Source organism: Varanus komodoensis, unplaced genomic scaffold (assembly GCF_004798865.1).
Source record: "Varanus komodoensis strain SLA01 unplaced genomic scaffold, ASM479886v1 scaffold23, whole genome shotgun sequence".
Classification (NCBI taxonomy): Eukaryota; Metazoa; Chordata; class Lepidosauria; order Squamata; family Varanidae; genus Varanus; species Varanus komodoensis.
In genome coordinates this window covers 9,247,824-9,319,912 of record NW_025335627.1, presented here as the reverse complement: position 1 = coordinate 9,319,912, position 72,089 = coordinate 9,247,824, and the positions used below count along the sequence as shown (strand labels likewise).

General features: G+C 45.0%; 1 protein-coding gene across 1 annotated transcript; it reads right to left on the bottom strand.

Moving 5' to 3' along the window:
• Positions 1-30,270: 30,270 nt before the first annotated feature.
• CAVIN2 (caveolae associated protein 2) lies at positions 30,271-62,019 on the bottom strand. Its single transcript, XM_044431873.1, has 2 exons — positions 61,304-62,019; positions 30,271-34,907 (listed from the first exon to the last, which is right to left on the bottom strand). Exons 1-2 carry the CDS (start codon positions 61,796-61,798, stop codon positions 34,116-34,118), a joined length of 1,287 nt encoding a protein of 428 aa, XP_044287808.1. The 5' UTR covers positions 61,799-62,019; the 3' UTR covers positions 30,271-34,115.
• Between the last annotated feature and the right edge of the window lie 10,070 nt (positions 62,020-72,089).

Here is a 72,089-nt window from a genome sequence, read left to right as displayed (position 1 = left end):
TGACTAGACCATACTTATCATGAGGTGTGAGAGTAGATGACACTCCTGAAGCCTGGATGGATCAGGATCCTGGCATGTAATGTTCAGCCTCTTGTTTATCTGCAGCATGGGAGTTGCTGAGAGGAGTCTTTTCTCATAGCCACTGGTGGCGACGGGGCGTTGCAAGAGGAGCCGCAATCCTGAACACACCCTGCTCTGTGGGAGGAAGAGCCTGCCAAAAAACCAAGCCACGCCTTCTGCTTTCTGATCTTGGACCACCCGGCGAGCAGGGTTGCCTAAACTACAAGGGTTCGCCCAGACAGACAGGTGAGCAAAAAGCCACTTGTAAGTGAGGCAGAAAAGTGGTCCGTGAGCAACATTGCTTCTTGATCCAATTCTACGCTTAAGCAGGTGGTCCAGAGGTGGCATTTATTGTGGGTCATGAAACATTGCACTCCCCTCCCTGCGTAGTCACAAACCTGATGCATGGCCAAAGTTCCCCTCTCAGTCTCTTTTAGCTCCCAGTAAAGCAGAAATATAAGGAGCTAGTCTGAACTGTAATTGTTGGAAGAAGACTGACATCAGGTTTGTTTAAAAATCTATTTGAAAGCTGTGTGTACCCATCCCCTCCACCCCCATATAATTCAACAGCCGAGGCATTCGAAATTAAATCTTTTGCATGCCTAGGCTGTTGAATTATAAGAATTGTCACCTAGTTGTGAACGTTTTGATTCTGCACTAGGGTTTTAATGAGATACTATCTATTTATTTATTGTATGTGTTTTTATGGGTGAGAAATTCCTTCTGTTGAGTTTTTATTCTGAATTTACCAAACTTACACCTCCTATGCCAGTCAGGGAGAGGAGGCATTGAAATTCACACTTTCCCCAGGCTTGGTAATGTGGTGTGTTGAGGGGAAAGTGTTCACAAAATGCTCTCATTAATGGAACGTGCGTCTCAAGCACATACGTTGGAGAAAAGCATGTGCAAGCTTGCACTGTGTCATGGAAAGTATTTGCAGAAATCTGTACATTTGAGAAATGCACACACAAATCCATATGTCTGGGGGAAATGAGCACACACACACACACAGCATGCACATTTCTGTGTGCACTAAAACAAAAAATACACAACTTGCAAACTTGTGCAGAAATGGGATGGAGCAAGGTTAAGCCTGAAAATTGGGCAGTCTTGGTGAGAATGCAGTCAACAGATCTGTTCATTCCTTCCTTCAATGCAGTTCCTGAGAAACTATATGTTTCTGAGAGAGAATAAAACAGTATGCAAATATCTCCCCACCCACCGATTACCCCAGAAAGTCATAAAGCAGCAGATGAAATGAAAATGTATTTGCATGAAGCAGAAAAATGGATAAAGCAGGCACCAGATGAATCAGTCTGGGAAGAGCCTTCCATAGTTGAGGTCCCACAGCTGACAACACCCTCACCCTGGTACCCACCCAGCTCGCTTACCTCCTCTCACATTGTGAATGAAGATCAGTGGATTGCGGGGACCCAGCAACATACCAAAGAGACAGTTATTTCTTCCTGGATTTGAGTTACATCTGTTTAAATGTAACACAAAAGGTTGGATCCAGACTGTGCCATGCCCGAAGCAGCCTCATTCAAATCAAGGAGACTTAATTTCATCACGACTAACTTAGGTCCTGTTGATTTTCATGGGTCTTCACTAAGCATTAGTCAGTCTGGATCAAACACACAAACTTCTTATTTAGTGGCTGCCTGAATTCTAAGAATGTGAATACACAGGCAAGGAAAATTCTAAAATAAACTTGTAAAACATCATTGTTAGTTTCTGGCATTGGGATCTAAGGAATCCCTTTGATGCTTTTGTGCGCAAGAGCAAAGGGGGTTTTGTGTACAGGGGCGTTAAAGAAGGTGGGGCTGAGCTCTAGGCCCCTTGCACAAGAAACACGGTGCAGAGACGAGGTCCTTCTCTGCAGCCCCTCCTCAGTGCAGAGAAAGTGGCCACCTGAGCAGCTTCTGGGTACTGCTGTCCAACTCAGCTGGAGAACATCAGCTTAGGGAAAAGGAATCTATCCATCCACACAACCTGTTCAACTGTGTCCAGCTCCTCATCCAAATTGCTCCAGGCAATGCAAGTGGAGAGCCTTGGGGCTCATCATACCTCTTTAGCTTTGGGGCTGGAACCCCATCAGGCAGCCGGGCAGCCTATAATACCTGGGAACTCATTGTTAGTGGGGTTATGTGAGAATTTTGTGGATGTTTGGAAGATGGACAAAATGCCTCTCTCGCAACTCTGAATGCAACTGCATTTTTTCAGGCAAGGCTCTCACATTCCCAAGCATGTGATCACATTTGTTAAACAGCATTGCTCCTTACCCCCCTCGTGTTTAGCAGCCAGAACATGATGAAATTAATCGGAGAAGGAAAGCTCCAGCATTGTTCATTTCTTCATCATTAATGGGAAGTGTTCTCATTTTGCAAATAGAAGCTTCCTTGCCTCAGTTATTGGTGTCTTTCTTTAAAACAACCTTCCTCAACTTGGTGCTCTCCAGATGTTTTAGACTACAACTCCCAGCATCCTTAGCTTTTGAATATGCCGGTTGGGGCTGCTGGGAATTGCACTTCAGAATAACTAGAGAGTGCCAGGTTGACGACTGCTGATTACTGACTACTCGGGTAAAATCTTTGCCTCAGATTCCATCAGTAAACATTACTGGCCTGGGTAAACCAGTTCTTATTAGGTAAAAAGTAGCTTCTCAGACCTGCGAGATGAAGGGCTGCATCTTCTGGTTTATCCCAGACTGCCAGTGGCTTCATAGATATTAGAATTTTCCTTACCAAGGGACCAATTGTGTAACCATCCCATGAGGCCATGGAAACCAGCTAAAAACAGAGAAGTCACAAAATGTTTCTGAATAAATATGAGAAAGTGCAGCAATTCCAGAGGGAGTAGGGAAGAAATTGCTCTAGCAGGCATGCCCCGTTTTTTCCGTTAAATACATCAGATTTCTCAAGTGAGGTTGCAGCAAAGAGAGATACAGGAGAAACTCAGCTTTCTTTTTTCTTAATAGAGCTTTTATAAACAAAAGAAAGAAAGCTTATCAAAACCACACAGAAGGTGAGGCCACCTACACATCACCCAAGAATAGGACAGAAGAGGACACAGAGCTGCATACAAAGTAGGTATGTTCACTGCATGCAGAGGTGGCATTTAGGAAGCCTACCCAAATGTTCAGGAGAATGGCCAGACCGCAGATGGTGAGCAGGTGGCCCGAGGCTGCTAGGTCTGCTCTTTAGGTGCTCGCCATTTGATGGGCGGTGTCAAGGCCCATTCCAGCTCTCCCTTCTGATGACCTTTTCTCTGTAAGCTGTACTTGGACCGGGGATCTTCAAGCAGAGAGCTGCTCTTGCTCAAGTCGGACACATGGCCACCCTACAAAAGGTGCCAAGTCCCAGCATATGTCAAGTCCACAGCAGATCTTGGGACAATGCTAGGCAAAGTTTCGTCTTCTGGGCTAGCTCTAGCAAAGCAGGGATTGTCTTCCAAGACAAGCCTGATCTACACAGAAGCCTCGCAAAGCCAGCCAGGCCATTCGATAAGGCCTTTCAGAAGCCTCTAGGTCAGTCCCACACTCTGCTTCCCTAATGATTCCCAAACTGGAATTTGCTTTCTTTCGCTGAGCTTGCACATGGGGTTAAACGTTTAAATCAATTCAACGAACAGCACGATCCTACACTGTTGGAAAGCTGGGCATGAATTAATTCCACCTGGGGCTGGCCTATTGCTTAGGCCTTTCCACCAGATCCACAACCTGCTGGACAAGACAGAGCCGGTTGGGTGGGGAAGACTCACATGGTAGACTTAGGCCACGTGGTTTTTAATGCAGACACTGTCCCCATGCAGTGGGGTGGGTGCTTTAATGGGAGGATACCTGTGTCTGTGCTGGGAGTCCGCTTCTCAGCCTGATCCGATTCACAGAACGCTCGTGATTAAAAATGAGAAAAGAAAAGCACACTTTGTGCCCCAGAAAGTGCCACAGTGCACTTCTAGTAGCTCAGTGTCAAATCAGAGATTTACTTCTGGAGTTGCTCTCATGGTTCTTGCACTCATCTGAAGCCTGTTCCTTGAGCTTAGGGGGAGCTCTTCCTCCTGAACCCGCCAGAAAAGATTGGGCTATTGGAGCAGGTGCCAATTTATTCAAGAAGGCTTTCTTCACTCACCTGACCTGTCTGGCGGTTCTGCTGATTTTTTCCCCCACATGTACAAAGGCCTATAGTTTTCATGTACAAACGTGACCTGAGCCCTATTTTTCATAGGAGTTAAGTATCTACAAGTGAGCGATTTTCATAATTTTTGCATTCATTCTATGAATTTCCCATTTGTCATTAAGCTCAGACTTTATCAAGCAGCAACAGGCCCGACTGCATTTTTGCAGGCTGGCACCCCTGCATTTATTTCACAAGTAACGGCACAATCTAGGCCTGTCTGGGTGGTTAAAAAAAGTCTCCTCAGTGCAACTCTCCTCAGTCTTGTGCCGGCATGCGGTCCCTCATAACAAAAATGCTTCTTTGATGGAGGCATTGGGCCCGACCACTTGTCCTGCCCCCCTGCTCCCATCCCCCTTTATTCTTTAAGTTCCGTGTGCAGGCATGTGAGCGGCATGTGAGAGGTCCAGCACAAACACCAGAAATTGCTCCCGTCACCAGGAATGACAACATACCTGGGGATACTTGCTGTGCCTAAAGCCGGCAAGCCTCAAAGAGACAAAGGTTTACTTACCTTTGAATCCTGGCCAAGATCATCAATCTGGCTGAAGACTGAGCTCAGTGAAGAAATATGGTGGTACACTTTGATTCTGATCTCTGCCTGGTACCCTCAACCAATAAACCAGGACGTGGGGTCCATCAATCTCTATCAGCAAAATACCAATTGATCCATAGAGTCACTGTGGAGTAATCATTCTTAAAAGGCGAGAAGCCCCTTTGTCTTTTCCTGCAAGGTTGCCTTCTTACCCATGTTCGCACAAACTCTCTGTAGTCCTCATACTCTTGCTTCCCAGACGTAACATGTTGGGGGAACTGCCCCTCTTGTCTTCCTCCTTTCCAGAAAAAGCTTATCGCATTCACCAAATAATCATTACAGCTGTTAGTTGAACACACCAAAAAATACTCTCAGTGATAATTTGATCATCTTAGGAATATAACAATCGGAGGCAAGCTGAGAGAGTAATGTTGCCACTGTAGCACATTCTGTGGATTAATTCACATTTTTAAAACACTGTAGTCCATTCTACCACCTCCGTGCAGGACCATGTCATTCTGCTGCAGGTGGAAACCAGGTCTCACTAATCCTCACAGCAGGATGCAAAGTGGGGTCGGCATTACAGCACCCCCATATCGCAGATAAGAGGGCCGAGGCTGAGCGAGGCAGTGGCGTACCTAAAGCCTTCAAGGGAATTGGTGGCTGAGATGAAGATCCATGTCTTGGGAAGACCCGTGTAAAACAGGATCACTCCGCATGGAAAACTACCATGCCAAGGGAAGGTCTAAGCTGCCAGAACAATTCTTCCCAGTGCCTAATTCTTCATATGCAAGGGGGAAGTTTAGGTGTGTGTTGGATGTAGGAGCTTTCTCTCTTGAAGTGATACTCAGGTCGACTGCTTCATCTGTTCTACCCTTGGGCCTGTCTGCCACTGAACTGGGATCAAAGTTCAACAATGTTCCCCTTTTACAACCTAAGTGTTGACTGTAGGACCTACACAACAGCCTGAAAATCTGCAGGCACCCCATACATAGGAAGCATTTAGAATCTCAAAGTTGCCGTCAGTCATAATGAAATGATGCAAATGACAGGGCTTTCATACCTCGTCAAATGGCAAAGAAATCTGCACCTGTCCTTATTTCCCCTTCTACATAGCAGTCGGAAAGTACTAGAAGCGTGCAGCTAAAAAGCAGGCAGTTCAGCTGAGATTAAGAAGTGAAATTCTGGGGCTTAGTCCTCACTGTGTCTCCCCGAACCACTTCTGTCTCCAGAGCAAATGCTGGCAACCTGGTGCCCTCCAGAGGAATTGGTCGACTGGGATGCTGGAAGTTTAGCCCAACACATCTGGGAGACACCAGGCTGGAGACATAACCCTTCCTGCACTAGCTACTGCCACAAAAAGAATGAGATAGACCAGCAACTGGGTGCCTGTGCAAGCTTGGAAGCCCAACCACAGAGAGGTGTGGCTAGGTCAATGCGGTATGCCTTGAAAGACCACTCTATCCACTGCTCCCTTTGGTTGGATCCCTTTGCTTGCACACTGCCTGCACAGAGAAAAGTGGGAGAGGGAGGGAAAATAAACCGTAATTGTAAGAATTCAAGGCATTTTAGAGAAGGCCAGTGTGGTGAGGAAAGTGTACGTGTGCTGTGCGAGAAGAGATGGATGGGGTATGTGAGAACATGGGAAAACTGGAGGTCATCATCACCACCCACACCCTTCCTCTCTCAAGATCAGCTCCACACTGCTTCTCATCAGCATCCCACACTGTTTCTCATTCTCGCTCTCTATTTGTAAGAGAGATAAACTGTCTCTCTATGAGGAGAGGCAGTTCTGATCATTCTAAATAGAACGGGGGGGGGGGGGGGTGCCAGCAGAGGCTAGAGTCTGTATGAGGTCTGAATCCCAAAAAAAGAGGATAATTTCCCCTCCCCTAAGAGAACCAGACTGGAAACACAATATATTCCAGCAACTTGACTGAGAGGTTGTTTGTGGCCGGCCTGGCTTCTGAACGTTATTTGGGAATGTTCCTGGCCACAGAGCCCCAGAGGCCTCATGACAGCCACACAGCACAGATGGGCATCTGGTCTGGGCCAGTATTAGCCATAATACAGACTCACTGGCAGCAGAGTCCCTAGCCCTAAGCACTTGCCCCAAGCCTGAGAAACCAGTTCAGCCGGCGAGCCAAATAAGTACCGTTTCTAATGAGGGAATCACTGAACTAATTGAGATCAGTTCTGAAGCAGGCTGTGTACAGGCTGACAGGGGCTGCAGCCTAATAGGGTGTCCTTCAGGGCTGGTGCAAATTAGCCCTTGGTGTAGCCATATTAGGCAAGTCTGGGAGCTGCCTCAGCTTACAGATCCCACACCGGGTGCCTGGCAAGTGGGGTGGGGGCCTAAATTAGGACCCTCCCAGGCACAGCAAGGTGACATTTAAGGGAGGTCTCTCTCCTGCCTCCCAGTACATCAAGGCAGGAGCAAAAGTTGCCGAAGTCAAAGCAATGTAGCAGGGAATATATTTTATATTTTGAGGTCTTTAGGCTGATCATAATTAGGAAAAAAAATTCTAGAGAGAAATTGTGACTCATAGTTTATGTTCCCTAGTGTGTTGCTATGGAGAAGGCAGTCTGTGCCAGCCCTCACGCAGATATTAATCCCTGATCTGAAAGGAAGATAAATAGCCAAACTTTACTTTAGCCAAAAACCAAACTAACTTTGTATCAACAGTGGAATGTGTGTCTTGCTAAACCGGGCAACCCAACCGTGCAGGAAGGACTAAAAGCATTGAATCAACACAGCTCAAAAGCACATAGTGCTTTTAAAGGAGAGTCGATCCCTTGATCTGAAATGGATGTGCACTCAGCACTCACTCAGGGGCGAGGTGGGTGAGTGAGCTGGTTAGGCAGTGGATGCAGCGCCGCGGCTTCGGGGGTGTTTTTGCAGGAGGCCAATTCTCTTTTGACCCTCCCTGGCACCCTGTTCAAGTCAATGTCTGGCTTGCCAGTGTTTGAAGAACCTGGAAGCAGGTGCCAGGTGGAGGCATCACGATTGGTGTGGAGGCGCTGGAGGGCTGCTTGCGCTCCCTCAGCCAGCCGGTTGCCCTCAGTTGCTGCGAAGGAAGATGCTGCTGGCGGGGAAGCACCTATGAATGATCTAAAAAGAGCAAAATGAGACATGCAGGTGCCAATTTGCTTGTTGTTGTTGTTGTTAGTCGCGAAGTCATGTCCGACCCATCGCGACCCCATGGACAACATTCCTCCAGGCCTTCCTGTCCTCCACCATCCCCCGGAGTCCACTTAAGCTCACGCCGACTGCTTCAGTGACCCCATCCAGCCACCTCATCCTCTGCCGTCGCCTTCTTCTTTTGCCATTTATTGTTCCCAGCATTAGGCTCTTCTCCAGGGAGTCCTTCCTTCTCATTAGGTGGCCAAAGTATTTGAGTTTCATCGTCAGTATCTGGCCTTCTAAAGAACAGTCAGGGTTGATCTCCTCTAGGACTGAGCGGTTTGATGGCCTTGCTGTCCAAGGGACTCGCAGGAGTCTCTGCCAGCACCACAATACAGAGGCCTCAATTCTTCGGCGCTCGGCCATCCTTATGGTCCAGCTTTCACAGCCATACATTGCAACTGGGAAAACCATAGCCTTGACTATACACACTTTTGTTGGCAGGATGATGTCTCTGCTTTTTAGTATGCTGTCTAGATTTGCCATTGCTTTCCTCCCCAGGAGCAAGCGTCTTTTAATGTCTTGGCTGCAGTCCCCATCTGCGGTGATCTTGGAGCCCAGGAAAATAAAATCTGTCACTACCTCCATTTCTTCCCCATCTATTTGCTAGGAAGTGAGAGGACCGGATGCCATGATCTTAGTTTTCTTAATGTTGAGTTGCAAGACAACTTTTGCACTCTCCTCCTTCACCAGCATCAAGAGGCTTTTTAGTTCCTCTTCACTTTCTGCCATTAAGAGTGGTATCATCTGCATATCTAAGGTAGTTGATATTTCTCCTGGCAATCTTGATTCCAACTTGTGATTCATCTAGCCCCACCTTTCTCATGATGTGCTCTGCATATAAGTTAAATAGGCAGAGCGACAGTATACAGCCTTGCCGAATTCCTTTCTCAATTTTGAACCAATCAGTGGTTCCATGTCCAGTTCTCACTGTTGCTTCTTGACCCACATATAGGTTTCTCAAGAGAAAATAAGATGGTCTGGTACTCCCATCTCTTTAAGAAGTTGCCACAATTTGCTGTGATCCACACAATCAAAGGCTTTAGCATAGTCAATGAAGCAGAAGTAGATGTTTTTCTGGAACTCCCTAGCTTTCGCCATGATCCAGCGTATGTTGGCAATTTGATCTCTAGTTCCTCTCCCTCTTTGAAATCCTGCCTGTACTTCTGGGAGTTTTCGGTCCACATACTGCTGGAACCTAGCTTGTAGGATTTCGAGCATAGCTTTGCTAGCATGTGAGGTGAGTGCAATGGTGCGGCAGTTTGAACATTCTTTGGCATTGCCCTTCTTTGGGATGGGAATGCAAACTAACCTTTTCCAATTTTGTGGCCACAGTTGAGTTTTCCAAATTTGCTGGCATATTGAGTGTAGCACTTTTACTGCATCGTCTTTTAGGATTTTGAATAGCTCAGCTGTAATACTGTCACCTCCACTAGATTTGTTGTTGCTCAGACTTCCTAAGGCCCATTTGACTTCACCCTCCAGGATGTCTGATTCGAGGTCAGTGACCACCCCATTGTGCTTATCAGGGACATTAAGCAATTTCTTGTATAGTTCTTCTGTGTAATCTTGCCAGCTCTTCTTAATCTCTTCTGCCTCTGTTAGGTCCCTGCCATTTTGGTCCTTTATCATGCCCATCTTTGCATGAAATGTTCCTTTCATAGCTCCAATTTTCTTGAAGAGATCTCTGGTCCTCCCTATTCTATTGTTTTCTTCTATTTCTTTGCACTGTTCATTTAAGAAGGCATTCTTATCTCTTCTAGCTGTTCTCTGGAATTCTGCATTGAATTGTTTGTATCTTTCTCTTTCTCCCTTGCCTTTCGCTTCCCTTCTTTCCTCAGCTATTTCTAAAGCTTCCTCAGACAGCCATTTTGCTTTCTTGCATTTCTTTTTCTTTAGGATGGTTTTAGTTGCTGCCCCTTGTACAATGTTGCGAACCTCCGCCCATAGTTCTTCAGGGACTCTGTCTATCAGATCTAATTCCTTAAATCTATTTGACACCTCTACTGTTTATTCATCAGGAATGTGATTTTGGTCATACCTGAGTGACCTAGTGCTTTTTCCTACTTTCTTCAATTTAAGCCTAAATTTTGCAACCAGAAGCTCATGATCTGAGCCACAGTCAGCTCCTGCCCTTGTTTTTACTGAGTGTATAGAGCTTCTCCATCTTTGGCTGCAGAGCACATAGTCAATCTGATTTCTGCGTTGAGCATCTGGTGATGTCCATGTGTAGCGTTGTCTCTTGGGTTGTGGGAAAAGAGTGTTTGCTATGACCATCGTATTCTCTTGACAAAATTCTACCAGCCTGTGCCCTGCTTCATTTTGTACTCCAAGGTCAAACTTGCCTGTTATTCCGGTTAGCTTTTGGCTTCCTACTTTAGCATTCCAATCCCCCATGATGATAAGGACATCATTTTTTGGTGTTAATTCTAGAAGGTGTTGTAGGCCTTCATAGAACCAGTCAACTTCAGCCTCTTCAGCACCAGTGGTTGGGGCACTGACTTGGACTACTGTGATGTTGAACGGTTTGCCTTGGATTCGAACTGAGATCATGCTGTCATTTTGGAGATTGTACCCCAGTACTGCTTTTCCTACTCTTTTATTGACTATGAAGGATACTCCATTTCTTCTGAGGGATTTGTGCCCGCAGAAGTATACCTGATGGTCATCTGAATTAAATTCACCCATTCCTGTCCATTTTAGTTCACTGATTCCTAAGATGTCAATGTTCAGTCTTGTCATCTCTTGTTTGACCACATCCAGCTTGCCTTGATTCATGAATCTTACATTCCAGGTTCCTATGGAGTATAGATCTTTGCAGCATTGGACTTTCCTTTCACCACCAGATACAGCTGCAACTGAGTGTCCTTTCGGCTTTGACCCAGTCGCTTCATTCTTTCTGGCGCTACTAGTACTAGCCCTCTGCTCTTCCCCAGTAGCATATTGGACACCTTCTGACCTGAGGGGCTCATCTTCCGGCGTCATATCTTTTTGCCTTTTGGTACTGTCCATGGGGTTTTCATGGCAAAGATACTGGAGTGGGTTGCCATTTCCTTCTCCAGTGGATCACGTTTTGTCAGAGCATTCTGCTATGACCTGTCCATCTTGGATGGCAAGCTATGCAAGCCCCTTCGCCACGACAAGGCAGTGATTTTCTTGTATACATACAAATTTAGACATAGTAACTATAATTCAAATACAAATGCAGTAGTGTGGGAGACTGTATCTAGGTGACCAGAGTGCCTTGTTTGGCCTGCTGTCCAAGTGCTGTTGTTGGACAACTTCAAGGCCACCATGCTCCATTTTACTTTATTATTTTTTAATTCTTTTCAATCTATAAACCATGTGAGTACTGGCAGCTCTTCAAAGAGAGGGTGCCTTTGCATAGAGGACTGCCCTCCCTAAAGATGAGACTCGTCCTGTTGCCAGTGCTGAAGTAAGAGTCAGCCACCAGTCTGGTTGTGGAGAAGCCACATCACCTTGGCCTGTGCTTCGCACAGCAACATGGCTTCGGCGGTCCCTCAGGGGAGCCGTGCATTGTCACCTGGAGTCCCTTGGAGGAAAGGGAGCTAAGTAAACAGAGGTATATTGGTATCCTCTGCTCTAATCAACTCCCAGTGCTTTGTGGACGGGAAGCCTTAACAGGCCCCAGGGAGCGGAAGTGTTTGGCAGAATAAAGCAAGCTGCTGGTCTCCAGGGACAGGGCTATTTTTCAACTATAATCGCATGTTCCATCGATCTCAGCTGCCAACCTTTTTGCGAGCACCTTGAGCCCAAGGCTGGTGCTTCACGCAGCTTAGTCCACAGAGGTCCCCCGCAAGCGAGCCGTCGGCACAAGGGCAGGCAGGGCCGCCTTGCATTCCACACAGGATTTCGGCTCTATATGTGGAACTGCTGGGGGGAGGCCACATGATCTTCCGGATGTGACATTCTGGGGGCTGGAAAGATGCAGCATCTGTCCCCCCAGAGTACAAGGTGGGGTGGCTCACACGCAGCACAGCCCCATGCAGAGACCCCACGGAGGGGCAGGTTTTCATACTGCAGGCAAACTGGACCCTTCACAGTGATGCTATGAGGCCATTTCAATGGCGACTATGTCAGTGGCTGTTTTGATTTCCTGAGTCATTATCATCAGTGGGCGGTTTACTCATGAAATCCCTCCATATGAATCTTCTCCAGCCAGATTCTCACCCGCTAGCCCACCAGAAGCCTTCGTCTCTCTTAAGGAGAGAGCCTGGCAACTGGGGACTAGCCCTTGTAGGCAGTATTTCTGGATCCCACTTAGCAGAGGAGCAACTGCACAATGATTACTTGAGAAAGCATATCCGAAGGTGACCAAGGACTCAGTTTCCCAAATGTAAAGGTGACAGGATAACCTGAAATACTTTTTGTTGTGAGGTTGACAAAGGTTTGTACACTGGAAATTATGCACACCAAACAAAAATTAGAATTGTCCTCGTAAAACTGGCAAAATTCTCAGTTTACCTATGCAAAAACTAGACTAAATGAGCTCTCCATTACACCTCCTCACATGAAGTCTGGTCATGAAATAGCTCTTCATATACTACGCTTCATGCAGAGCAACTTTTTGGGGTGATGTTGTTGTTGTTGGCATGTCATGAATGGAGCCGGCTGGAGCTGGGAGTCAGACTAGAGGCCCCTGACTTGCTCTGTTTCGCTGTTTCTCTGTTGTTTCTCCTCCTCTCCTCCACCACCTACTCCCCCTTCTCCTCCTCCTTTTTGCATTGCATTTATATCCTGCCCTATTTCCTCGTGAGGAACTCAAGGCAGCCTACGTAGCTCAATTTCATCCCCACAACAACAACCCTGTGAGGTAGGTTGGGCTAAGAGGGTGTGATGGGCCCAGTGTTACCCAGTGACCTCCATGGCTGGCGGAGACTAGAACCTGCATCTCCTGAGTCTCCAACCCAGCACTCTGGCCATCACACCACACAGGCTTCTCTGGAGTTTGGAAGACTCCCACAGCTGTTGTCCTTGGGTGAGGAAACCCGGTGTCACTGCACACCTCAAGGAGGAGGCCAAGCCAGTCTCCTCAGCACTCTTTTGACCTTCACCTTCACTGCAAAGTAAGGAACACAGTCTAGGGCTTTTGGCTGCAACCCTTTCCATGCCTACCAAGGAGTAGGTCCCATTTTATGCAGTAGGGCTGACTTCAAAATAGACATCTCGGGGATTGCAGCCTCAGACACTTTTCTCTTCTCAGCTACTCCACTTTATCTCAGTTTGTGGACTGGATCCATACTTTGTCATGCATAAAGAAAACCATTTAGTTGACACAACTGATCTAAGTCCCATTTATTTCAATGGGTCTCCTTTGTATATGACTGAGGGCTAATCTATACAGGGAATTTATTGTGATGCTATTGTACCTCACACATTAATGTGACACATGATCTGTGTCAATCATGGTTTTAATATTTTAAAAAATCTTTTTATTGTACTTTGGGATGGGAGTGTGTCCTATATTTCTGATATGAATTTGCCAGTAGAGTGCATGGTTTTGTCTGACAAAATAATTGTGTGTGTAGCCCTACATGACTTTTTACTCCATTACTGTGAAATATTTTCTGAGTGATTGTGTTCCCCCCACCCCTCCTGCCTCTGAACGTCACAATTGCACAAGTATGAAGCAAAGGCCTTTTGATTCTCCCTCCTCAGCCATCCCTTCACAGCTCTGCATAATGGTGTCTGGAGATCCAGAGGCCAAGGCCTATGGTATTTCATGGAAACACTCTGAAATCCTTGTACTTCTCGATATATGGGGAGAACAAAAAGTAGAGGAACAGCTACGAGCAAGTCATGGGACCGGCGATTCCTGCACAGTAATTGATCAGGAATGTCTGACTGCAAACACAAACTAAACCCAGCGGAGTGCCACACAAAGATAAAATGCAGGTTGCTTGAATACTTCCAGGTGGCAAATCATAACTCCAGAAATAATGCTGCTACATGCCCAGACTACAATGAGCTACGCATTATTCTTCATGGTGACGTTACAGTTAAACTGAAGCCTGCTAGCTGCAGCATAATCTTCTGAGTACTATCCAAACTCCTGGTCACAGAAGGTTCTGAGAAACCTTCTCATGGATCACCTAACCATCATCAGTGCAGACTACACGAGCATGGAAGAAATAATTGCAGGGAATGTTTTTCCCTTCCTGAATATTGTCAATTTTTTCATGTTTACATTATAAATTTCTTTCATTTAGACCCCAAGGGTGTAAATGGCAATCCAATGGAAGAACGTGTCTGGACAGGCAACGTCAAGCTTAATAAATCTGTGTTCGAAGCATTTTATGAGCAAACAATCCAGGATACTGCATATTGTTCAGAAAGTGGGAAGGTCTCCTGCTCTCTCTTTCTTCACTGCTGCACACCTCTGCATATATAAAAATCAACCATCACTATAACATTATTTCCTGTCACCAGAAGCGCCCTTCCTAATGAATTTGCTGCAATGATGGACCCAAGTTTTGGATGGTGTTGTGTTCAGGAAAGCAGAACATTTAAAGCCCTTCATTTTACAATTCATGCTTTTTTAATTTAAGGAGAACCTGCCAGTGTTCATATATGTCATCTGCTGAAACATATATGCCCAAAGGGAACCAACATTAATATTCATCTTCTGCGATACTTTCCTTAATCGTGAAATCAGCACAAAAGTGATGCAATTCTCCCTGATTGCTTTCTGAGTCCGGGAAGGGTTAGGGTGTGTAGTTTTATTTCTCATGCCATCATTGGGCTCACAAGGAGCACTTAGATCCATATATGCCCAGCCGCCCCTTGAGATCGGCGGGGGAGGCCCTTCTCCGGGAACCCTCCGTGAAAGAAATTAGGAGGGTGGCTACTCGGAGGAGGGCTTTCTCTGCGGTGGCGCCTAAGTTATGGAATGCGCTCCCCAGAGAGGTCCGCCTGGCGCCGTCGTTATTTGTTTTTCGGTGCCAGGTGAAGACCTTTTTATTTAAGCGGCACTTTGACTGTTAATATTATTGGATTTTATCTGGCCAGGGTGGCTTATTTTATATTGTATTTTTGTATTTTTAATTTAATGCTTATATTTTTTAATTTAAGATTATAATTATTTTAATTCATTGTTGTAAGCCGCCCCGAGGCTTCGGCGAATGGGGTGGCATAAAAATGTTTTAACAAATAAAATAAAATAAATAAATAAGTGCTTCTCCAACAGGGCATTTGGTCCATTGCATACCTCAGTCCGGCTGCATCCGCTCATAGTAACAAACGCGCTGTCCAATCCAGTTACCTTCTAACTCACTTTCTCACATGCTCTCTTGGCATGTGGCTCGTAATTCTTTTGAAGTTTCCATACCTAGGGTCACAGATGTGTTTCCTGGTGTTTTGGTGGAGAAGGAAAGAGTGTCAGGAACTATTTAACAGCATGTTTGGATATATCTTTCTTTTTGTCAGGAGCTACTGACAATATAAACTCGTACAATGTTGTGCGTTCTCATTCCATAACACAACAACCTTATTATCAACACATAGGTGAGATGGTGCCTAGCAACGGGGGCACCTCAATGTATTTACCGTTCTTACACTTTCTTTACTGACAGCTACACTATACGCAGAGCTGGACCAATCATTCACTTTTTTTCAAGTGGCTGTTAAATTACAGCACATGCTAAGTATAAGAAGACAATAGGTGGCACTTTCTGTCAATAAATGCATATGTAGGACTTGAGGATCAGAACAGTCACTCATCTCAGCGTGTTTGCACACCCAGCCTGTTCTGTTTATCGTTAGTACGTTACAGGAGGACGCATGTATGCAGATGAAAGGTAGCACTAAGAGATTAGGAATGCACAGTAATGAAAAGGATCACGAGCAACCTGTGCACGTCCTTTCCCCCTGCCCAACTGCAGCCACTAGCATGCCTGGTCATAACACAATTTGCTCTCCAGCAACCAAAAATAGCCACGTCAAGAGACAGGAAAACTGGAAAGGGGGGCTCTTGATTGCATTTTGGGCCAGGGAATCACTACTTACTGGAAAGAACGGATTGGGATGCAGAATCCTTTAACAGACACATATGCCAATGTTATTGAGGATGGTGTTGAAGTAAGGAAAGATAGAAGTGCTTTGGTAGCCTCTCCTGATCATTGGTGTTCCTTGTTGCCAGGATTCTGGGCAAACTTGGAGAGAGGAGGAGATGACCAACAGTACCAGTGGGAGTGATACGGTGAGCATGAGCAGAGTACTTGCCGATGAGCCTAACTTGCCCAGTAAATCCACTGTACAGAACTTACCCCTTCAAGGAGGGCACCTTCTGGAAGCTTGCTGCTTCTTTCTGCAGCCTCTTACTAAGCATGAAAGAGAACCTCGCCCTCTGCAAATACTGATGCTCCCAGTTCTGACCTGGAGGTTGTCCTCATGTTTTTAGCATATTCCCTGTTCCGTTCCATTTCCAGTACGATCAACTACTGATTATTACATAACATTGCTAAGGGGCTCAACCATAAAAGAAATGAAAACATGCACATATTGTCATTTGAGGAAAAGGTTTAAGCTGAATAGTAGTAACAGTTTAAGGAATGTATTTATGAAGAACATTGGAAATTGGTAACTAAAATGTGACTTATGAAACCATTTCTCTGCTTCAGCGGTGGTCAGCTTTGCTTTTCTCCCTTGTTTTCCTCCATGCGTGCAGAAGACAGGATGCTCCAGGTGGGCCTGGAGCGCCTCCTTCCCGTCCATATCTTCATGTAATAGAAGCAATGGCTGGCGCATACGTACATTGGACGTGTGTGCTGTTCTTGGGGTTCAAGCAACTCTCCTCACAGTACTTAAAGCACACGATGTCCTTATGAAGTCCGGCAGGGACAAGTAGGCTGTAAATAATTTGTCCATCACTTCTGGTGGCTTCTGGTCTTGTTTGGTCCATTGTTTTAGAGCTTGCCTGTCCAACTGTTTCTCTGTAGGGTGAAATGGGGGAATTGGGTGCTTACACTCTTATCATTGCCACTGTGAAGGACCGCAGGCCCATGGTTCAGGGGGCAGAGAAAAAGAGCTCTTGGGTTAGTGTATAGGACAAACTGGTAGTGCCCTTTGGTTCTTCTAATATTTGGCATATTTATTAATAGCAGTGTCATGACAGGATTGCCTCATTGTAGCAAATGGTGCATGGTAACATTGTTTAGCAACCAAGCAGCACACTGGCTGGGTTCAGACAACACAACAAGCCATGGCAATTTTTTTTAGCATTATTGGTTTGTTATCTCCTCTGAACCGAGTCATGGTATTTCACCATGGTCAGTTTGGCCTTTAGAAATTATAATAAGAAATAATGTTTTGTTCTATGGTTTTCCCATGAAGCCATGGCTTGCTGTGTTGGCTGACCCAGGATTGTGGTTTCTATTATCTTGGTATGCAAGTACCATAGAGTTCCCTGGTAAGAGTGACAACTGCAGGAGCCACTCCAGTAACCCAGTCTTCACGAGTGCACCAAAGAGGAAGCAGTAGTTGAAATAGACAGGGAGAGCAACTTGGAACTGAATTTCAGGCTCAGTTGCTAATGGAATACATGCCAACAGTGGGAGGACTAAGTGGAAAGGCTGGAAACCATGCTAGCATGGAAACCACTTGATCATGGTAACAATCTGACAGCCATGGTGACCATGCAGGGTGGCTTGTTGAGTTGCGTAAACACAGCCAGCACGACTTAGTTGTAGTGGGGCTTACTGTGAAGTGTGAACATGCCCTAGGAGTGCCTCTTGCACCATCATCCGCACATCACTCAGTGTTACGTCAATGACAGAGAATGGATTTGCAGCATAGACAGTGCCACTTTCAAAAATCAAGTACACCATTGTCCTTGAACACAAATTCAATAAAATTTAGGAACATGAGATATATACATAGCTAGGCCATCAATGAGCATGTCAGGAACAGCATTGCTCGCAGAACAAGCAGTGTACTTGCATTGCAAATATAAGTAAAAATCAGGTTTGTTATTCTTTCCATGAACTTAGCGCATGCATAATGTATATCTGCCTTGGCATGTAGCCCTATGGATCTCGACAGCACAGAATTAGTACATGGTGGGATATACTGATGGTTATGCACAGAAACTTCTGTGCATGTAAGGGCATCTCATTCCAAACACTGAGGGTGATACATATGTACTCAAACCACAGGTCAACCACATATACTTCTTTTCTTAAATCCAAACTGCACCAGAACCCCTCTTATCACATGTTCTATAAAAACAGAAAGGATTTTTTTTTTTAGCTGTGCGGTGCAACAGGGAACATGCAACCAGTGTGCATGAAACAGACCTAATTAATAATTTTGGTACCGTTTGCTGTTAGCTAGTTAGCTGTCACTGACGTCACTATATCTATCATGTCAATTGTAAGTTCCTGCAATGCAGCCAGGTAGAAGAACAGGTGAGTAGAGGAGGGATTCCTTCCATCTGTGCAGGGGAACGTAATGATGTGCCTGCACAGTGCTACGAAATGCTCACGTGCTGGTCTCTGTCTCCCTGCTTCGCTCACAGCCCTTGTGTTTTGGTGTAGCAGCAATGCCTGTCAGGTCAGGGAAGGCAAGCCCTCTGCGACTCCAAGGTGTGGAAGAAGGCCGCTTTTATGACTTTGAACTTACGGTGTGGTGATCCCAAGATTCCCAGAATGAGAAAAAGGCTTCTAGGGTCCCTCTGGAAGATGTGTGTGGTCAGTAAAAAGGAGTTACTGGCCGCCGTCTCTACCAACCCACATTCCAGGCGTCACAGAAGCATTGCTGCTTCCAGGTCCTGCCAGATCTACCCTCCCTGGTGCTATTAGGTAGAGGGAAATAGAAAGGACTGCTCAGAATGTGAAGTACTTCCCAATTTCTGCCAAAAAAAGGAAGAACAAAATGTCACTAACACTTTGTCATATATGTTAACACAACTTGTGTCTCTGCCACGAGTATAAGCATTCTTGCGTTCATGTGCTTAAGAAATGAAAGGCCATGGAGGTGGTGTGTGGGCTTGCAGAAGTAGATAAATCTTCTTTCTGCCCTTTTCTTTGTGTCTGTGGGTAACCTCATGGTCAGAACCGATCATTTGCAGAAGCAGGTGGCACATGAGCACTGGAGAGTCACAGCAGGGACACATACCCCTTTGCTGTCCTGCATGTATAGTTTGGTCCCCCTGACCCTGCCAAGGAGTGGAGGCCCATGGTCAACAAAAGCAGCTGCCCCACAAAAGCCCCACAGAAAGCAACCAGAACCACTCAGCCAATATATCCCTCCCTTTTGGCAGTGCTGGAAAACACTGTACTGTAGTGCATTGATTTATTAACAATACAAGGTCAAGTAAACATTATACATTTAATATATACATTATGCAATTAAATAACTATATAGTGAAACTACACCATGAATGACAGAAGACATAGGCTAACTCTGCCCACACGGAGACCACAGAAACCTGTGATAGCATCTCACATGGCTTTTCTCTTCTCTGCATTCCTCATATCTTCATTCTCCCATCTTGGCTGGCAAAGGAGCAAGCACTCCATGGTCTATGACAGCAACATCTATGGATAGCATGCCTTCTGGTTTTGCAAATGCCGAGGAGAATACTGACACCACCTTCTCCTCAGCAAGTTCCAGCTTTGCTATTAAGCAGGGCCACAACTTCTCAGTCTTCCAAAGGGATGCTCCACCACATTGCGAGTGGTGCTTGGTGGCTCCTTCAAGGGGCATCACTAATCGCTAATCATTCTTCTCTGATGTCCCTCCCTATCAGCCACAATGATGGGTAGAATTTGCACAGCCCAGAAAGAGTTGTACCAAAGTTTCCAAGAATGAATTCTCCTGCACTCACAGACTCAGAAAAGAGCAGAGCTCTGGAAAACATGTGCACTGTGATTTCTAACCTCTCCAGCCCACCTCAGTGTCAAGAAACTGTTCTGTATACTGCATGCCTTTTTTTTAGGACTAAAATAAAAGTTCTTGCAATTGATTAATTATTTCTAATAAATTGGAGAGATAATGAATTATGCCAGCCATCAAGCCGGCAGGAGCTGGGGGTCAGACTAGATGGCCCATGAGACCCCTTCTGACTTGCTCTGTTTCTATGTTTCTAATTGCTCCTGTGTAGTGGGGAAATCCTCCTTTCCCAAATCCATCCATTATCTCAAACACACACACACACACACACACACACACACACACACACACACACACACACTGATATTAGCTTTCAGTGTAGAGAAGGCACAAGATGCATTCCTATGTTGGGCACAACTGATCCTATGATACTCCTTGCAAGAGTAGGAACGATTGCCATTGTCATGCAGTACATAATCAAATGCTAAAGCGTATCCATCACATTGTCCAGTAATTCAGATGTTGTGCACATGTATAGCTCAAAGGTGCAGTCACACATCACTGTATGTATGCAGTGTACATACCTGTCACACATGACTGAGATTCACTCTGTGATGCAACAAGAGATGTTCCTGCATGAGGCGGACCATATCTAGCATGGTTACCACAGCTGTCATTCGCTGAACTTGAAACTGCATTTGCTAGTTTCCATATAGCTATTGCCACTTGTTTAAGGACAAGAATAAGCTCATGAATGTTTGCTGTCCTCTGATGTGTCAGGAGTATGTCTCTCCCCTTTTCCCTTTCCAGCAGCTCAAGGTGAAATTCTTCTAAAACACAGTCCTTTATTGATCTAGGTTGGCCTTGCAATACAAAGTGAACAAGTAGTTATTATCAAACTAGTGATCCTTCTGATTCATGGCATTAGTTCTTGCCCATCTGAGGAGTTGATTCCAAACTGAATCCCCCTCTTCCCCTTTTCTCCAAAAGGGGTTGGCTCCATCCTCAGGGAGGTTTGTGCTGCTTGTGGGCCAGACAGTAGGAACACCATTCATGACTTAATTGTACCACTTGTTTGGCTTGATGATGAACCACTGGATTGATGAGCACCCCCACTTCCCATCTGACCATCCTTGTTCTACAGTGACTTCCCTTGAACTTGAGGTGGCCTGGCTCTCCTCAGCCACTTGACTAATCTTACTCATTAATCTTGGCATTTCAACAATGCACTCCAACTTCTTTTCTTCCTCTAGTTCAGCTGTTTCATCTGGGTTTTCCAGCTTGAATTGCTGAACCCTAACAAGAATACATCAGGATGCTATCTGTGTCTTCCACAGAGTAGCAGATTTAGAAAGGACCATCAGGCCATCGGGTTCAACCCCTGCTCAGTGCAGGCCTCCAAGTTAAACCATTCCTCTCCAATGGCTGTCCAGTTGCATCTTAAATGCTACCAGTGGGAGAGAACCCACAACCTCCCTAGGTCATTGGCCCCCTTATTGTACTGCTCTAACAGTCAGGAAGTTCTTCCTGATGTTCAGCTAGAACCTGACTTCCTGTAACTTGAGCCCATTATTCCATGTCCTGTCCTCTGGGATAACTGTGAAGAGATGCTGGCTTTCCTCTTTGTGTCCTTCCTCCTAGTATGTCTTCTTCCCTGTCAACATCAATTTTCAGCAGAGTTCTAATGCACCCCAGTACAAGCATGCTATGGTAGGTAACATTAACTCAACAATACTTTCCTTTGCATATACAAACCTATGCAGAAGTTTGCAGGAGAAGGTAAACCTGTGTTCCCCCCTCCTCCTCACATTACTCATTGGAATGTTTATGTGAATCTGTATATTTGCAAAGAACAAAATAAAAAAGGTGAGATTCATCACAGCACGATAACATTTAAATAAGTGTTGCAATGGGGCGGGACACAATATTATGGGATAAATGGCATTGCAAGAGTTGATGATGCTACATTGCTCTTGTGGGATTCCGCCTACATACACCAAAATTACTGCAGCTTAAGATGGAATTTGCCTCAAGAATGTGGGACAGATTCAATATCATATTATGTAGCAGCATGTGATGGAGGAAACAAATGCAAAATTGAGGAAGAGGATGATTGAATTGCATCAGCACTGGCATCAGCTTCAGCAGATTCAGCTTAGTAACTTGTTTTCAGGTAGCATTTTCTGCATGCGTGGGATGACCACCTGGAGGAGATTATACCGTTTCTGGTGGGTAGATTCACACCTGATTCTTGGGGAACCACATCAGCTGAGAAAACACTAATTCACTGAGAATATAATTAACGTTGCTTGTGATGCAATACGTAATGGTGATAGATGCCTGCATTGCCTCAGATTGTATCTCAGAAGACTCCTGACAAAGTCCAGCATCCAGTTTCTCCATGCCATCAGGAAGCCCATGAGCACCACAGGAAGGCACAAGCTTGATCCCAGTGCCCAGCATGCCTTTGGACCGCCTTCCTTCCATTCTCAAGCCATGTGTGTGCACTGAAATGTGTGCAGTCTTTGTACCAGCATTGTAGGCAGTGCAATCTTCCAGGCCCTTAAAGACGCATTGTGATTTGAAAATTGGTTTTAAACTATGACACCTTCTCATTTCATGCACCAGGTCACAGGTCTAAAATTAGGTTTCTGTAGTCGCCAGAAACTGGAATCTGCAGCTGCATGAAAATAAAATTTAAAAAAATTAAAAAACCGCAGTGCCCTTCCTTTTTTGTAATTTAATTACCATTAGGACAAAAACTGGGAAGGAGATTTCAATTTGAAATGTTGCCAGTGATGCAAGTGATGGGAGAGGGGAATAAAGCTCGCATTTCCGCAATAGTGTTAGCTGTACTTTGCTGACAAAACTAAACCTTTTTATTCTGTTGGTAGACTAAGCATAAAGGATTAGGGAGGCATGGTGCAGCACTGATTATTCAGCGTACTTGCCCGGATCTCATTGACACAGGCCCGTGTGGCCTACGCATGACTTTATAAAGTCCCAATCAAAGGAAAATCTATATCATTACTGTGGCTGGCACCCATGAGTGTGCTGGTCACATTGTGAGTGGACATGAAGGTTCAAAAGGCTTTGTTCTTAAGGTGTGTTTTCTTCACATTACACTATTTTTTTCCTGCCATGACCTGCAGCCTGCACTTTACTACACGTTGACATTATTTGTGTTCTGCTTGCAAATACAAACACAAAAAGGTACTTTACGGTACAGGGATCATTTTTGTCTCATTGCCCTTTGAGGCTGACAAACCTTTAGTGACATCTTCCTTCCTGGCTTTTGTCCTGTTCCTCTTCCTCCACTTTCTTTCAAATGGTTAAATTGCTATTTAAAAAGGATCTCATGGTATATAGAAATCGTGACAGATATTTGAGCCTTTCCTTCTGATTTTCTTCCCGTCTGCCATGTACTTTTTACAGTGAATAAAAGTGGCACAGATCCGGCAAGGCAGAATTAGTGCAGCAACAAATCCACACACAGGGGCTAGTCCCTTCCTTCTGCAAAGGATGGTTCTCTACCTGAAGGGCTGACCTGTCCAAGATTAAGAGCCATAAGGAAGGAGAGTCGTTGCCAGTCAACCTGCTGCATGTGGACAGACTGAACTGGCACATAGGTCACCCAGCCACAGCCTCCTCTATTATGGTGAGATGTATTATATTCCAATTTAAGTTATGGTCAATATTTCTAAATTCTATACATTAAAAATGGTGGTGTATTTCCTCTATTTTGTGATTATGTATATGTGTTCATCCTTAAGTGCATTCCTCTCAGCTAACATTCCCCAGAAGTAAAAATGAAGCTGTTGTATTTCAGGCACATCACAAGAAGGCAGGACTCCTTGGAGAAGAAGACAACCATGCTTGGGAAAGTTGAAGGCAGAAGACGAAGTGGGGAGCCAAAGATGAGATGGATCAGCTCCATAAAGGAAGCCTCAGACTTGAGTTGACTAGAGCTGAGAGAGCAGCGAAAGACGGGACATTTGGGAGACCATCCATGCATAGGGCCACCATAAGTTGGAGATGACTTCACAGCACAGAAGAATGGTATATTTCTGGGTTTTAATTGTAATTGCATTATGTTTATTTATTTATATGAGCCATCCCGAGGCTATAAGTGATGGGACAGCGTACAAAAATTCTAAATGAATATTGTTCCATTCCCCAGAACTGCTGGTTATTTCATTGCGCAAGTGCAGAAGGAGAAGCCAGGCCCTGAGACACTCATGGAAAGTAGGAACTCGTTAGGAAATAAAGTGTTAAGGTTCATAGGCCTTACCACACCAGAGCACTTTCAAGGCCTGGCTACCCAATCCACAGAAATCAGAATTGAAACTTTTCCCCATAACCCCCTCACCCCACCCCCAGCATGCCAGGATGGAGGCAAAGGGAGAACTAGGACTGTGTTTAAGTCTAGCTGAAATCAGCAAGCTAATGCACACCTAACTGGTGTAGTTCTCACAAACAGAAGTCAGGGTGGCAAACTTGTGTCTGCTCTTACTACCTCAGTCAGCAGGTGAAAGAAAATAGGATGCACTGACCTCCCAGCATGCTTCTTTGTAGTTCCAGGGAGATTTGGGGTGCAAGTGCTAATGGCCCAAAGGCCTTTCTGTAGCTATTCCATTTCTTTATTTTTCTCAATGGGCTTTCTGTAGTAAGGATGATGACAGAAGCAGTGGAGGGGAAATACGGGAGTGTCAGGAGTGGAAGGCGATGGTGTCTGCACTGACTGTGAAATACTACTGGATACTGGTTTGGTCCTTGGCCATAAAGTCCTGAGCAACTTGGGCTTTATACGTCAAAATGAGTGCCTTGCAGCGGGCAACCAGTGTAATTCATAGAGGACTGGTGTACCGTATTTTTCCGTCTATAAGTGCCCCACACTTTTCTTACCCAACATTCAGAAATCAATATTTTAAACACTAAATAGAAGACATTTTTATTTAGTGATTCGGCAACGTTTACATACCAGTACTATGATATTATGCATCACACTTAGCTCTGAGCAAATCACTTTATTCAGCCTCTATTGCATCACAGATTTCTTCTTCATCACTTTAAGCTTGCTTGATACACATAAGCCCCTCTGGCGCTGCTCCAAAATCCAAGTCTTAAGCCTCTGCTCCAAGTTTGGCGATTTTGCTGATTTTCCTGTCAAGGCCTTCTTCTTTTTTGGCATCTTAAAGAGTTGCTCTTCCTGTTTTCTCCACTTTCTGATCATACACTCAGTGGGAGGAGGTCCAAACTGTCTCCCTGCAGCTCTATTTCCATGCTCTTTGCATAACTGATTACATCCAGTTTAAATTTTGCAAAGTAAGACATTCGCTTACCGGTACCGGTATTTATTTTTTTGTTTGCTGACATTTTTATGGGCTCAGAACGCTCTGACATTACCGCTCCCTGTCTCATCTGGGCACTGGCTACACGCTCTCCGCAGCATCAGCTGATGTCGGTTACATAAGGCTCATGATTGGAGGAAACCTATTAGCTTGTCTCTGCAATCAGAAGTTTCGCTCATGAGACTAGTTTATAGAGATAAGGTATTGGCAGTTTCGCAACTGTGATTCTCCTCTCGGCCCCCCCGTGTATAAGACGCCCCTCCATTTTTGGGTATACATTTTTAAGGAAAAGTATCATCTTATACACAGAAAAGTACGGTAATATGTTTGGTACTACCGTTCCCGTCAACAGCCCAGTTGCTCTATTTTGCATCAACTGTAACTTCTGGATCATTTTCAAAGGCAGCTTAATGTAGAGTGCATTACAGTAGCCAACCCAGAGGTTACCAGGGTAAGGATTACTGTTGCTAGATCCTGCCTGTCCAGATATGATGGAAGTTGATGAATTAATTGAAACTGATGGAAGGCACTGGCCACTGAGCCAGCCTGGTGCTTCAAGGACAGCTCAGGGTCCAGAAGAACCCAAGTTCTGGACCCCATCCTGTAGACAGAGTGCAATCCCATCCAAGACAGGGCAGATATCCTCCATCTGGACATGGGAGCCACCTACCAACAAAACCTCTTTCTTGTCTGGATTAAGTTTCAGTTTACTGGCCCTCATTCAGCCCATCACCCCAGCCAGACACTGATTTAGGACCATCACCGCCTCACCTGGATTCGATGAAAATGAGAGGTAGAGCTGAGTGTCATCAGTGTACTTACGACACTGCAGCCCAAACCCCCTGATGACCTCTCCCAATGGCTTCAGGTAAATGTTGAAAAACATGGGGGATAAGATGGAGCCCTAAAACTGGACTGAAATGGGTCCAGATATTCGGTTTCTTCCAAGAACACCTAGAGCTGTCCAGCCACCACCCCCACTCAAGCACCTCGCCCAGGAATGGGATATTGGCTACTGGTCCAAAATCACCAAGATTTTCTGTATCCAGTTCAGTCCTCTTCAAAAGGGGCCTAATCACTGGCTTTTTTAACAGGGAAGAGACCAGTCCTTCCTTCAGAGAAGAATCCACAATTTCCTGGATCCAGACTCGCATTCTTTCCTTAGACTGAATGACCAGCCAACTTGGGCAAGGGTAAAGTAAACAGGTGGTAGGCAGGACTTGTCCAAGTATCTTGCCCGTGTCATCAGGCCTCAATAACTGAAACTTATCCAAATAGGACCAGACCGTGCACTGGATGCCTCTATCCAATGCGGAGTCCAATTCATGTCGATATGAGTGATTTTGCTCTTGAAATGCTGTGCCAAACTCTTACAATGGGCTGCCGAAGGTTCTATCTGGTCAACTTTAGAGCCAACATGGAGAAGCTGTGAACCACACAGAACAACTCTGCTGGGTGGCTTTTCATGCTGGCAGAGAAAACGGCTCTTTTCACCACCTTCACTGCCACAGAGTAGGCTTGATAATGTGCTCTCCAACGTGTCTGATCAGATTCAGCTCAGGTTTTCCTCCACCTGTGCTCTAGCTGTCTACCCACCAGTTTAATTGTCCGCAGCTCAGTAGTGTACCATGGAGCCAACTGGGCTCTGCCTTGTGGGAGAGATGATCAGCATCTCACTACAAGCACACACGCGTGTGCACACACATACACACACACAGACAGAGGGTGAATGAGCAGGGGATAAATCCATATGTGAAGAACCCGTGGAATATGTGTAACTCACCATTTGACATATTCAAGAAAATTGATAAAGTATTTTCTAACATCCAGAAATCACCGGCTTCTGGTAACAGTGGCAATTTGTCATAGACCACACACACACCATCCAGCTCCCTCTCTATGAAACTCCACGCCTGCCAGTGCGGGCAGGTGCCCACACTATTCCATTTTCAGCACCTGCTGAAGTCATTTTTTTATTTTAAACCAAGTTTCCCTGACTGATCAGCCATGATAATGTGATTATAAATATTTTAATTCTGTGTTTTCATTCTTTTTCTCTCTTTTTTCAAAATTATTCAGTACTCAGGAATCTTGTTTGAGTCATTTAAATCCCATTTGTTTGTTTGTTTATTATATCTATAGCCCACTTTTTATTCCTCAAGGTTCTCAAGATGTCTTACAAAACTTTTGTCATGCTCCTCCTATCCTAAGAATCATGTGAAGCAGATTAGGCTGAGAGTCAGTGACTGGTTCCAAGTCACCCAGTGATCTTCATGGCCAGGTGGGGATTAGAACCCAGATCCCCTGGATCCCAGTCTAACTTTGCATTATCTTTCAGTTTACAGACAGACAGACAGACAGACAGACAGACAGACATGTGTGTGAGAGGCCATGTGCTAGAAAAAGGAGGAATCCTGCCCACTTACTATAATTTTCCTCCATTTTAAAAACTCAGAAAAAAAGATAAAGCTGCTCTTGCATGGGAAGGCAGTTTTGGGCGTCCAAACTTAGAGAGCAGCTTGGCTACCTTACAGTGGCTCTAATTCCACATCGCTGTTTTTAATTTTAACTGCACAAAGCGCTGGCTAGTTCTTATGTTCTGCAAACACAGAGCATGCATCTTATTCAAGCTGATAAGAGAAGCCAGATAAAATGAGGCCCGTGGATGTCCGTTTCTCCAATGCTGGTGTATTTGACTTAAGGCTTTCAGGAACATAAACAATACAAGTGCAGCTGAGAGTGAAATACAAACATGATGTTCAATTCCCTGGTGAGTGTTAAAGGGGCTGCTGGACGTTGACAGCTATCCCATGAAGGTTAAACGAGCAAGCTTGGGCCTGTCAGTAAAATTAAGTCTTCTAAATACTATGTGGCACTCGGTGCAATACAGGCCTTATCAGTGTGAATAAACAGAACATCCACTTCTGTGCAGTTCTGCTTGTACACCTCTCTGCGATACCATATTAAACGCCTAGTGTAACACAGTTAAAAATGCAAATATACCAGACCTGGCAAAGTGCTCTCAAAAGCTAAATTGGAAAGCTTAGTGCTGTGATTTCTTCAATAAACCATTTTTCACGGTCTCTTTCTTACCCACTCTTTAATCAGATGAAATGGAATAGAGAAAAATGGGACGTAGAATCAAGAGTTAAATTCATTCTCAGATAGCGTTTTAACTAACTACAGTGATGGCACATGCCTATCGAGGCCCCAGTATCTTCTTTATGGTCACGGTGCCTCAAAGGTGCCATATGTAGCTTTCCTCCCCCGTTTTATTCATACAACAACCCGTGTGACATAGGTTATTCTGAGAGGTGGTGAGTGGCCCAAGATCTCCCAGAAAGCTTCATGGCTGAGCGGGGATTTGAACCTGGGGCTCAGTGGCTCATGTTTGGCACAGATCACTGTATCACACTGGATCTCATGGGTCTGGGTTTTGTTTACCCTTCAATGAAAGGAGCTGCAGGATGATTTTTGAGCTGAAGAGCAGCTGGGGAGGGGAGAAGAGGATGCTACCTCCTTCCCCACCTACCATTTCTTAGCTCTAAATTGATCCCCAAGTGCCTTTCCCCCACATAGGCAATGCATAGCTAAACATTATTTTTTTACTTCATGGTAGGAAAAGCCACTGGAGGGGCAATTTTGTGCAGTGCTAAAATGCATGAGTAAGAATTAAGGAACTCCCTTCCTGCAACGTCTTCTTTGCTCAAAGCTCCCCTTTGAAGTTTATCTTTTTTTGGTAAGAAAAAAGGTGTTGGAGTCTCGTTACACGCCTTTCTCCATTGCATGCAGTTAAGCCTTTCCATTACGTCCCAAGTATTGCTTGGATATGGGATTTGGACCCTTGTCCCCATGAACGCACACATCCAGCTAGTTCAGGGAGACCAGATGATCGCAGCAACGGGCAGCAGGATGCATGTCTGTAAGCGCACAGGCTGCTCTGTGCATGCTTAGCTCAGAAGCGTGGTACCCCTTGCAGCCCCGAGGGCCGAATTCTGTTTCACAGAAGCTGCTGCGAGCCATGTGGACAGCAAAGAAGGCAAATGTGGCAGGGCCAAAGACAAAGGGTGCAAAATACAAAAAAGGCCAGTCTATTGTAGCTTAAAGCTCTTCCTGTCAGTAAGCCAGCCTTAGAAGATTCAGTTCAGCCATTTGGAAGGAAGACAGGAACTGCTCCGAATCAGGGAAACCACAAGATGTGTGAGGGCAGGACGAGGGAGTCGCGACGACTTAGGAAACTCTGGAAGGCTAGAATGCGATGCGAGGAGCGCTGGCTTTGGCACTTGGGTTCTGAATCCTTGCTTTAGTTGGACGAACAGTGACACTTGGTGTGATGCTAAGTGTGACTTTGCATTTAATGTGCCCTTGCATTTAATGTGCCCATTTGAAAAAATGCAAATAGCATCTGCTGGGGTGGTTATGCTGGGAATGATCAAGGTCACAGCAGGCATGGAGGGGAAATTTATTCCTTTCCTGACCCGCTACAGTCCTGGAGGGAATCCCTCCTCCTCTAATGCTGCTTTCTGCACTGGGAATACTTTCAGGACCACCGCGGGGAGGAGATGGCTACACCCACACTCCATGCCTATTGATTCTCTGCTCCTTCCACTCAGCAGATAGCAGGAATGCTTGAGCAAATGAGCTTGGATTTCTTTGGATTCAGCCAGCAGATTCATCACTAGACCAGCTTTTACCAAGCCAAGCAGATTTTGCAGACTGTTTTGTTACTTTGCATCAGTCTGTAATTTGCACAATGTCATTCATTTGCAAACGCATATTCATGCCAGTCTACATTGACACAAGTGGAGATTAACATTTGCACATTTACATTAATGCCCATTTCTGTTGATGCACTTTTGCAAATAAACATAATTCTTATACAAAAAATTCTTTCTGTCAATGAGTGGACAACAGGATGAAAGACACCTGACATTTGCAAAACAAAGATGGAATGTATTTAATAAAATCCATAGATCCTTACCTGACCATATTTGCATTTTTAAAAACCAGCACATTAAATGCCAACATTTACAGGCATGCCTGGTCTGGTTGTAAGAATTATTTTCTGAAAAGTTTCATTGCCAAATCCTACAATAAGTTTGTCCAGACAAATGCAACTTAGTTCAGTTTGTTTTTATTGACTTTAACACATTTGCAGTTAGTAACAGGCATTATTGTTAATTCAAAGTAAGATGAATGTGTGGATTACATCACAGTTATTTCTACAGATTGCAACTCTCTCATAATATTGTAGATTTTTTTAAAAAAAGGTTTAAAGTCCTGCTTAGAAATCAACTCTAATCAAGCATCCAGTGACATGTAAAAAGTTGCACAAAGCTCTTCACAGGGAATAGCTCACTGTCATAGATATGTTTTCTTAGAAGACTTTCTTAATTTGCAGTTCTAAATATATGGGGTTGGGCAGCAAAGCTAAGGCTTTAGTGCAATATGCAAAAGCAGGTTTTATCAGTATTAAAAGGAGAAAAATACTTTGTATACAAATAATAAAGGGAGATTGTCAGGCACTTGTGAGTTTGTTATTACATTTGTGCTTAATCAGGATGGAGGATTCGGTGAGCAAGAATATGCAGAAGGAATGCAGTTTCCTTTCTGAACATGTCAAGGTTTTGGTTGAAAAATGAAATAACTTCAGAAAATTCAGATGCTATATCTGTGAAGTCCAGTGGGAACTCGCAAGATGCAGAAATTGTGGATGCAACCTGCACATTGTCCAATGGAAACTCTTCAGACTCACAAAGCCCTACTGAAATGAATCAGAACTGCATAAACAGATTTGTACTGGGCTTACACTGCAGAAATTCCTGGTGGATTGCACTCAATAGCCATTTGTAACTCCAACCACAAAATTAAAAAAAAACACAAAAACACATACAACATATTATAAACTCTTCTGACATCACTAGCTGAAAAAGCCTTCCGTTCACTTTTAAAACACTTCTTATATTTCCATCTGAACATAAATCCTACATATTACAGTTATTGTTCAAAATGTGTAACTTGTTAAAAATGACAAGGGAATGTTAGCAACCCCCCATGAGCCTTAAGAGATGTCCAAAAATATGGAACCTGTCCAGATTCACTGGCCAATCCCAGATGGCTGCTGTCAGCATTCCCATGTAGTTACTTAAGCTGGACATTACCCATGTGTGTGAAGCATCGTCAACATTTCTGCCATTTGTCAACACTTTCCACATCTGAATATTGGCCAATGTAGTTAGGCACACTCAAGTCCCATGAAAATCTGGTGAGTTAAGGTGCATTTCACGTACTGGAATGTGGCCATCTTCTGTTACATACATACATACATATAAATAATCTATTGATATACTTTTCAGAACACCCTTATTTGTAATGTTGTTCAGGTGCAGAATGAAAAATTATCTTTCTGGAACAGTTCACTTGGACTGCTATCCCATGTACTCTATAGTTTGGCAGAATATTGTGTCCGACTCTCTCCTCTATTTTATCATAGATTCTCTTTACTTTTATTAGGCTATATTGCAATATACCAATCCATCTCTTACATTTCACTCTTAAATACAGTAGCTGGCTGAATATATAAATCTGTTTGATAATTTATTTCCATGAGCTGCTTCGATTACAATATAGATCTCCCTTTTGCAATTTAAACATAGTGCTTCCTTTTTAAATGAGCAAATAGGACTTTATTCTATTTTAAAACCTGTTCTCTCTTAAAATAGATCAAAATAGTGTGTGTGTGTGTGTGTGTGTGTGTGTGTGTGCGCACGTGTGTGTACATACATTAATAATTGAATTGGCATAGCTGGAACAAAACAAGGCAAACAGCAATCTTAGAACAAAGGGGAAGGGAAGCAAACTTAACTAGAGGACATATGTACACTACTTTGACTTTACATACAACCAACAAACTAAATGCTTCACCCGTCTCCACTTATGACCAGTTACAACACCACACTCCAAAGATCTCCTGAGGAAAAGGGCACCATCAGCAAAATAGCAACTTCTGCAAAAGAAAAACATTCCTAGGATAGCATTCTCCCCCTCAGCCTGCATATGCCTAAAGGTGCAATCCTATGCATGTTTACCCAGAAAAAAGGACTACAATTCCCAGCATTCTTTACTTCACAAGTCTAAACATGCACAGAATTGCACCCCGAAGAACCTAGACATGCAGTGGTAGGGACTACATAGCCCTGCAGATGCTCTTCATCACCATCCAGGATCACCAGGCTAGGGCTGATGGGAGCTGGCATTCAACACCATCTGCAGCATCAAAGGCTCCCCACATTGGTCCTTGATCTGCCTACAATCTACCTGCTGGGTCCATGACTTGCATGAGGCCATCACACCCAACGTATCCCATCTTCCATGGACAATTGTGCCGATTTTCCATTACAGAGTGTGTGTTGTGGAGAAGATGAAAACTGGTCTTCAGAATACCAGCTCCAATTAATCCCACTACACTAATACAGATGTTCAAGTAACGCTAGATTTTGATTTTAAAGAGGAAGTAACAGAAAAGCAAAAACTCCTCCTGAGAATAGTGGAGGTGGATAAAATAATATTGTGAAGAGTAATAAAGCTCAGCTATGATTAAGATGGTCCCTAGTTAGCTGACCACACAATAGCCTAATTGCTCTGCCTCAGTAGTTACTAACAATAAAGCAGCAAAGCTCCAAGTCTCACACTACTTTTGATCAGGTGAAGTCACCACAGTGCTGATCTTCATAGCATTGATTTTCCCAGTAAAAATATTTCCTTTTGGTGTGCCTTCATGTAGTGAGTGCCAAGGGAATCAAATCAGGGTAAGTCCTGATTTTCGAGACTCATTGTCATGGCCAAGGGCAGCTTTGGTCATGTGAAGTTTCTGACACTTAAGAAGAAAAAACACCATGTGGTGACTTTACCGCATCGACAGTTAACCTGAAGAACCAAGCTTAAATATTTTTAGAGAGGGGAACAAACAAAGCTGTGTAAATAAACCTACACGGAGGGAAAAACACATAGCCTGCAGCTCACAATTAGTTGCTTAAAAAGCAGTGAGCAGGAGAACGGTTCATTAACATGCAGAGACATCCTTCCCCTCTCCCCAAATCACCTGATTTCCCAGGGTCAGCAAGCAAAGCAGGCTACACTGAACAGTGCGATCCTGTGTACTCAGAAGTAAGTCCCACTAAGTTTAACTCCCGGATTAACTCTGTATATGACTGCAGCCAAAATGTCCCTTTCAATGCTGGCTCACTCTTTCCCAAAAATTAAGTCCTTCCATGTAGCATGGCTGGAAGAATAACGTGGGATGAACATCATACTTGGAGTCTTTTTCACTGATGAAATGCAAAATCAAACTTGCACCCCCGCCTTAAAATGGTTTAAGAGTCCATGGAACCTTGGAAGCCAGAATTCTCTGATAGGTTTGCTGATGTTCACGATATCTCAGCTTCCTTACCCAGCTACAATTCCCAAGATTATCTGGGGAAAAGTTAAGGGCTGTATCTAGTACTCTAATGAGAACCATCAAATGAATGGGATGCAAGTTAGAGTGACACTGGATACAACCCATTGGATGCAACCATAAATGAATATAAATCTGATTAAATTTGTAGAGTAGCTAGACCCTTTGTCAATTGGTTTAAGTGTCTCCACCGGTTCCTTTAAACACAACTCCATTTACCGTTCATTGCAACAACAGAAAATGGCAAAGGGGTGGAAGAAATTGAAGTTGCCTAGAAAATGCCAACAAACTTGCATTCAAATTACTTAGGTATCAGACCTCATTTGTCACTGTAGTCTTCCATTCTAATTTCATGAAATTAGACTTTGTGGAAATGTACATTAAAAACATCTCCACCTTAACTTACTGCTATCCCTTGTTTTATTGTGTAATAAACATATACCCTGGTTATTACTGTAGTTTAAAAAAATCAAATGTATTCAAAAACGGAAAAGAAGGCTCAGAAGATTTATGCTGTTTGGTCTACGTGAAGGATAGCAGCTTGGCTCGGCTCTTCGTCAGATTGTTCCATGTCTTCCCGGGTCGGTTTGTTCCTTTCCTCATAGTATTCCTGTGTGGTTTCTAGTGAAGCCCTATAGTCGTCATCCTCTTCAACAATTGCAAGCTCGATGTTGTCGTTGACCACTGGTGGTTCTCCTTCACTTCCTGTGTCCTTTTCCAGGGAGTCAGCCAAGGCGTTTCCTTCTTCATCTTGAGAGGTGGGAGAGACCAGGTCGGAGGGAACCCCAGTGAAGGAGGTCTCCTCATCATTTGCTGTGTGCTCACTGCTGGCTGCTTCGGCCAACTTGTCTTCGGCTTCCACAGAATTATCTCCACCACGGACCTTCTTCACGTTGAATGTAAGGGGAGAGACCTTGAAGGATGAACTCTTTGATGAGGAGGACTTCTGGTGGTTAGGGGTGAGGGACTTCTTAATCTTCTCCCTCCGTTCCACAGAGACGATCTTGGTGCCCAACTTGTTCATCTTCTTCTCGATATTTTGGCGGGAAAACGCTTTCTTGAGGCTGTCCACCTTCTTGAGGCTTGACCTTTTGATCTTCTCAGCTCTGGTTTCCTCGATTTTCTCATCCATGCTGTCATCAGCACCTTCCTCGTGGGGTGCCTCATCCTCTGAGGACAGCTCCACGGTATGCAAGGTTTCTTCCAAAGTCTTGTTCTCATCAAGAGGCTCTTCCTTCCCCTCAGTAATACTGGGAACAGGCTCCTTCACAAACACACTGGCAGGGATTTCGTTTTCTTCCTGGAAAGAGTTGACATGTGTTTATTCAGAGTTTGCATGACACAGAATTGATGAACAAGGCACAGCCCTGAACAACATCAATATTTTTCTTTCAAGTAATGAGGTAAAGGAAGTTAAATATATTTGTGTTGCCACAGTATATTTAACCTGTAACAATCACTTACTTCCTGTGGAATTGTTCATTTCTATGTAGCGCAAGAGTAATGAGTTTGTGAGCTGTCAACTACAATTATAGGAGAATTCATTTTAGTTCACATTCCTACCAGGGGTTTGAGCAGATGTAACTCTGCCAATTTCTTAACACGATTAGGAAGAGGATGCAGGATCACTTCCCATTTATCCTTCGCCAGCTGACCTTGGGGAACACAAATTCCCCCTGCAGGCTTATGGACATTAGCTGTACATCAGCAACAGGATTAAGGGTAGTCATGGCAGGGATCCTACCAGTACTCTTTTCTGCATCATTGGCTCACAACTTTGGCCCACCAGTGCTAGACTGCAACTCCCATTGTTCCTGGGCACTGGTCATGTTTGTTGTGGAATGATGGGAGCCATTATCCAAACTTGGGGGAGTCAAGGTTGGTAAACGCTGGTCTACTCTTTCTAGGGGTGGCTCCTCTGGATTCCAGGGAGGGTTTTTCCCCAACTCAGCCTGTGGATGCCAGGGATGGAAAGTGGGACCTTTGGTGCATGCACACATGTATGCATCTGCAGGTATCTACAATGGTTGCAGGAAAATAACATGAAATGGCTAAAGCACTAGGGGAACGGCCTGGTGGAGAATGAAGCAGCTCAACGGCAGCTGAGCTGGAGCAAAGCAGTCAAGTGTGGGACCAGTAGCACTAAAATCAATGCCTATCAGGAAGTTTGTTTTTAATGGCATGTGAGTGACGACTTTGGACAGATCCATTTGTAGCCGCTTCCCCCAGCCTGGTGCCATTCGGCGGTGCTTGGGACTTCAACTCCCATCTGCCCCAGCCAGGATGGCCAATAGTCAGCAACACTGTAAGTTGTGGCCCAAACCATCTGGATGGCCCCAGGTTGGTGAGAGGCGAACAACTGAAGCAGGACTTGGGAAGATGTAACTCTGAAGATTGTTATTTCTGACTGTACCAAAACCAGGGCAGGAGATTCAGCCTTGGAACATTAGTATTCTCTTCCTACCTTTGCCACATCTGATGTGACAAATGTCTCAAGTGCTGATTTATCCTTGTGCCTTTTTGTTTTGCTTTTTGTACGTTCAGGAGGAAAAGAGCAATAAGGGTGCAAATGCTCCCTTGAAAAACGTGACCCCTACCCGGTCCTCTAAAACGACTCCTAGCAGAAGCGACAGGATCACTGCTCACCTCCAAACACACCCTATGAGAAGGTTTCAGGAAGAACATAAAACTTATCTGAAGAAATACTGGAGGTCCCAATATATGGCAGGGGGTGCCAGTCCAGTTGTCCTGGGGGTACATCACAGCCACCCACACAGTCCCGCCAACCACGCCCTGCCCTTGGCCCTGCCCAGTTTCCCTCAGCCACTGGCTGCTTGGTGGCTTCCTCGCTTTTGTGCCTCCCGCCACTGCCGGCCTGCTGTAAAAGGTGCTATTGCATCCAGATCCTATTTGTGGCTTTCCCATGGGGAACTGGTTGGTCACTGTGTGGCCTGAATGGTGGACTAGAAGGGCTTTTGGTACGATCCAGCAGGGATCTGATGTCCTTCCTAAGGCTTAGTTGCTGGCAGTCAGAGCCTTAAGCTAAAAGGGAAAAGATGTTAAAAAGCAAAAGGATGCTAAAAGACCCCTGTCTCTTTGGGCTTCGGTGCAGCCCACTATTGGGGGTACACCCCCTGAAACCTTCTCCAAGTTGGAATCCAGCCCTTGGGCTGAAAGAGATACTGCATGCCAGGTATATGTGCATGCATTTGTGCAGTACTCAATCAATATGGGCAGAGGATGGCTAAAGAAACACAGGCTATCATTCGCCAACAGCTTTATCTGTCACAGATTTTGTTCCGTATTTTCCCCAGTAACCTCTTGCATCAGGCCTTGCTTATGAATAGCAGCTGAAATAGAGGCAGTCAGCCTTCCCCAACCTGGTGACCTCCAGGTGTGTCAGACTGAAACATGCTTGCAGTGGATGCTAGGAATTGCAATCCAAGATATCTGAAGGGCACCAGGTTGGAGAAAGCTGGCATAGGATATCGCTGGAAAATTCAACATTTATTTTACTTTGGGATTTTATGAGAGACAGAGAGGGAAAAAAGACACATCAAATGAAGCTGTCTAGAGAGTTAAAAAAACAAGGTTAACTCTTCTAGAAATAGTTTGTAAACAGTACAAGCATGGAACAAGGTTCTTGGAAGCTACATATTCTAACTTTTGAGCTGATTGATTCTGGCAGCGTTGTTGACAAAGATTAGTATGGTTTTGATGAGTTGTGAAAGCTTATGGTGACAGAACGTGTGTTTTAAATCCTCATATTTGCGGTGACTTTAAAATAGTAGAAAATGCAAAAATTAAAGTTAAAAAAAGAAATGAAAGAAGGTAGTACGTTTTAAATAGATATGTATATCTGATTACCATTTATATGGGGCTTAAATAGGTTTTGCTTTAAATTGGCTCCCAAGGCAAATATAAAATGTTAAGTGGCTGCAAATACTTTCCTGCATTAATACTTCAGCATTCACATGCAACGCAAGAGAGAGAGATTGGGACTGACTCTAGTGCACTTTTTGGAGTCAAATTGCAAAGTGCCCTAAGATATATGGTTGGATGGCTCTGAATTGTGATGGACTGAAGCTGAAGATATTAAGTGTTTGTTAAAGGTGAGCAAATTTGGGTCCTTGCCATGTTGCAATTGCAATCCGCAAGGGTTTCTATCAACCTTCCAGAGTTCCCTGGGTATCTGGTGAGTTCTGCAAGCTTTTAAAAAACACTTTCTAAGAAGCAGAGCTGTTGGTGTCGATCACCCTCAGGCTTCCTGGAGATCAGCCACTGTGGAAAACAGAATGCTGGCATGGAGAGATTTGTGGTCAGACAGACCAGGGCCCTTCCCTTACGTTCTTATGCCTTTTTCCTTCAAACTATATAAAATTAGAGAAATCTCTTCTGTTTACAGTGTACATGGTATTTTGATTCATTTATATCCACTTGTCTGGCAAAAGACAACCTTTACTGCTGCTCATTGTTCTGATGAGAACCAGATCCATGTATATGAATGTTTCCAGATGGGGCTTTAATTACATCATCACTCGGCCTCATTCATGGAATTGTGGGCATGTGTGTGTGGGGGGGTCCAGATGCCATCTTCTTCCACTGGTAGCCCTCTTGTGCTTCCCCACAGCTTCCTCCATCTTTTCTTTTAGCATGGACAATCATTAAATAAGAAGAGATGGAAAAGGCTTTGGATTGTCGCTCTAAGATCTTGTCAGTCTGGAAGCACCTTCAATTAGATTTCTGTGATGTTTCTAATGCTATTAGAACACTTATGCTGGTGTCAAAATTGTTTGTCTTCTACAGATCCTGCTGCAGAAACTATATAATCCATACTTCAGACATCACAATAACTGAGGGCTGCAGCAAGGGCTCATGGGAGTTTCAATGGATGCACAAAGGGAGAACAGGTTGGCTCAGCAACTGGTTCTTTAGGTTGGGGGCTTGAAGAAGTGAATGGCTTGAAGCAGCCAGGAGGGGAACAGCTTCATACATGGAGGGCAGATCTGCAGCATGAATGTAAATATGTTTTTATGCCACTTTTAATTATCACTGGGCTGCATCCTATGTAAGTCTAATTTAAGGTCCATGCATTTCAATGGATCTAAACAGGACTAGCCTTGGATACATACAGTCCTCTGTTTCCCCCAAAGAATCCTGCAAATAGTCTTGTGTGTGGGTGTTTTTTTTTTTTTTTTTTTTGCTGCTGCTGCTGCTGAATTTGACATGATGACAATGGCAGTTCAGCCCATGGGAGCCAGGGGCTGGGTGGTTGCGATTCCCTGTACCTGCCATCTGAATCAGTGCATTTATTTTATGTTTATTTATTTACTGAATTTGCTTAAAAGCTGCCCACTAGCATCAAGCTCCAACACAGCCTGATTGAGTGTCTTGGCTTTTAGCCTCGGCTAGAAATGTTGAAAGGATTAAAAACCTTGAAATCAATTCAAAGGCCCAAGAAAGGCATTGCACTGAATGAAGCCACCTCAGGATAAATGAAACTGTAGATGGAAATATACGCAAGCATTAAGAGGAAAGATAGTTACACGGCTGCGCATGAAGGAATAATCATTCTTCACAATTACAGAAAGGAACGCAATGGATGAAACTTGCAGCTGAGAAACTTCAGGGAAGGCGAGTATTTCTAGAAAAAAAATTCTCCCAAGCAAGGCAGCCAATTCATGCTGTCCTTTCACAGGTCTGTGGTAATCAAAACATCTCATACCACCAGGTAATCAGAAATGAATTGGGTAAACGGCCTGCAGAGTTTTGGCTATGTACCCTTCACCAAAAAAAGAGAATGAAAGAGGACATTGATTTGCATAAAGCACCCATGCCTTAACTGATAGCCACAGTTGCAAATTCAGACATAATTACTATAATCTAAGTATAAATATAATGCTAGTGGGAAGACTATGACCAGGTAGCTTTTGTGTTTGGTCACATGCCATGGATGGGCTATTTCAAGTTCCCTCTACACTTTATAGTTCTTTATCTTTAAACCATCCTTGGCCTGAACAGCCCTTCATACAGAGCAGGGCTGCAGAATCCCAAGCCAGGGGGCCAAATTCGGCCATCCAGGTTTCCCATGATGGCCACACATTCCCCAACCCTTTCCTCTTTGGTAGTTTCTCAGATTTTTTGCAACTTCTCCTCATTATAAAAGGATGACTGCCTCTCCTATGGCTACAAGTAGTAAAAGCTTTAAGCTACAATAGCCTGGCATTTTTGCATTTCCCCTGCACCCCATTTGCCCTTGGTTGAACCCACCATGGGAATGCTGCCTTTGAGAGCATCTCCAAAAATGGAATTTGGCCCTCAGGTTGACACTCTTGTGCACTCCTGAAAGGGTGGGTGCCTTCCGTTGGAGGACTCTCCATTGGCCCTTCCGTTAGAGGACTCTCCTCTGTAAGGTGGACCTAGGGCCACCCCACTTTGAGGCCTAGAGAAGTGGAGCCATTTTGAACATCTTTCTGAGGCTCTTCCTCCCCGCTGCTCTCGTCTGTTGTCATCTGCAGTATCCGCATATTCCCATACACTTATGTCACTGCAATGTACTTAGTTTTATCTCCTGGGACCAGATAAATGCTCATGAGATAAACTTGTCTTTGCACTGCAAGGGCAGGGGCTGAGGAAGCATTGTTAGCCCAGAACGAGAAGGCCATGCCAACTGAAATGTTGCGATGGTTTCAACCCTGGTGAGAAACTGATTGCAAAGCAGTGCAGATAAAATGTAGCATTTACTTGTTTGCTCTTTGTGAATGGAAAGCGGATCCCTTTGCCAAAACGCTTTCTTGGAGGAAAGGGTACTGGCACGACTGTCCCTCGGTGAGCCTCAAAATATCTCATACTTGGCTAAGCAGTTTGACCTTTCTGAATAATCTTGCTAGCCTCACTGAAAATGCCCAATCAAAATTTCAAGTATTAAAAGATACACTGTAAAGTTCTGGTGTTTGTTTCATGATGTGTTCCAAAGCAAAGAGATACTGCATTCCACTGAGCTTGGGCCTACTTTTCCATCCCCTGTTCAGTCAAGGCCAAAAGAGACATTACTTTAAATCTGTGTCCAGCTATGGGGTAAGAACAGAAAAGAAGACACAGTGGCTAGATTCAGATTTAAAGCAATGCCTGATGTGGTCCAAACTGATGTCTTGGGAAACAAGGATTTTACATTCTGCCTTTCAAAGCATGGAGTGGCAACAGTTCAGGAAACCCCAGTGCTATGTTTTGTTTTGCCTTCAGAGAACTTGGTGCCACGTCAACATTTCCGTGGAGGAACCTCTGCCACTTCTGTGGTAACATCCCAGTGTGTCTGAAGGGGTCTCTGAGGATTCCCTTTCCGTGGGCCTAACACACTTTTGGAGGATCTGGTCTGCCATTACTGGTCTTCTCATTGAGAAACCAAGAGATGCTCCAGAGGAACTGCAAGCTTCACTGGAAAACACCGATCCAGTTGAGGGCATTATCTGTCTTGTTGGATTGCTCCCATGAAGCCCAGCTTTACAGAGTCACAGAGAGATAGTTGTCCACAGTGCTGCCTGAGATGCCATCTTTCCTAGATATGTATTTATTTATTAGATTTATAGCCCACCTTTTTTCTGACAATCCACTCAGAATGGCTTGCATCATGTTCCTCCTCCTGCTCTCAATCTTATCCCCACAACAACAACCCTGTGAGATAGGCTGGGCTGAGAGTCTGGGACTGGCCCAAAGTCACCCAGCTGGGACCAGCGCTGAGCAGGGACTAGAACCTGGATTGCCTGAGTCCCAGCCCTGCACTCTTAACCACTACACCGCACTGGCTCTCTATTATATGCCAATAACTGAACCCCAAGCCTATCTCTGACATGAAATGTATGCATTGACACTGGTTTACATTTTTTTAAACAATACAGAGAGCTTAAATGGGTTTATGTAGTAATTTTATGCATGTTTACACAGGAAAAAAGTTCTCAAATCCCCAGCATTCTGGCTGGCTAGACTATGTTGGGAGCTGTAGGCCTGCCTGTCTGCCCAAACATGCATAGAAGTGCCACCTTAGCTGTTAAAGGAATTTTGGCCTCATTAGCAGTGACCCCTCTGCCCCCAGTCATACCGGTCTTTCTTGGCACGCTTTAATTTAAGCAAGTTAGGACATGAATCAAAGACCTCTTATCTTGCTAGCATTCTATGGATGACCCGGTTCTGCTTCTAATGAGATGCTTTCTGTAGCTACCACAGTGCAAAATATATGAATATTGTATCAGGAGAGCACAAAAACTAAGTGGCAGAGCATAAACTCTGCACACAGATAATTCTAGGTTTAACCACTAGTGCCTCCAGGTAGGCTTTGGAAAAAATCATGGCTAAAACTCTGGAAGGCTCCCAGAGCATAGACTGGTCTCCTCCACTCTTCTCCTTCAGATGTTTTGGTCTTAGCATAGCCAACGGCTGCAAATGCTGGAGCTGTAGGCCAAAAGAACCGGAGAGTCCCAGGCTGGGGAAGGCTGGTGTAGACAAGACTGGGCTACATGGAGCAGCAGTCTGAGGAAGACAGTTTCCTATGTTCCTGTGCAGTTATGAACGGCACGTTCATACATTAATTCTGCTTCCCATTTTTTTACATATCAACAAATAGGGCTCATGTTTATTTTAAAAAGGAAAGCTGCAGTTAATCCAACAGGGCACCCTAGTCTGTATCTAAAGCAAGGGTTGTCTATTTTGTACTTGGGGGTGTATGCCAAAGTTCAAAATATATCATTGGAAGTGATCCCAGTATTCATTTAATTAAAATATTTGTATGCCGCCTATTGTGCCATAGCACTGTAAGACACCAATTCCGGTCCTAAGACAGCATTTTATGCAGTTCTTTCCAGATTCATTGTTGAGCTTGGCTTGATTATTGATGGGCATCCAGGGCACCTTTGGGGAGGTGCACTTTGGGATGCTTAATGCCGGCAGCTTATTGCCCTTCATGGTGTATTCATGAAAACAAGGAATAGAATATTTTATGTCCAATTCTATTACATTCCCTGTAGAATATAAAACTAACATATGCCCACTCAGAAGTAGGAGTTCAGTGACACTTAGGAGGTAAATGTGTGCAGGACCACAGTTTTAATTTGGATTATGGCTAGTTAAGTTTGTTTCTAAAATACAAATAATTTTCCCTTACTTGGGCAAAACTCATGACTTCCATAGGGCAAGGGGACAAGGAAGGCTTTGGCTTTCAATAAATTAATTAATCAGTTACATGCAACTTGATCAAATACCAGAATGCTAAGAATGCACTGGGCAAATCAATGTCGACTCATTGTCAGCTGACTTCGTTCTTCATTTACATTACGCAATAAGCGGAAATATCATACCCACAGCATTCTCTTGTCCTTATGGCATCAAAAGATTTAAGAGTCCTGCTGAAGATACAGCTATCTTGTCCAGTATTATGTAGTCAGACAGAGGCGTTCCAAAGCTCCCAAGCAGAGATCAAAGACACCAGTCCTCCCAGTACTGGCTTGCCCCACTGTTTGGTAACAGAGGTACACTGCCTCCAAGCATGGAGGTTTGCTTCGGCTACAAATGCTAATAGCTGCTAACTGAGCAGTCCTATGGCTCTTGGGAACGTCTCCCTGCAGGTGCATGATCTGGCAGATGTTCTCGTAATTGCTTGTTTCTCCGTGAATTTAACATCCCTTTTAAGAGAATCTAAAGCAGCAGACTTCGTATCTTGTGCCACTGAGTGGCATAGCTTAACTCTGCAACTCACAAAGCAGTACCACAACCAAGTGTGCACAATTCCACCTGCACGCTGTCCAAGGTGAGTGCAGGGGAGCCCTTCAGCGACCTCCAACAGGCTCTCACTTGCCTAGGGGGCAAGGCAAAAAGCGAAGACTGACTCCTCCTGCTGCTCTCTGTATCCAGACTTCTGTGCAAGCTGGAGAAGACCCTGCCTTTCCCTTGATCTGCTTCTGCTTGCTAGAGGGCTTGAGACTGGGGCAGAGCTCTGCTGCAAAGGGAGTGGGCAACCAGCAGGATTCGCTCTGACTGTTTCTTTCTTATGCGTACCTTTGCACAACTAAGGCAAAACTCTGCCTGGCTTCTGAGCCCTCTGCAAGAGGACTGGGCTTCCTCTTGCTTGCTCAGCAGTTTGATAAGGGAGAAGCCATGGAAGAAACTCTTTGCTGCTGCTCTTGCTCCGTACCACAGCTTAAAAAAATAAGCACCTAAAATGAATCCTGCCTTTTCAAGGGGTGTACTAAACTTTCCATTACACAGCTGTTTCACCATCCTTGAAAACGGCTGTTTTGCTTTGGCTACATTTCAGAGCTAGGGTGAAATTCTAATGAATTTTTATTTTTCCAGAAAAACTGTTCTGTAGTAGGTTTTCAAAAATACAAAATGGCTACAGCCATAAACACCTGTCTGCCTCCTCTGCCATTCACTGGGAGCCATTAAATGAGTTCACACAAGATGAGAAGCTATGGTAGCATGTAAGCCATATCTGTATCGACGTGTCTGAGCTTAGCAGCCTGGTTTGTTAATCACACACAAACCAGTCTGGTTCAGTTTAGACAGTAGACAAGCCACTCCAATACAAACATGGTTACAAGCCACCATGACTTATTGTATGGTGTGAACCCAGCCACTATGATAGCAGTGGTTGGAAAGCAGTTGAATACCTGCAGAAAAACCACAGACTTTTACAAAGTGGGCAGATGGTTCTTCTATCCGCTTCTTGAGAGGACCAGTGTTAAAAGCCCAGTTAAAGAAAGGAAAAAGAAAAGAAAAAGAAAGAGCATGTTAAAATTACACAGTCACTGTATACCATTCCATGCAACCTTATTTTTCAAACCTGAACTACTGGGGACAGGGGCATAATCTTTATTTTAAGCATTTGGTTATAAGAATGTCTTATAGAACATCTGAAGATATTTTATTCAGAAGCAGACCCTGAAATTTAAACATCCCATGCCATTATTTTATTTTGGGAGCAGGGGAATCCAAGATGAGCTGTGCACTTCCATGCATGCCTAATTAAAAGAAGTCTTTACCAAATCACTAATTGGATTCAGCTGCATGCTAATTCACTCAGTAGAATTGAATATCGGTTGTCACTGAACCGTGGATTGCTGTTGAAGTGTGAGTTGTCACATTGTCTGTGCCCAGGTGAGATAACATGCCAGGGTGAACAACTCACAGAGCAACAACAAACCATGGTTCTTCTTGGGTTGTTCATAGTTAACAAGCCATGGCTTGTTAATGCAGCTTGGTTCAGGCAACATGATAACCCACACTTCAACAACAATTCATGTGTTGTGTGAACCCAGCCACTGCTTCTCCCCAGTTCTAGCCTCTTTTGAAAGCCTTCTGGACATGCCTGAGAACTTGGTGGGGAGTGGCTAGGCTAACTAAACACCTGAACAGGTGAACGACTGCAAGAGTAAGCCAAATGGAAGACTGAGGCACCCTAAATCAGATGATGTTCCCATATCACAACCCGACTTGCATCCATGGCATTCTGAACTAACCAAGCTACTGGTAACCTGCAGTTCCAAGAGCAGTTTCTGCAACGCTACCAGCAGCTGTGATTGCCAGTTGCACCATATGAACCAAAGGTGCCGAACCTCAGGCCCAGAACCTCTAGGATTCCCCAGAGAGCCATGCTCCTTTCCCCAACCACCAATCATGTGGCAGTTGCCTGCCTTTCATGCAGTTCCCTCATTCTAAATGGATGAAATGTCTTTCCTAAGCTTAGTTCCGGGGAGTAAGAGCTTTAAGCTAAAATAGGCGGGCATTCTGGGCCCACCACATCTGCCTTTGGCCCTGCTATCTATGGAATGTGCTCCCTGAGAGCTTCTCCAAAATGGAATCCAGCCCTTGGGCTTAAAAGGTTCTGCACCCCAGACATCAACAGTGGACAAAATGGCAGAATCCACAGGCAGAAGGGAGATCTGGTAGACTGGGGGATGAATCTGCTGGCATTGCAGCCTTCACAGAATAAGCTACAATGGCACACCTGTGCAATGGGGCTAGATCTGCTTGAATACAAGAACCAAGAAAACAGTGACTATTTGCATAAGATGGTGCTTCAAATCTGACCTTGTAACCTGCCTGTTCTACCCACATGTCTGAAAGATTAGAAAGCTATGCCCCAATCGTAGACACACTTCACTCTGAAGTAAGTTCCTCTGATTTTAAGTAGAGCTTACAATCCAGTGAGTATGCCTTCAATTGCTGCATTATTTTTTTAACTCGACATTTAGAAAAAGGATATTGATCACCTTTATACTGCAATTAAGGTTTTAATTGGGCTGCTATTGTTTGGCTAAGTTAAATATTAGTCAACATTGCACCTAGGATGCACATGCAATACTAGTGAAAAAGCTAGTGCACGCTTTTTAAATAGCATCCTTGAGGCGGTGTGCCCTGTGTATCCTGAAGCTTCAGTTGGAAATTATATATATTTGCAATTAGAGTTTATGGATTCAGTGTACTGGCCATTAATACAATGTAGCAACAAAGTCTGACTAAGGTAGTTTCATCTTCATTTTGAAGATTTAGTACAGCGTGTTTTTGCATTAGAAAGCAATTCTAATTTTGTATTAGAAGTACATTTGAATTAGTGCATTACTTTTAGAAAGAAGAGTCCTGACAGCACCTTGAAAGACTGAAATGCACTGTCTTCCCTATACATGGTACAGTCCTCTCAAATTACAATGCATCACATTACACATTACATAATGTACTTGTGCATCACTTATTTTATCAACTCCCACATAAAGACCTCCCCATATGTGGAACCCTAACATATCAGTGAGAAACTAGTTTCCATTCCAAAGGCAGCGTTCTATGACAGAGCTATAATCGATTGTATGTCTGAATTGGTTTATAAAGGCATAAGCTCTAATGGTCTCATAAACTGGTTCATCAGTTTCTTTAAGAAGCCATTATAATTTTCTGCACCTTTAACTTTGTAACTCATTTTGTTTTGATTTTTGAACATGCAGGTGTTTTGTCAATCTCTTTTTATTCTGTTCCAAGCAGCACAAAATGCAATCAAACAATCAAATTTCTTGTATTTTTCTCCCCTTCCTGCTCTTTTCATTTTAAGATCAAATATTTACTAACAGCCATGTCTGCAATGGTATTGAATATCAATTCACTGACCCCTAACTCTAATTTAATGGGATTTTTCTCTTCCCCACATGCTATTAAGCTGCATGTTGTTTTAAAAAATCTGACAGTGTTTCCCCATTTTGAGGGGAACATGAGTTTCTTCATTTGGTAAGCCTCAGTGATGCACGACTGGCAGAACGACAGTTATTCTGAACCCAAGTAGACAAAAATCATGCAGGTCATGTGGTTCCAACAAAGCAGAAAGGAACAATGCCAAAGCTTAATAAGGCTTTGCAAACAGTCATTTCTGTGTTTTGTTAGGTTTTCTGTGCCGCGTGCATTTATAACAACTCCTGCAGCCATATTAGAAACAAACAGAGGCCAAGCAGAAACAGCACGGTAAATCTAAAGGAGAGAAAAATGAAAGGCTGACAGAGGTTCTTGCTGCTGCTGTTATTTTAAAGCAAACAATGTAAGAACACACAGATATAAGAAAAGCCCTGCTGGATTGACTAAGGGTCCACCTAGTCCAGCCTGTGGGGGCAAATCAGCTCCCCACAGGAAGCCCACAAGTGGGCCATGGGTCCAACAGTATTCTCCGTCCATGTCTCCCAGCAATAAGCATCCCACCTCTGATACTGGAGGTAATGCATAGCCATCATGACAAACTGCCATTGATAGCTTTCTCCCTCCTGCATTTTTAAAACCTACGTTGATTGTGCATGTGTCTTGTAGTGCAACTGAGCTTAACTAGCCACGGACAGAGCTGGAATTTGCAATGCAAGAAAGAATCAAGTATGTGTTATTTTCTCCTGCAGTGTGCAAGCTTCCAGGGAGAGTTCCAGTTTCGACAACACAGCCCCTGGGTCCAGAACTGTCATTCCAACCAGCAAAAGGGTCTTGCTTGCAGAATGGAACTTCCCCCACCCTCTTCTCTGGACCCGATTCAGAGGGCATGCAGAGGGGTTCAGGGGAGAGCAGAGGATGGGGAAGAGCTAACCTTCTGCTAGCAGACAAGGCCTCTGGTGCCAGCCCAGACATCTGCCTACTATGAAGCCTGCTCTTCCAATAAAGACCATGCAATTATGGCCAGTTCCACTCTTTTCGCCATCCCTACCAATGTCTGGATTCACATGCATGCCTGTATTTCCAGCATAAAGGGTTGCCACAAATCCTAGTACACAGAGAACAGTCCTCTACATGAAAGGCTGTATGAAAACAGAGGACAGGGCTCTGTTTGTAGCTTTCTCTGTTTGAATCCTAGTTTAAAGATAAAGAACCATGAGGAGGAGCCTTGAACTCACCCATCTGTCGTTAGTATATAGACGTCATGTATGGCCTTGGTCCTAGCCAGGAAGTCAACTCCTCTGATGACGTTTTCAAGGCTGAAGACCTTATGTGACCCCTCCGCTACCAGATCCAGTAGTCCCGTAAGTACCATCAGGCCTATAGGCAACAGTGGGCCTTGAAGCACCCACAAATGGGGCTGCTGATGAACCTACTTCACCTGTGGAATCAGAGGAGGTGGCTAAGGGCAGTTCAGCCCTAGAGGGTTTCAGCACTGAAAAGTATGGGTGCAGGTAGCTACCTGTCCATGAATTGCACACCTGTGGGCCCAAAGAAACAGGACTCCTAACGAGTAAGAGGGCTCCTCAGGGTAGGTTCTTCACAAGTGGATTAACTGTTTGCAGCTAGGCTTGGCCAGGGTCCTGGAGAACTAAGCTCAGTCAATCTAGTGGTCTATCTTCTAAAAAATCTTTTGATGCCTAACTATATCTTGTTCTTGAAACCGTTTGTTTCCCTCACCCTATTTGTAGGATGGATTTAATGTAGTGGCATAAATACTATCCAATCCAAGCCACTCTTCCACCACACACAGTCATCGCTCTGCAAAAGATTAATAACTCATTGGTCTACAAATGGTCATCCACTGCCCGCTGAAACCTCTTTCATACGTAATCTCTTTTCCTACCCCAATCATCTACCACTGTTGTATGTGGTGTCACATACTACGCTGGGGATGCTCTCTATTACCAAAACCTGGATGGACTCAAGCAACCAGTTGGCTACACACTCTCCCACAAATATTACCACATGTCTGCAGCTCATGAATGGTAAAACAATCCTCCTTCCCAGTTGGGAAGACAAAAGTGGTAAGGTTCAGACAATCCATAAAATCCAGCTAAGAATTCTTTTAACTGTCAAAAACACCCACCCAAAGGGGAGAAATCTTGTATCTTTTGTGACCTTGATTTACTGATGAAAAGACATGCACTTGCAGGCTCTAAGGCCTTTTTTGAGGAGCACATAGTATGGCATTTAAACTGTTTAGGGATTTTTTGTATATGGAAAGCTAAAAGGAAACCCTGCTCTAGGCACACACAGGGTCTTTGTCTCCAATGAAAACCAGCAGTCAATATTGTTTAGGGAGGGGAAAACATGCTTGTTTGTTTCTCAGGGATTTTAAACATTACTCTGCCAAATGAAAATACACCTCATTGGTGTTTGGTTTGCTTTGTTTTCGGCTTTTCATTCTCTGCACAATACTTTTTCTTTTTTTGTTTAAACTAGGGGTGGCCAAAACAATTTAATAGGTTTCTTTCCTTTACTGAGCTCATATAAGAGATGATTGAAAGGGCTTTTGTTGGAAAGGCCTTTGGTGGATGAAAAGGGGTAGGGGGAATGTTGCTTTGAACATCATGGCAACGTTTATGATCTCTTTTAAGACATGGCAAATCTGTTCCCTAGACCTGGCCATGCTTGGCAGAGGAAGCTATGCAGTCCATAAACTTGACTGAGCTGATAAATATGGGAGGTGAGGAACAAGTCAAAGAATTATCCAGGCATCAGCTCCTTCGTGTACAGTGTTCACACGCCAGGACCATTCTGCTGGGTACGCAAAATGGTACCCAAAGTGGCTGGAACACTGGCTAAACATGACACTCTTTCAAACAAGGTTCCTTACTTTGTGGGTAAGTGTTATTTGTCAACCTCCATCTCACATAATATAGACCCAAAGGGTGAAAACAGAGATTATTTTAGATTTGTGTCTAGTAACTATTTCTCTTTGAAAAAGACAACAAATGGTGAGGAGGATCATTTATGCCACTTCAGGCTCCTTGGGGAAAAGCAGGGTATACATGAAACAAATGAATAAAAACTTGGATTTGTTTTAAGATCTAGGTTGACCCCCTGCACCCACCTAAAAATGGAAAAAAATACATTGCTGATGAAGTCAGAATTAAAGTTAACCTTCGCTTTGGCAGTAAGAAGCTGGGGAGTAAAAGATCAGTTTCAAAGGGAGATGATCCTTTGTTGTTAGGTTTAGATCATCTTTCTTCAACCTGGTGTCCAACAGATGTTTTGGACTTCAACCTCCATCAGCCAGCTTGACCAATGGTCAAGAGTAGGAAGCTGTGTTCTAAAACATCTGGAGGACCTCAGGTTGGGGAAGGATGATTCAAGATGCTGTCAAGAACATGGAAGTAAATTTCATCCCTCTTCTCATAGAAATTAGCTCTTAGGAAACTAGATCACCCTTCGGAGAGGTTTTCCTGGGACTTGGTACTGAAATGCTTCTGCAGGAGCCCGTTTGGATTTCTCAGTGACTTTATCAACTGGTGATTTACTTTGCAGAGTACATATAACCACTTAGTCAGCCTCTGTTGTCCCACTATGTGGTGAAGAAAATTTTATTCTTTCTTTTTTATGCCAGACAGGATCAGATCATCACATGGCCAAGAAGACCAGTTGCAATTCCAAAAATAAATTAAAACCCTGAACCAAGAAATTTGCCTTCTTATTTTTCCTCATGTTATCAAAACGAGATTGGTAAGAAAACTTGAAAACTACGAAATACAGTCTAGAATTAGGAGTTCTTGATTGAAATATTAGTTTAAAAACTACCTCTTTAATCACTCTGTTATATTCCTGCACCCGTCTTCATGTTTCCTGTTAATTAAAACTTAGAGCTGCAACTCTTCTGTACCAATACTATGGGTTTTTCTACATAAGGCTTTTAACCCACCATTTCTCTGAAGCTTCTGCTTCTAGATTCTTTGTGGGATACAGGTTGGCTCCTTTACATTCTTCCCCCGGGGATGGCGGATTCTTTCTCTGCATCTCTATATGTTCCATGTTCTTGGGGGTGCTATCCTATAGCAGAATTGTGCAAGTACCTGAGGATTTCATGCAGATAACTAACAGATAATACCACACTTTCTTAGAAAAAATGGTTACAGAAATGGTTGGAAATAACAGGCAAGGCCCTGGAGGAGGAGGCAGTCAGATAAAGCACCCACAAACTACTCTGAATGAGGAATTACAAGTGCACAATAAATGCACTTGTATAAGTAAACAATGAATACAAGTAAGCAATAAATGCCTTGCTTAGAAAACCTCCAAATACCATTTTTATAGTTGTTCAAATGCTTCCCCCATCTGCTGACTTCAGCCTTAAAAAAGAACTCTGGATGGCATATCTCTTAGCAAGCTGGAATACAGTGGAGTTAAGGGCATAATCCTATATATGTTTAGGCAGAAAAAACCTGCATGGCTGGCTGCGAATTGTAGGCCTTCATGTGTCCAAACATACATCGGATGGTGTCCCTCAGACACCAACAAAGACATAGGTATACTCTCGCCATTTCATGCCACAGCCGTTATGCCAAAGTTATTGCACACTTTGTTCAGTGGTATATGGAATTTGGAGCAAAATTCTCAGCTTACATAGATTTTTAGGACTCTGAAATATATACATGGTGGAGGAGGAGGAACTGATTAACAGTTCAAGAGAGTCTGGTCAGATGCTTTACTGATAAGGAAAACATAACTGATGCTTCTCTTGTGAAGTCTTGTTCTTTCCCACGACCTCCGGTCCCAAACCTCTCCAGACCCTGCCCCATGTTCCCTCCACACTTGTCTTTTACCACCTAATGTTGCAGAAAACATTCACATTCAGCAAGAATGCAAACATGCAACAAGAATAATATAGCTGGAGACCTGCTACCTAAATGCAACTTACGTGACTCAGAGGACAAGGCTTGAAGTTCTAGGAATACACTGGGGTCAAATATAATGATCTTGCCCCTTTCAAAACATTTCCAGTTCCAGTTGTATGCACATTTATGCACATATATAACTCTTACTCAACTGAATGAAGTTTGACTTCAAGCAAAGCTGCATCGGATTAGACGGTTTATCTTAGGTTCCTAAATGTCTATGCCAGCATAGACTTAGCCCAGGTAGTTTGGACTATAACTCCCATCAGCCCCAGAGAGTATGGCCAAAGCATGGTAGTGCAAACTTCTGGAGAGTGCTAAGTTTGGAAGGTGGGCCTATGGGGACTATCTCAGCACAGCAGAGACCTGGATAATGTTTCAGCTTTCTCTGAAGGCAGAGCACAACAAAGTGGAATCCAGAAGCCATGAAACCGGGCAGGATCTTTACCTCCTTTGCTCTGCTAACTCTCGAGAACTGCAGGGTGAGGAGAACAATGGGAAGCAAGGGTGGAGTCTTTTCCTCCCGGAGGGAAAAGGCAGGAGGTCCGCGAGCCAGCTCTGCCAAATGTTTTCCATCCAGACCCGCTTGATTTATTTAAAGTACTATCAACAAAAGGAGCGAGAGATATTTAACATGAAAAGCAAGTCACACACGCACACACGTATCTGCGGGTGGTGCCTAGCAGCTTCTCCCGCCATCTTAGCATTCAGCCTTTTAAGAGCGGAGTGGCATGTCTTGTACATTTGATTCCAATTTAGAGTTTGTTTAATCTAGATCACTGCTAAAAAAGGGGATGGAATGCAAACAGCCGATCCTATAAAAAAGAAGAGAGAAAGAAGGAAACGAAAAGCTTGTTGGGTTTTACTGCATTTTTTGCTCTTTGTGCAACACAGCTGTCCTTCTGAGCGGGCGTTACTGGTCCTAAAACGTTTAGAGTGGCACTCCCTTATGAGCAACTAATAAATATAACTCGATAGCAGGCTGGCTTTAACCAACAACTGGCTGCACTGCAAGCTACAGCACCGAGCCAGGATTTCTTTATACAAATGGTGCAGTGTTGGGGTGCGATCCTTCCCATTGCTCCCAACTAGGGGTGGGTAATCATGGTTTCTGTCAAGGAACATGTGCTGGCACTGAATGGGCATCCCCTCTCTCTCTGTTTTGCCACCCCTTTCTCTCTCTCTGCCCCACCGTTTCCCTTCCCACCCAGCAGGTCACTGGGGACAAGACAGATTGTCTTGCCAGAGGGCTGAAAGGATTGCTTGCAGAGGGCTTTGGGAATTAGGCCGAGGGTTGCCAGAATGCTGCAGTGCCACTCAGTTAGAACAACTATCCGAAACCGGTCTGATAAATGCTGTTTTGCGCCGGGAGAGCAACTTGTGGCCTCCACCCATTCTGCCCAAGCCAGCATACTCCATGCTGAGGGATGATGGGAACTGTAGGCCAGAACATTGGAAAGGCCACTGGTTGCCTAGCCTGACTTCGGGTGAAATCCAGCCATTGCTCTTCTCCCCACTGCAGCAACTTCCCCGCTGCATACCTTCTAAATCTCCCACCCCAGCTTTAGAAACCCAGGAAAGGCAAACAAGATTTTAAGGGTGCAATCCCATGCATCTTCAGCCATGGCATGTTTTCACTTTGCTGGGCACCATGGAGATTCAAGCAACACTTGCATATTTGGTGGGTAACTAGATCTGCATGTCCACTGCCGGGAATCTGTCTGTGTGCGTGCGCCGTCTACAGCTGTGCAGACTAGAAGACAATGGTCCAGGGGCACCCAGAGATATACTTCTTTCTGTCACTATCCTGATCTGGAAAATGTGTATCCATGTGATTATGCTCTAGCACAGGCTACAAAGAATGGGTCTTGTGTGTGAGCACTGATGTAGAAAATGGAACATTATCCACTGGGCTGGAGGAGGGTGCATACAATACAAACTTTCCTTTCAGCGTTCGTGCTTTTGATAACTTTGGACGACTTGGTAGCCTGCAAGTCTGCAAATACAGGAGTGGGGGTGAAATCTTGCATAACAGATTCTTGATATATGTGGAAAAAATGAATTTGAATACTTGACTCATTTCCTTACTTGTTATACGGTCTCATACATTCCACACATTTTCACTCTTGTCAAATATATGGGAAGAGTGCTCGCTCACTCGCTCGCTCGCTCGCTCTCCCTCTCTCTCTCTCTCTCTCTCTCTCTCTCTCTCTCTCTCAGAGAAAACCAAGCACAAAACACAAAAGATTCAACACCTGGCTCCTTCATGAATGTATCAGTCAAATTTGGGCAGAGCCATCCTTTCCCAGCTTGAATTCCATTCCTCTTAACTATAACATGGAGACAACAAATACTTAAAGGGCTTTTGTAAGGATTACCTAGATAATCTATAGAAAATGCTTCAAATATTCAATAACAACAACAACAACTGGCAACTGCCTGGCCAGCTCTAGGGTATGCAAGCAAGTGTTTTCTGCTGCCTGCAAAAAGTACGATATATGATCATGAGTGAGAGTCGTGATTAATAGACACATGGAAAACTTTGAACGTTCCGTAAGGTTGCACCAAAAGGAGACAGGAAACAGAACCACTCCATCAACTCTGCTAGCTAGCTCCATCAGGCTCCTTCCTTCCTGAACGGTTCTTACTCCTGCCTGTCATTGCAACACCTACTCGGTTGCACTTTAAGCACTGGTGTTGGAGTTTTTCCTTTTCCCATGGATATGCCGTGCAACCCTTCAATCCAAGGGTGGGCAATCTGTGGCACTCCAAAAGTTTTGGTCTACAGTTTCTGTTATCTCTTACCACTGGCTACGCTGGTAAGACCTGATGGGAGTGGTGACTCCCCAGATGTTTTAGCCTACCAGTTGCCCACCCCTGCTTTAATGCAAGGGGAATCCAGATTTATCCTGCAGTAACGCCAGAGTCTGAGATCACTAAACAGAGAGAAAAAGGCACACTGGTCAAACATGAGAAAACATGCATGCATGAAGGAGCCTGAACTGTTACTTTTGAAGGACTGTTATCCTCTCTTAGGAGGGCTCCCTAAGGTGAGGTTGCCTCACGTATTACCCTAGAAATGGTGGAACAATCTTTCTGACCAGAAGAGTGTCCAGTTCACCTGCACAGTCTTGGCTGTGTGCAGTACTCATTTGGAGAAGCTGGTTGCCATACTTTTCAATTGTGGGAGCAGCTTGCTCTAGCCTCCTGTGCTATCAAAATGCAGTGTGAGAGGCAGTCCTAAATATGGTCAACTAACAGCCAGACTGAACGCGTACACCGTTTGGAAGCAACTCCCTTGGAGTTCAGGGGAAATTTCTTCCATGTACACAGGATTGCAGCCCTCCTGCAGCATTTCTTGCTGGGGAGAGACAGTCCAGAATCCTGTGTGTGTTCCTCCAGTGAAACAAAAGCAGATTTTTCATTTCAATCTTTCTGGCAACCTGCCTGGGGTGTTCGGGGTGGTGGAAAAAGAAGGCAAGAAACCCTTCCCTTTCGCCAGGATTCAAATGAGCAACACTGCATTAGCTGAAGCAAAGTTGTTGGTTGCTTGAAGCATCCCATCGAGCATTCACTCCCCCAGTTTGTTCTGGAAACGCTGCATAAAGTAACAGCTCTTTTTCAAACTCTCCTCCACCACCTCATCAATTGTGTGTTCATTCATTACTTAAATCACTTGGTGTTCAGTGGCTTGCTGTTTTCAAAACTGGTTTGGATGAGTGTTTTTCCAAGGCTTGGTTGGGGTGTGGCTCAAGGTTTCTTTCCTCAGTACTTGGAGCAACTCTCACTGATTTTGAGAAAAGAAGGATGCTACACAGGGCATCCTGGTCCCAGATGGCAGTTGGTGGTGATGTACATAAGCCAAAGAGCTGCTTATACGGACTTGGCAGTCAGGGAGTAGCTATGGCAGCTTTGCGCCTTCCAAAACCACTGGGTGACCTTGGAAGGTTCAACGGGGCAGAGTGAGGCGGTCGACCTGGTGGCAGCTGCTGGGGGTGGCAGTGGCCCATTCCCCGCCCAGAACTCCCTGCCCCCTGGCTGTTCCCATCCTGAGCTGGAATGCAGGAGGTGCGACGTGCTCGCCTGGTTGCTTTCCTCTGATGCATCGCCAACAGCATCCTTTGGAAAGGCTCTGAGCTGGCACCCTGGGCCGCCCCCTCCGGCAGGCCCCACGTCACGCCTGTGCCATGCTCTAGGGGTGCTGTTGCTGGATCTGTGGCATTTGTTGGAGTGGCAGGCCAGGAGCCGATGCCAGGACAAGTACGGAGTGAGTGGCTCGAGAACAGAGCCATGTGTGCCCTGCAGTTTGCCCAGAACCCGCTCAGCTAGCCTCATGCCCTTAAACGTAGTGGAGGGCGCTATCCTGTCCCAGCACTGAAGTAAGATTCAGCTGCCCGTCTGTACCGACAATGGAGGAGGCCACCTTGCTCTCCATCTCAGGCAGTGAATGTCCTAGGTTGGCTGTGGAAGAGACCATGGCTGCTGGATGGGGGAGAAGCCACAATGAGCCATCATGATGTAACAGAGCAACCTTCCCAAATTTGGTACCTTCACGTTCTTTTTGACAACAGCTCCCAGGATTCTTGACCACTGGCCATTCTTGGTTGAGCTGATGGGAGCCAAAGTCAAAAACATCAGGGGGGTGCCAGGTTGGATAAAACTGGGTCAGGAAGTTGGACTAGGATGGGGATGACCAAGTTCAAGTCCCCACTGCACTATGAAACTTACTGGGCAGCCCTAAGGCGAGTCACTCCCTCAGAGTAACCTACCTCACAGGGGCGTTGTGAGGATGGAATACATGGCCCTCAACTCCTTGGAGGATACAAAGTATGAAGGAGGGAGGAGGCTTCTCTCACATGATCCTGGGCTACCCATAGAATCTTTTGTTGCTTGTTTAATAAAGCTTTTTAAAAAATAATCTCTGGCTACTTTCATTACAGGCATGAGAAAGAATGCCAAGCTGTGGTTCCCATCCCACAGAGGAACTATAAGAACCTGGTCTGTCTGTTTTAGGCAAACTTCCCAGAAACTTACTTTTGAATATTGCCATAAATACTTTCTCTCTCTCCCACCCAAAGCCTTGATCATAAGAATAGTTTTCCCCAAGGAGCATCTGGATTAAAATATGTCACAGGGCTGGTGTCCTGATGATGTTCCAGTGGTAGAAGGGAATCACAGAATCATGCACTTGGAAGGGGCCTAGCCAGCCATTGGGTCCAACTCTCTGCTCAGTGCAGGACTGAAGTCTCCCACCCAGATTTCCACCATGCCTGGCCCTGCTTAGCTTCCAAGATTAGGCAGGATCAGGCACTTCAGGCCAAAGGGAAGCCCCCCAAATATGGTCCAGGAGGCTGGACAGGTTCAGGAGGGAGCAGGGGTGGGGGTGGGGAACAGACATGGAGGACATCTTCATGTGTGACCCAGAATTGAAGCCATATTAGTTTACTCCACTTTTCCTGAAGATTTCTTAAGTAATTAGTAAGAGGAGTACATGTGACAAACCCATTGATCACCACAGAAGTAGTTCTGCCACAGAATAGGATATGAGTTCCATGCATTAAGGCTAACACCTGTAGATTTAAATTATTTCTGAAGAAAGAACAAGAATATCTGAAGTCCTTTTAGGGAGCACTCTGCTCTTGAATACACACTTAAGCAGGCCATTTGCATCCACCCTCTGTGAGCAGTCCTCATCGAGAACCTTTTACGATGCAACCTAGGCTGGGATAACATTTGTGGTTGGGAACGCTGCATGATTTCAGTAGCCCTCTGGCTATAGGAATATGATTAAAACACCATGTGGGTGTTCTTAGATCACACACAGAAAGGGCTTGATTGAGAGATGCTCTTTGGCGGATGTACTGGAATGAATGAAGGAGGAGAGGGGAGGGCATTAATTCACTTCTCATGCAGTTTGGGAGATAGGAGGGGAGAGGGGAGACTTATGCCAGCCACTTGTCTTCCTGAAGCTGCCTGTCCAGGAAGTCAGAGGATGGAAGATTAAGAAATGTGGTGGCAATGCAAAAGACTGGTTCTACAGTTGAAATTCAAAACTGACGCTGCAATTTTGTGCATGCTTTTCTTGGGAATAAGTCTCCTCTCCATAAGGCTTAGTCCTGGCTAACCACCTACCAAATTGTTGCAGGACTTAGCACTGAGTGACCATACTTTGTACCAACACTGCACAGAGGCGACATTTGCTCTGCATCTTGTGGTATCCACAGGGGTGTTGCTTGGATTAGATGGCTAGGCTTTCCACTTCAGGTTTTGTGTGGTCAATTTATTCCGGGGGGTGGGTGGGGTGGAACTTCAGCCAGCAGGCTAAATACAGCTCTCCTGGGGATCCCAGTCTGGCCTCTCTGGATGCCCAGGTGGCCACATCCTTTTTCCTGGCTACAGATCCCAACACAAGGGGATTTGGTGGCATTCTGGCTTTTGCATGCTTCCCCCACATTCTGAATGGCTGAAGTGCTTCTCCTAAGGCATAGACAGAAGCAGTTAGGAGCGTTATTATGCTGATATTTTTGGTATTTTTACCCCACCCTTTTTGCCTTTGGCCCACCCACTGCTGGAATGCAACCCTTCCTTCCTGGAGAACTGCTCCAATAATGAATTTGGCTCTTGGGCCAAAGGAGTTTCCCTGCCCCTCATTTATTCCATGGAGGGCAGCAGAGGACTGGTTTTCTTTAGCCATAAGGAATCAAGGCTGCAAGCCAGTGGACTATTATTTTGAATCAGAATAAGCTCCATGGTGTTTGGTGGGACTTACTTCTAAATACGCAAGCATAGGATGAAACTATTATTTTGAATCGGAATAAGCCCCATGGTGTTTGGTGGAACTTACTTCTACATAGGCATGCATAGGATGAAATTACTTAAAACCAACAACAAGAACAGCAACCTGAGCAAGGTGCTATTGGAGAGCGAACTGATTTGGCTCAGGGTGAAAAAAGGCTCTTGGGAAGGGAACAGTGCATTAACTTTACTGGCCTGGTAATCAAATCTTACTTTATTCCCCAGACCACAATGTAATATATTTAAGAACATTAAATTACAGCTAGATATCCAGGAAACCAGAGCTCAGGACATGTACACAATGGTGAATGAGGGTTTATCAACTGCCATAGATAGCTGCAGAGTGACGGGAAAGGCTTAGACAGATTCATGCTTTAGAGCCATCCTTAAACAATAGTGGAGAGGCTAGAATAATTTGCTCAGGATGAAAAAGGCCATTCAGTCTGAGTTCCGTTTGCAGGAATAGTTTTTACAAGAGCCACAAGCAAAATATACTTGTGCAAATTATATTGTTATATGTGCTCTCTCTCTCTCTCTCTCTCTCTCTCTCTCTCTCTGTGTGCGCGCGCGCGCTTGTGTGGGTGTGTATTAATACCAGCTATAAGAACAGGGTGCAGTTTAAAACCATACTATAACCTAAACAGAGAAATTCTAAGCAACAAGAAAGGAAACTGCATTGATCTTTAACAGAGTTTTCTTCCCAAGTGAGAGCACAACACATGAAAGTTTGGCGTGGACTTACTCTATTTCTCTGGAAGGTGCAGTAGTAGCAGATACTTTTAAGAAGCATATCTGCTGTCCTTTTGCATCATTCTCATATAAAGAGAAACTGTACAAAACTGTATTCCAGACAGGAAACCTTACCAAGTGAGTTCATAAACAAAACACTCCCTAACCACAGACTGGATACCATACATTAACAATGTAATTCATGCCGATCCCTTATTATTTAAGGCTGAAACCAGAAGCGAATTGAGGTGGGAGTAAGCTCCACTGATCTCAGTAGAACTTACATTTGAGTAAACACGCACAGTCCAATAAGGCAGTGCTAGCTGTACATCATATTTTACTAAAACAAATTGCTTTCCTCCTTGCAATTCTTTGTTGCAAAGAAACTTGCTGGAAAATAGTGAATCCTAACTAGGTAGGATTCAGTTGGAGGTGCCTTCAAAACTCTTGGGTGGGGTTGCAGTGCCAGCTGCCAACTGATCCTTTTTTTCCAGAGCACATAAATGGAGTCTCTGTTTACTTAGTGGAATTTTGGAGCACGGATTTAAGATGATTCATACCTATTTCAATTTGCTGAATATGGCCAGAAGCAGGCCTGATATTTGGGTGCTGAGAAATGACAGGGCTTGGCCTGAACTTAAGAGACCTCAGGCCAGGATCCCATTTTAACGCCTGGGTTCAGCACTGGAACTTGTGAGGCAACACTCAGGACTGTGCCTCTGAGCATGTACTGAGTAAGCCCAGCCCACATCTGGTGGGATCATTGAGACTGATTCTCCGTCAAGACTTGACCCAATCCCTGTTCCATTTTGCTAGATTTTGGGGGTAGTGGCTGTATAGGGATGTCAGAAGACAGCGTGGGGTGGGTCGGGGGGTAAATCCATTTGTTTATTAAATCTGAATCCCAACTCTCTGACATAAAGGCACTCACAGCAGCTAATAAACTACAAATAAAAGCAGACTCCCAGCAGGAAAAAAGGGGCAGGTGGAAGGAGAGTAGCAAATGCTTGATTAGAAATAAACTGGCCAAATTCAGGGGAGAAAGTGTGGAAGTTGCCTATGTCAATTATTATAGCATCGTGTTTATTATAGTATCAAAACCCAATAGCTGTGTTAACTCTAAGCAAAATTCCATGATGCATGTTAGTGAAAAGATAAAAAAAAAATAGGCAGGCTTCTGAGATTTCCAGATCTCTTCATATTACGCAAGATGTTACAAAAAGCAGGTCATGGGAGAAAAACAGACTCCCCTGCCTTGATGGTGAAGGAGAGGCTTTTCTCACTCTCCCATAACACAACAAACAGTGGCCACCCCAGGAAGCTGATTGGTAGAAGATTCGGGACAGGTAAAAGTTCTTTTTCACACAGCACATAGTTAGACTATGGAATTCACTGCCACAGGAAGTAGTGATGGCCACCAATTTGGATGGCTTTAAAGGGGGATTGGACAAACTCACGGAGGAGGAGGCAATCAGTGGCTACTGGCCTTGCTGGCTGTGTCTTCCATTCTCAGAGGCGCCATGCCTCAGTATGTCAGTTGCCGAGGAGCTTGGAACTTTTGCACACACCCTGCTTGAGGGGTCTTGCGGGCAGATGTTCTGCAATTGCCTAACTGGAGCACTGGACTGGATGGACCTTTGGCCTGATCCAGCATGAGGCTGCTTTGATGTCCTTAAGGTGCAAGGCTGCATATTAAGCAGGGTTATTTTTCTCTTTGCATCTTCCCATGACCCCAGCCAAACCAGTCTTTTTCAAAAAATAAAAATAAAAAAATTGCTTGTTGAGGAGATTTGGAGATCTCAAAAGCGTGCTTTTTTGGTAGTCTTTGGTTGACATAAGAACAGCAATGCCCTAATATGTGGGTGGGGGGGATACAACACTAGGCGATCAGGCTGGTGGAGATCATCCCTCTCCCTCCGCCATTTTCTTTTTACAACAACCCTGCGAGGTAGGTCGGGGTACATATTTTTGCAGGCTGCTGAACAAGAGGCACGGCGACTGCCTCTCTTTTTCTGGGAGCAGTGCCCTGATGGCACAATCCCCCCTCACTCCTCGGCCCCCCGCCGCCGCCACTGACCTGGAAGATGAGCACCTTGAAGTGATTGCGGCGCAGCAGCTGCGCGTGGTTGTGCTCCAGGCGCTTCACCTGGGCGCACTGGCGGTCCATGCGGTCGCGCACGTCGCGCGTGTTGGCGCTGACCTTGCGCGACTTCTCCAGCAGCTTGGCCACCGTGTTGCTGGTGGACGTGTGGTTCTTGCACAGCTTGCTCAGGTCGCCCTGGATGCCCTTCACCGAGCCCTCCAGCTCGATCTGCCGCTGTTCCATCTTCTCCTGCTTCTCCTGCACCGAGTCCAGCATGTTCACCAGCTTGTCCAGCAGCGTCAGCACCGTGATGGCGTTCACCTGCGAGCCGTCCCGGATCGGCTCGCCCGGAGCGGCCGGCGGCAGGCTGGGGCTGCGGCTGCCCGACGGCACCGGGCTGGGGCTGCCGTGATCCAGAGGCCCGGCGCCGTCGGAGCTCGGGGAGACGTACCCGCTGCTCTTCTCCGCTTGCACCCCGTCCTCCCCCATGGCTGCGTTCGAGTCTACGAAGGGGTCCCCGCGATCAGCCGCCTCTCGGGTCCTTCTGCCGGGGGCAGCCGGGAGACCGGCCCGCGGCGCGGCGCTCCTGAGAAGACTGCCCTTGCACCACCCTTGCGGCGGGCCAAAAGCCTCCCTCCGACGAGTCTCAAGCTGGTCCCTCCCGCCGGCCGGGCTGCCCGCTCCGAGCAGGAGGAAGGCGATCGTGCAAAGCGCGGAGGGAGCCGGGCCCGCGGGCTTCACCTTTCCCTCTTCCCCCCTCGCCCTCTTTATGAGTGGAATGTCATATTTCCCTCATGACTTCACTGGCAAGGCGGGGAAACAGCTCGCACACCCCGGCGAGGCCTGGCCGGGCTCCGCAGGCCGCCATTGGCTGGAGCGCCTGCAAACTTTTGAACGCCGCGATGCGGCGGATGCGCGCGCGGGGCTCCCCTCCCAGTGTCCCTTCCCTCTCTGGGTGTTTGGAGAGAGAAGAGGAGCAGGGAGAAGGGGGAAAAACCGAAGTGCTGTAATGGAAAGAATTGTTTGCGTTTGCCCTGTATCTGGCGGAAAGCAGGGAAATGGAAGGGAGTAAGAACAGCTTGAGAACATCTTATTTATATTGTGTAAAGCAGTTTCCCCTCTAGGCGGGTGTCCTGCAGATGGACTGGGTACAATGCCCAGGCTGGCGTGGCTATGCCAGGATCTGGAGCCCAGCACATCTGGAAGGCAGCAGCTTGGGGAAGGCTGGCGTAAAGGACACCTTGCAAGGATTTTGTTCTAGTCTGAAAGGACAGCCTCTTGGATTCAGCCCATTAACGAATCCAGAATACTTGCTGCCTGTCCACTGTATGCCAGTTTTCCCTGAATCTTCGTGCTGGGCTGCAACTCCTATCCTCCACAACCATTCCATCAGGATGATGGCAGCCATGGACCCATATAATCTGAAAGGCTGGGGAAAGTGCCCCTTTATTCATACTAATGAGGCTGCTTCCAGATGAGGCTTTTACAATGCAATCACCCTGCCTAGTTGATGGACTTTTACAGGGTCCAGACAAAATCATGGCCCTCCAGCAACCTTCCCATGTTTTCCTGCCAATGCTTCTGGCCTTTGCTTTTATTGCTGCAGCAGATCCATTAAGGAGAGGTTGATGGCGGAGCCAGACAATGCCTTTTGCTTTGCGGGCACCAGGATCCTCCTCAGTTTGGAGTACCCGCATGGCAGTTGGAACAGTGATTGGGTGGGGGCGGGCAGATTGACATTTAGAGAGCCCCCTGATAACTGCCACAAAAACACTTTTGGTTAAATCTTGTCGTTCCTCCCCCCCCCGCCTTCTAAAAACAGTAGCACCCTCAAGATAAGATACTGGGGCAGAAATCCAGGACCCCCACTGAGCAGAATGAGCAAGAGGGTTGCCATTCACAGCAGGGCTGGCTTATCCCATTTGGAAGTAAGTGAATTCATGCAGCTGTCAAACAGCCCTAGCAATTCACTGGGCCACATGGGTCCAAGGAAGTCTTCTAGTCATCATGGCAAACCATATGGAATTGGCATTAGGCATGCGTTTTTTATTCCTGTTTCCCCATTCAATGTTCACTGTGCTCATGACGTGAAGTATTAAGTCAAATGGATGATCTCGAGGGATGCGAGGAACTTTTCTGAATTCCCATGTGGATTTACTTTGCACTGGGGACTTTTGGATACATGCAGTGAGCGGGATCCTGCACCACTGAAATGACAAGTTTTGTAAGCCTTGTGAACTTGGAGCCCAGCAGTAGAATAATGAAAACCACCATTGTCATCATAGTCAATTGAGGATGCGTTCAGAGGTTCTTTTTCTGTAGCCACAGCAATGGTTTCTCCTGCATAGTGATAGCAAGACATCGCACTCTTTGTTGTGGAGATGGCTTCTGTTAGATGTATTCCTCCTTACTGGTTCATTGGTCTCCGTTGTGTGTTCCCAAGGTGCCAGAAGCGTGCACTGAGTCTGAGACCCTTTGAAGGACCACTTTTGAGCTGTGGGGTGCTTGCTTTGCATGTGTTCCTCCAGTAATTCTAGCCACTGGAATGCCTGAAGCCTTCCTGACTGAACCTGGATAGGGATGCAACGGCTCTGTTTCTGGGTGTACCTCATTCCATCCTTCCTCCCATGTGCCCATGAAAGATCAAAGACTGAGAATAGTGCCCTACCCAGTGTCATTCCATCAGCTTTGTGGCTGTGTGGGAATTTGAATTTACATCTGCCTGGTTCGCCTAGTCCGTCACTGATGCTGGCTATCAAAGCTGTGAGATTCCCTCTTTTAATAATTTCCAGTTCCTTTATAGAGTATTCCTGTGGAACATGTCCCATTTAGAGATGGCCAGCTGATATGCGCAAAGCCCATCTCCAGCCTCAAATAGCATCTCCGCTCACTGGAATAAGACAAGCACTTTGGGAGAAAGCCAGAGGCACCCACATAACAGAGGGTGGGATCCCAGGAGTACAGCATCTTTTGAGGTTCCACTGAGAAGCTTATCCCATTGCCTTGAAGGGTAGAGATTTATCCACATGGCAAATCTGAAATGTTGATTCCCTTCCTTCCCTATATTTTCCCCATTGATCTGTCTGCACATGGGGAATTTCTGTGGTTTACAATGCAATCTGGAATCATCCAAATAAGAACTGAGGAGCTCCACCAGTTAGAAATATAGAAACAGAGCAAGTCAGAAGGGATCTCCCAGGCCATCTAGTCTGACCCCAGGCTCTAGCCGCTCCGCTCATGACATGCCTACCATGTGCATGTCTAGCCTATCCTTGAACAATTTTTTTTTTATTTGTATCCTGCCTTTTTCCTACAAAGGGCTCAAAGCAGCTTACATCTCCTCCTCCATCTTATCCCCACAACAACAACCCTGTGAGGTAGGTAGGTTGGGCTGGGAGTCTGTGACTGGCCCAAAGTCACCCAGTTGGCTCCATGGCCGAGCGGGGACTAGAACCCAGATTGTCTGAGTCCCAGTCCCATGCTCTGAACCACTACACCACACTGGCTCTGACTAGCCCAGTTTCAGACAGTAGCCTTTCCTTTTTCTCCATCTAGTTTAAAGACAGAGCCTTCAAGTTGCTCACCAACAGCACCTGGGCAGCAGAATGGGCAGACACACCTGAGTGGTCTTCCCCATGATGGCAAAACACCTCTCATGTTGCAATTTTATGGTTGAGAGTTTTTTTTTAATAATCTCATATGTACCACCCAGTGATCTCTGGTGGAAAAGTGGTGTTTTACAAGTCAATCAATAAATTTAAATTATAGTAATTATTTCTAAATTTGCATCTCTGCATATAAATTAGAATAAGCAAGATTTGTGCAGATCAGCATCCTTGTTCTGTCTCAATCGGACACTGAGTGTCTTGTTGGGTTGCTCCCCGGGGGTTTGCTTGCATTTGTGGTCATTCTGGTTTATTCTCTGTGTATCTGTTAGCAGCTGATCAGGCCTTCATGCCTCCGCTAGAACCATTTTTATCCTGTTTGTACCTGCTGTTCCTCTGCTTGGAAGAAACCTTCCTCTGGATGTGCACTCCACTGCAGCCTGAAGGCCTGGCTTGGCATTGTTTCTTTCACCTCATCTGTCTATTTCATCACATTCATCTAGCCTATCTGTCCACCATCCTCAGTTCTTATGTACAGATCCAGTGTTGCCTTCCAAGAAATAGGGAGTTTTGAGCCACACAAAAGTGAGGTTGCTTGTCTGAATAGCCCATGTGTATTTAGGCCTAGTTTATCCAATTTATTTACTAATTGTATCCATGCATTATCCCTTTAAACCATCCAACAGCCCAAATACGTACAGTGGTGTACAATATATTCAAAGTATGCATTGTATAAAGTACCAGGAATAAAGCAATGAATCAGACCAGTATATAATAAAAACAAGATATAATGGGCAGCAGAGAGGGTGGAGGGGGGGAGAGAGAATGGCATTACAGTGCATAACACCAAAGTAAAATCAGCAGCAATAACACTCTGGTGTTCTAAAATCAGTAAACACCATTATTAAAATGCCTGGAAAATAAAAGGGTTTTCACCTGGCACTGAGAAGAGTGTAACACCCGTGCCAGAAAAGACTTCGTGGTGAGGGAATTCCATAGTCTGGGAGCCACAACTGCAAAGACCCTTTCCAGTAGACACCTGCCTTGCCTTATTTGCTGAGGACATCTGGAAGAGAGTTTCAGAGCCTCAGCCTTAGGATGCAAGTGGGTAAATTTGATTCATTTATAAGTGGTTGCTCTACTCAGACTGCCTAAATCTGCCTTTTGGCATTATTTGCAATTTGGATCCTGTCTGAGGGCTAGCTGTGGCCCTGCTGCCCTTTGCAACATCAGAGAGCCCTGGGTGCTTCACATGTGGAATCATCCTTACAGGCCTATTGATTTCCGTGTTCCTGTTGCTCCAGTTGAGTGGAGGTCCTGTCCTGGCTGAACTGTTGTTTAAATGGACAATAGCTGAACTAGAGAAGGTCGCTGGGTTCCTCTCGGTGGAATTCTATCCTTGTGAACAGTAAATCCTCTTCTTTAGATGATTTATGGCTGCGGTTAATCCAGCAGAAAAGCAACTTGTGTACAAACTAGACACTGGATGGCTTTGCTAACAGCATCACGGAGCAGAACAAATGTTAGAGGTGCTTCAGAAATTGTGGGATGCTAACTCGCATCCTATGGCTCTGTTCTGCTTATTCCGCCTTCTGGCAAGAGGCAGTGGAACTAGATGCAGCCCTGGAATTCTTTTCTTATTCTTTATATTTAGTGGTGAAATGGAACATTGGATTGGGGCACTGCAGGTGGCCAAGCCTATTGGCTTTCAGTGCTGGATGTCCCCAGTCTAAGATCTTTCGGGCTTGGCCATAAAAAAGAGAGAGGAGTATTTAACAGAGGAGTAGCTAGCAAAACAAAACGGTGTTTCTGATTCTTGGAAATGTTTGATCATTTATCTTGATCTGCAATGAATTATAAAAATGGTATCTCAGAAGTCACCTTTTATTTCTATTTATTTAAAATGTTCATAGGATACCTTTTAAAGTGCACAATTACCACAGAGTAGCTCACAAGATAAAAACAGTACAATACATTTGTACAGTACAACAGTAAAATAAGTTTCCCCTCCCTTTCCTTCGTCTCCTTTGTCTCTTCAGTTTTTCAGATCTCAGAGGTAACCAGCCACCATATATCTAGTTTATAAAACACAACTTATTTTAACCATAAGTTTAAAACCATAAGAATGAGCAATTGGCCCCTGTGTTAAACAATCAAGCAAGCATCAGTCATCATGGCTTGTTTTGTCTCATGCCTTGAGAGTGCACATTTTGCTTACTTGTTTCCTAAGTCTTGCACCAAATCTGGCTAAACTGTATCTTGTAGGTACTCATGGCGCTGAGAAACAAGGAGGATTATTCCTGAGGGTCTGACAGGGGTAAGGATGATTTTGAGGGAGGTGTAGATGGGTTGGGGAACCTGATTAGTGCTATGCTGGAAATTCATCCCACATTTCTTCAACCATGCTCATTCAATGTGATAGATAGGAAATTACTTTCTAAAGGAAGTTTTAGCAAAGAAAATTGGGAGGATGTTCTCGTGGGTGGAGTCTGGGTTTGCTGTCATTATAGGGAGGCTGAGGAAGGCGTACAGCTCTCCTGTTTCCTGTGTATGATCCCTCTCCCACAGGCTGCAGCCGCCTTGGCTTCGCTTGGTGCACTTCAAGCCCAGTGGAAGGCATCATGATGGAGCTCCCTCCACAGGAAGCCTGGGCAGGCTGGGAGGCTGCAGAGCGGTGGAGAGATGTGGGTGGAGCAAAAACACATGCGCAGCGCCGTGGTCCCCGCTGAGCGCCCAGGCCAGCTCAGCTGCACCATGGAAACAAATGCAGAGCACGTCCCAAGGTGTCCTGAGAACCAAGCGGAACAACGAAGACTCTTTCATGGAGACAAGGACCCTTCAGGAAATAGGTGGCGGGGGGGGGGGGGTGCTTTTGGCGCAGCACGAGCTCTACGTCTTCCCTGCAGCTGGGCGCAACGCTAGCCCCTCGCACCCGCACTGGGGATGATGCAAAATGGGGGCTATGTAGCCAGTGCAGTTGCAGGACATGAAAGCTGAGGCACTTCAGCAAGCGGTGCAAGAAGGCCTAGCACTCTTGAGAAACCTTTGGAGCATTTCTCCTCTCCCTGCAGAGAGTCAGTAAAGTCGTTCCCTTATTTTTCTTGCCTGCGAACAGACTGGAGGTACTGTTCTAATCTTGACTGGGGTAAATTCTCTGTGATAAGAAAAACCTCAACAATATAGTAATGATAATAATAACAACCACAAGAAATGGCAGTATATTTTTGCTATAGGACATCAATATCCTTTTTTTAATTTTCAGGACGCTGCCTTGATTAATCACCGGGACAGCTTTTAGAATCGGCAAAAAGGCTTTTAATTGATTCATCTCCCTGATTAATCTACTCAACGTTGCAACCCTTATAGCTGGGCATCTAATTTGTTGGAGCAAAGTTTGAAGGCCATGGAGTAAATCTCAACAGTCTCCAGTGCATTCTTTGCATGAAATGAAGGCTGGGTGGCATACACTGTAGCAAAAGGGCTGTTCTGCTTGTTTTGCGAGATTTCTGCCTAGGAATCTAGAACTGCTGTGTAGGATCTCTGTGCCTTGTTTTCCAGTGACCACAGGGGTGAGGGGGCGGGGTGAGGAAGAGCAAGGTGAGCAAGGGGATTTCCCCTGCATAGAACTTGATGAGTGAGTTTTGTTTCACCAAACAAACGTATTTCTAGAAGGCAAATAATCTTGCCCACTTCCTAAACTAGATTAGGTAGTGACCAAAGGGTCACACATTTCTATAGGAAATGCTTCTACTTAGCTTCTCCCCACACCTGCTTATAGCATACCCTAATCGTGATGATAGCAAGGCATCTTTTGCAAAGGGTGTGTTGATATCTGGCTGGATGCAGGTTAATTTATGGAGGTTTCTACCTTTGGGCAAGGGAATGGCAGACAGCTTTTACTCTGGGAAGAAAACACATATGTTGATCCCTACAATTAAAGCAGTCCTTCCCATGCTGGTGCCCTCTAGCTGTGGCAAACTATAGCTCCCATTATCCCCCATCAGCAGACTGGCTGGGGATAGTAGGCATTGTAGTTTGATACATCTGGAAGGCCCCAGATTGGGAAAAGCTGTCTAGGAAAAGGATTCAAGATCCTGTTGAGGAAGAGGAGTTGCCCATCTTATTGGATTGTACTGGCTCAAGTGAACTAAGAACTCCATAATATAAGGGATATCCTTGTAATTATGTTCTAGTACAAAGGCAGGCAGAAAGCAGATCCCCAGGTCTTTGGGACATGAGCACCCAGAACACATTTGGAACATTGGCCTTGTTGGCAGGGATTTCTGGGAGCTGAAGGCCAAAACATCTGGAGATCTACCCATCCCTGAGGTATGTTTGATCCTATTGATTTGATGAAATCAAGGAGAATGGAGATAACTATAGGAGTTTTTTTTAAGATGCCAAAAGTTTTTCACCTCCCTGGTTGAAGGACATAGGAGGAACCCAGCTGGAGCAGACCAAAGTCCTATTACATTTAGTCCAGCCTTTTCCAACTTGGTGCCATCCAGAAATTTTTGACAGTAACTGCTGTCATTCCTGGGCAGTGGCCATACTGGCTGGGACTAGACCACAAGCTACCATTCACATGGACTGAGAGTCAAGTTAAAAGTTGTGCTTAATATCCTTCAAAAAGTATTGCAGATTAAATCTTTGACTTTGGAACTTTATTTAGGGTGCAAATCAATGAATGTTTAGGCAGATCAAAAGTTTACAGCTCCCAGCATTCCCCAGTCAGCTGTTTAAACATCCATAGGATTATGGCCTTATGTAATTAGATGATCCCCAAAACACGACATGAAAATTTATGGAATCACAAAGCAGTGGAGTTCTGGTATGCAGTATCAAAACCTCCTGTTCCATTTTTAGATTCTTGATTGAGTCTTTCTAGAAAAGGAAATAAATGTTCAAGTGTAACATGCATAGGTTCCAGATTAGCCTAGCCTAATCTTTGTTCAGTTTCATCCTGTTCAGTCTTTCATCACAAAATCTTTCCAGGGCAGTGTAACAAGGCAGACGCACATTTCTGACTTCCCTTACCTTAAGAACTTCACTGTTCAACGCAGCCCAGGGAATATCAAATTTCTAGTGCACCACCTCCCCTTGGTTTTGACATTTTGACCTGCCAGTCTTAATGTAACCCTTTGCGGATGATCAGATTCTTCAAGAGCCTTTCTAGCCAACCCTTGGGATGGCATGGAATGAAATCTAGATTACCAGCTGGAATTTGCCATGAATGTACAGTGGTACCTTGGCTCACGAACTTAATCAGTTCAGGGACTCTGGTTGTGATCCAAACTGGTCGTGAGCCAAGTCAAATTTCCCCATAAGGTTCAATGTAAATAAGGTTAATCTGCTCTGTAACCATTTTTTAATCACCAAAGTTTGAAACAAAGTGACAAAGAACAACGAAGTAACAAAGTCCTGTACAGTACAGTAGAGACCACTAACCTAGGTGTGGGGGAGGTTATTGTTTGGAGGGAGAGTCCAAAGGATAATCGTGCGATGGCAATCGTACTTGGGGTGGGGGAGATGGCTGCGATCGTGCTTGTGCAGGGAAGATGGGCACGATCGCAGCCATCTCTCCCCCCCGCCCGAGCACGACCATGATCACGCCTGTCTTCTCTGCACGAGCGCGACACAGCCATCTCCCCACCTCTCTGAGCACGATCATGCAGGGAAGACCGTCACCCAATGTGGAGTTCATGACCTGAGGCAAAATTTTGCCAACATTTCTGTTCATGACCCGATTTGGTTGTGAACTGAGGCATTTGTGAGCTGAGGTACCACTGTACATGTTTCCTCACACTACAAAAATAGAGCGGTGGAAGTGCCCATTCCCCTAAGATGCAATCTGTGTATAGTTAGGTATAGAGGCGTATATATTCTGGCTGACTGATGTGCTTCATAGCTTGACAGTTGATCAGAATAAGGAATGCACAAATGGTGGCCAGAGGATGGTGGAGGAGCAGTTGATGGTTTCCTGAACACATAGCAGGGAATCTTGGGCAGTATCACCTACTGCTACTGCATCTCCAGGACCTGTTGCCATCATACAGGAACTGGCTCTCTTGAAAGCTACCCTGGAAATGAACAGAGATGCTTAGCACAGCAACTTCTGTGAGCTCCCTTGACCCGCCCCGTTTCAAAACAAGGGGTTTTTCACTTTCTGGGCCCCTTAAAAGCACCAGCACACAGTGGTAGGTCCTGCTTGCATGCAGGCAACATTTGGCGCTGCCCCAGACTCATGTCCTGTTTGTGGGTTTCCCCCAGACTGCTAAGTTGGCCACAGTGTGAACAGAATGCTGGACTAGATGGACCCTTGGTCCTATCCAGGAGGGTTCTTACAGTCTTATGTTGGGTGAAACCACCCCACCGTAAACGGACGGCCAGCTGTGGTAGTGTAAGGTCCACCAAGGAGGGTTCAGATCACAAAGCACACAACAAACCCCCGACAACAGGCCACAACCCATAATGTCTCCAATGTTTAGTGGCCTACTATATAGAGGGGAACATCAGAGAACATACATGGGAACTCTGCAGCTCCACCAGTGCTCACAATATGGAATTATGTAGATGCACCAAATCTAAAGCTGCATTTCTTCAGCTTGCAGGCGCACACAAGCACATCCAAGGTTTTGGCATCACATATAACTGATCTGGGAGGCTTCCATCGAGGTGAAGCCAGTCCTTCTGCAGGCTACTTTTATTCCTGACATGGTTCTGAATGTGGAACTTCAAAACATTGCCAAGCCTTCATTAACCATTGAAATAAATCTATGGTACAGAGATAAACAGAAAAGATGGACATGGAGCCCAGCAGTACCCAGCTGTGGGGGTGTGAACTGTGCTTGTTAAATAAACTTGGAAATAAAAGGCCTGGAAAAATGCCTGGAAGCAGGACAGTAATCAAGGAGGGAGTTCTCAAAAGTTCTTCCCGGTCACGAGTGGTCAAGAAAAGACTTTTAAGAACACTTAGGACCCTGGGCCTGGATGGATGAATCTGTCAAGTCTGAGCTTCTTTAGTGTCTTACAGTGCAGTCTTTTCACCCCTGCAAAAGATGCTCATAAACCTCCAAACTTCTGAGCATCTGGTGCAAGTTGCACCCCTCCACAGACCTACCCATTGTCTCCCCCGCAAGATGGAGCTGTAGAAGCAAGAGGCTGCAGCAGCAGAG

Excerpts from the sequence above, each read along its gene's own strand:
- CAVIN2 (XM_044431873.1), bottom strand. The coding sequence starts at position 61,798 with ATGGGGGAGGACGGGGTGCAAGCGGAGAAGAGCAGCGGGTACGTCTCC. Across the intron at positions 34,908-61,303 it reads TCAAGGTGCTCATCTTCCAG|GAAGAAAACGAAATCCCTGC; the intron begins GTCAGTGGCGGC and ends AACTCTTTCCAG.